Raw genomic sequence first — 72,089 nt, forward strand, 5'->3', positions numbered from 1 at the left:
AGACCTGGGGCCTTCTTTACCCAATAAAATATGTTCAAAATAAATTTTTTTCTCTTAATTTTTTAGAATTGATGCTCTGTAATTGGCTCTCGTAGTTAAACACAGTGATAAGTATTGGTCAATCTCACATATAATGATAAATAACACATATCATCAGTTAGTCATGATAATTACTTATTTCAATTCTAACATATTTCATTTTTATGCCCATCCTAAAACTTTCAGTTAGTAAATACAAAGTTAGGTTTTTGTTAATTCATCATTCATGACAAAGATGAGGATGAAACACTGCATATAATTATAAACATCTTAGATTAGATTTCATATCATATTAATTCACAGGGAAATAAATTAAAAGCTAATATTTGTATCACATAATTCTTAGTACTTTAAGAAGGGTAAACTACTTTGCAATTAATTCTCTCTAAAATTATAAAATAATCCCTCAATTATTAGCTCATCTACTCTTAACCCCTGAGAATTGTGGAAACAGAAAGTCTGCTAATTGTTGCAGATCTGAATTTCAACGCCATATCATTTAAATTCCTATCCAGTGATTTTTCCTAGTATACCTTTATTTTCTTTTCTATGCCATTAATTTCTAGATCATAAGATATGGTGAAATATGTAGAGTACCACATACTGTGTTCTCTAGCTGATAGAAGTAATAAAAGAAATAAACTATTAATAATATTTAAAAGTGTCTACAATATGCCAGAAAACATGAAGAGGGCATTCATATGCAAATTCATTTATTTCTCACATCTATACAGTAGGTTTTTCTCCCCACTATTGCAGTTTATGTCATATATAAAAATATGGATGAGCAAACTTAACTATATTACTGTATTTTCCAAATCATTACTCCAGTGTTTAAGCAGCAGCTGCTCTTAAAGAAGCTTTTCCTTCATAGAAGGATTATGGTAGTAGGAAAAACCACAGTCACTTTCAATAGCTTTCAGAATCACAAAAATTAGGGTGAAGTCAGTAAGCAGAAGAGACAGAAGGGTAGGTTGTCTTTTGGCCATTTCTTTTCCAGATCAAGGACATTGCACATAAAATATGTAGAACAATCAATTTGGTTCTAGTTTAGCGCTTCTTTGCCGTGTCGGCCTGAAGTTGGAAGAGAGAATGATAGCATGTCTCACAAGGATATTTATGGTGGACTGTGAACTCCATGGAGGCAAGATTTGCAATCATGGAATTTGCTTAGATACATTTGAATTTACCTTGTTCAAAGCAGCATTCCAAAATAGTGGCTACAGTTTAGCATATAGTAGATATTTTACAAATTTTGTTGAAGAAACCAATCAATAAATGTAATAATCAGATCTACATATGGATAACAAAAATGAATATGTAAGAATGAAAATTAAAGGAAAAGATATGAATGAAGTCACAAAGCACATGAAGTTATTATAATTGTATAATGTACCTCAATAGTAGCCTATATTTTTGTCTGTTAAAAATTACTTCATTGTTCCCTTGAAGATATGACAGTTTAAGTACTTAGTGTACATTTACTAAGAAAAAGTTGTACAGGCCTGCTTCAGGTACTATTGTATGGTACCATTCTCATTGTGTAAAATGTACATTGTCATAACAGTGATGCCAGTTTCCATGCTAGCCGCAGGCCAGTGGTCTTGTTGTGACTATAGCCAAGAATTAGCATATAAGAATTCAGAAAACTAGGCTTCTGGAATATAATTTGTCTAACCCTACTTTCTTTATTTATATATTTGCATGTATACGTTTGTATGTGTAATTAAATGAGATGTTAAAATCTCTTTAAACTTCAAAATGGATATTTGATTTATTATTTTTTATCCTCTCTTGTTCATGAGTTTGAAAATTGGTCAGGAAGAATCATGCTTGTTTTTGAAAATTAATTATTCTGTTTCAGCTTTCACTGATGTTTCCCCTCCCCTGCCCCCCCATTGACTTCAGTTACAAACAAGTCTTTTAAAATACTCTGCCACATTATAGCAGCATAGCCTGGTGAGTGAGGATCTAGGAGCAGAACCAGAAGCCATTAAACCTTACACAAATGAAGCCAGTAAGGTTTGCCACAGCAGCAGTGCTGCATTCAATTATAAATAATAACACAACTACAAGTGCATGCCCTGGGCTTTCAGCTGATTAAATATCATAACTACACAGGCTGTAGTATGGAGGCATGAAAGAAAGATTCCTAGTTTTTACCTAGAAACTGAAACTCTATCACTTAAGTGTTAATTGGTGTTACACTGTGCAACAATGCTGTGAACTGAAAAGGCAAGACAAGGACTCCCTGCTGTAATGTTAAAATAGCATGCATCTATTATCAGCCTGCTAAATTACCAGTAGTTTGTACACTACCTCATCTAGTTGAAATAATTCAGGGGAACAGTAGGAGGTGAATGGGGCAAATCTGCAAATTGATAAATAGATTCAGTTCATGAACATCTGAATTATAACTTACTATCACATATCCTACATTTTCTGGCTATAAATGATTAATAAGGGAAGTTGCTTAAATGAGATTTGGTCACCAGTGTTAGAGGTAACCTCATGGAGATGTGAACTTTTGTAATTAAAATGCGTATGTAATGTTTTGTACTGTGCACATAATAAACAAATAAAAGCAAACCTTCAACGTTGTCAATATTAAGTTGTAATGTCAGAATCATGGGAATTGTTCTGAGCAAAACAAAAGTCATAATCATTGAAATATGTATAGCTCCATTCACTCTCAGCAACTGCACAAGGTAGATCATTGTCTTCAAATTACACAAAAGGAAAATGATGCTCCAGTTGATGCTCAAGACAGGTATACATAACAATAAGCCAAGATGTCTATTTCTGATTTTCAATTTTGATATCTTTATACTGGGCCACAACATTATTTACAAATATGTCAAAATTTAATTTGGCAGTAAAATAAGTGTTTTATTTATTTCAAGTTACGATACTTTGTTAAATTCGTACGCATTTCATTATATGAAAGAATAAGCTCCATCATCCTCCAGGGCCTTATTTCAGGGAATAGATAACTAAAATACTAGATTGTCTGAAATTTTGTACCAACCTACCTTTATTGATTAACCAGAATTACTCAGTTTGTTGGTAGTTATGAATGTTTTAAATATGAACATGAAAAATTATTGGCTATGCTTGATAAAGTCTCAGTTGTATATAAAACTATATGACCTTTCTCCTGATGGGTCTGTTAAAAGCTTTATATCATTTTCTTTGTATGCATCCCAGTGTACAGTGAAGTAATTTGTGTTGAATTAGTTTTTATTTAATGAAAATAGTAAGATTATGCTTAGATTTGATAAATTCTAGAACTGTGCTGTCTAATATGGTAGCTATCAGCTCTATATGACTATATAAATTTTATCAAAATTAAGTAAAATTTAGAATTCAGTTCCTGAGTCACACTAGCCCTATTTCAAATGCTGTCTTGGTACAAGTGGATAGTATCTATCAAACTAAGCATTCTAATTGTTGCAGAAATCCTACTAGACAGTGCTATTTTAGAACATAAAGAAATTGTAATACATTGGAGGATTTGTACAATTTTTCATGTCAATTGTACTAGAAATACTGAATATATTATATTCATTTTAAATATATAATATTTATGACCTAGATGTTTCAATTATAACACAGGAACATTAAAATAACTACAGTTAATATGCTAAAGAATCAAGTGCTATAAACAAAAGCATGATACAAAACATATATAAGGAATTCCTTTAATAGGTTACCAGCAGAATATAGCTGAGGAATGAATCAGTAAATTTGAAGATAATTCTATAGGTATTATCCAAACTGAAACCCAAGGAGAAAGAAAACAGTGAAAATCATCATCAATTATCATCATAATCATCGTAATAACCCAGAAGACATGGACAATATCAGTCTAATATATGTAATTGGAATCCTAGAAAAAGAATACAACAAACAGAATGGGTCAGAAGAAATATTTGAAGAAGTAATGGCTAAAGATTTTCAGAAAATAAAAAAAAAAAAAAAGACAAAAAATCCACAGCTTCAAGAAGTTCAGAGAAATCTGAGAGACAAACAATTGTCAGGGGCAAGGGTCAACTTCCCCTTCACTCTCTGAAACTTCACTGAAAATCACTGACAAAAGGTAGACTAATAGGAGGAAAGGCACACAAATTTATTTAATCATAGTTGTACATGACACAAGAGTCTTGAGAATGAAGACCCAAAGACACAGGGGAAACTGTCCATTTCCATGCTTAAGTTCAACCAAGTGTAGACAGCATGTAGAAATATTATTGGACAAAAAGGGTATGATCTAATGGTAATTGACCGGGTGGGGAATCCCAGCAAGGCCTGCATATCTAGATTCTTCTTGGCCTCTCTGAACATGCATACCTTCCTTCTGGGTATGGGGCAGGATCTTCTCTGTAATGGAGATCTTAGACCTACAGTTAAACGAAGTAGCTCAGACAATTTCTTCATGGCCAGTTTTTACACACAAAGGTGGGGAGAAAGTTAGAGTAATATTTTTAGGTTCTATGGCTTGCTTTTTGGAAAGGTGGTTCTGGTTTCTATGTTCTACCTTTGGGAAGAGGGATTATAGTTTTTATGACTAGCTTTTGGGGAGAATGGGGCTAAGAGACAGGAAGAAAGGAGAAGGTCAAAGAAAATCTTTTGCTTCTGAGGCTGTTTCTGAGACTTTCACTTTGAGGTATTGTTTTCTGAGTCCCAAAACAAACAAAGGAATGCACAAATAAAGCAGGACATAGCACCAGATGGGAGACAGCTTTGCAGAGAAACATTCCAAGAGATTTATAAAGAACCCTCTCAAGTGTTCAAATAATACTAACTAGTGAGTTCATTGATGAAAGAACCCAAAGCCAGGGAAATAACCATCCAGAAAATTAGAGACAACAGAGCCCAAAACCCACAAAGGGCTGGAAGTAGTGTCTGTTCCCACTAAGCAGACTGGAATATTTCAAAATTCATGAAGCAATCCGGAGAATACACAGAAAAGTCTTGCCTCAGTATTAGGGAATATTTAATCCTAGACTAAACACTAGTCTAATCTTGATGAACCTTAAAAATAAGATATGAAAGGAGTAAAGTATCTCCATGTAAGTTAACTGAATCAAGGAACAATACTAATGCATATTGATAGGAATACAGAAATGTTAGTACCCAACATGTAAAATTTGTAATTTATATCATTCAATTGAAAATTACCAGACATACAAAGATGCTGACAAATATGATCCATGAATAGAAAAAAATAATCAGTCAATTAAAATTGATCTGGGATGGACACAGATGACATAAATGGCATTAAAACTTTATTCCATATGTTCAACGACTTCTGTGGGAACATAAAATATAACAATATCCAAATATAATTCCTAGTAGTTAAACTACAATATCTTGGATGAATTATACACCACATTAAATTAATAGCAGTTTAAAAGTTGCAAAAAGAAAAGACTAGTGAATCTAGAGACATAATAGAAACTACTCAAAATAAAACACAGAATACCAAATAATGCAAAGAGAAACAGTGAGCTATGGAACAACTTCTAAGTGATAAAATACATGTAATTGAAGTCCCCAAAGGCAGGTCACAAAAATATGTGAAGAAATAATGACTTAAAGTTTTCCAAATATGAATATAGTATAAATCCACAAATCCAAGATATTCAATAAACCCTAAGCACAAGAATCTTGAATAAAGTGACACTGAAGCATATCATAATTAAATCATTCAAAACCAATGATAAAGGAAAAATCTTAAAAGCAGGCAGAGAAAAAAGACACATATACAAAGGGAAGAAAAAGATGAGATAGACAGTAGATTGCTCATTAAAAATAATCAAGCAAAAATGAAAACAAAAACAGGACCTTTCAGGGTACTAAAAGAAAAAAGGCTACACTGAATTCTATATCAAATATAAGTACATTTCAAAAAGAAGGGAAGAAAAGCAATTCTATGGTTATACAGAAACTGAAAGAATTCTTTCCCAACAGACTTATAGTAAAGGAATTTTTAAATAAAGTTCTTCAGAAAGAAAGAAAACAATAGAAGATGGAAATTTGGATCTAAGACAAGAACAAAGTGTACTAGAAATGGTAATAACATGTAAAACATGAACCATGTCTCATACTTAACATAATATAAAAAATAAACTTGACATGGATCAGACAAGAGATTTAAATTAGTAATAAAATGATAGGACCTCTAGAAGAAATCATGGAAGAAATTATTCACAACTGGAGATTTAACAAAGCGTTCTTGGATATGACACAAAACAAAGACAAAAATTTGTACTTTATCAAAAATTTTAAAGTGATCTGCATGACATTGTTAACAGAATCATATAAAAACACCAATAAAAGTATTTTCAAGTAACATATCTAGAAAAGGTCTTTTGTGTACAAAGAGAAACCTCTCAAAACTTAAAGGAGACAAATAAACCTGGTGGTGGAAGGAGATAAGGGCATTAGAGTAGGATTTCTACTTTCAGTTCCAATATGTAAGGAGCTTGGGAGTCATTACTCCCATTCTTACAAGAAAAAGCTAAACAAAGTGAAAATGAATTATTTTTCCTGGACTCTTCCAAGAACTAAGTTTGTAAGGCAAACAACCAACCTGAAATCCGGAGAGACACATACATCCTTAGAGTTGTAGATTTTTGAGAAGTAGAAGCCACTAGAGCCATAAATAATAGGAGTATTAAAATGGTGATTTTGACGAATAGCTAGAGGTTGAATGTGGAATAATGTGAAAATAAAAAACTCTTGGAGTTCACACTCTTGAGGGGTGTGCAGGACAGTTCTCAGGGGCTTTGTTCTCCCCCGTAAGGTCTTATAGATCTCAAGAATATCTATAGACTGTGCTGGGAATGTCACATCCTGAGATAAGGAAGGAGCTGACTGGAATATTCAAGCTCTGAACAGTCCAATGCATCCTCTTCCAGAACAGAACGTCTTTCAACATTTTAGCCCACTATGTCATGTGACCCTAAGGTAGTTAACCCAGGGTGAGCTGCCTTTGGGGTCCCTCATGTGTGTGGTGCAAATAGGGAACATGCAGCTGAGACTCTGTCAACTCTGGGCAGCTTTCCAGCCTTGGGGAAATGGCTCACAACGAATTCCACGTTTCTGTTGTCCATTGCTGCCTATCTATAATATATCTATTTCATGTAACTGGTTGCATATGAGTGTTCTGTCTCCTCAGACTTAGACAAGTTGGTAACTAGCACACTGTGAACCTGCTTCACAGGGGAGTGTTCACTTTTGTGGGCTTTTCCTCCAGTGGCCCCACCTTGTTCTCAATGTAAAGATTTGAGAAAGATGCCCACCTGCCTCTTGCATGGGAAGAAAATCAGTAATCATTACTTTTCAAATATCTCTTCATAATTAAAGGACTACTCTCCAAGGAAAAAAGAATTTGCCTGAGACTGATCCCAGCTGGGAGATAATTTCTCCTACTTTAATTTCCTGTAGCATTTATATTTTACTGAAGGAGAGGAGAGTAAACATAATCAACAGGGGCTAAGTCTTCAGGAAAATGGTTTGAAAATGCTGTAGCCAAGAGAAGAGATGAAAGGATAAGGGAGAAAAAAAACCATACTACTGAGAAACACTTGTAAAGGTCACAACCTAGAAGCACATACCCACTATAGGACTAAATTTTAATCTTAAGATTACAGAACATTCTCCCTGTCCACACATTACCATCATGCCAACAGGGCTCCACTATAACAATGGAATACAGAAGTAGGAGCTATAGACATAGACTCTCTCTGAGAAGTCCTTAGTTAAGATCAAAGTTAAAAGAAATGACAAAAACAAAAACATTATAGTAATCTGAAGCATCGGGCACATATAGTTATAACAAACATTAAACATAGTAAATTCTTAGTCATATTAACATAAATGCCCACTAAATACCTATTTACTTTAGTTTATATTACAGGGACACAATTTTTCTGGCTTTTAAAAAAAACTAATTACAAAGAATAATCAGAAGGCAAAATAAATAAAAAATCTTCAGTATGAAGAGACAAAGCAATCATATTCAGACTCAGAAATGACAATAATGTTGAAATTATTAGTAAATTTGAAATAAATATGATTAATATTCTTAGGTATCTAATGAAAAAATATACAACATGCAAGAATAGATAACCATCTATTCTATTCAATGTAAGAAGAGAGATGCAGACTCCAAGAAGGAATCAAAAGGAAACAATAAAAATTTAAACACTGTAAGAGGACTAAAGAATGACTTTGATGAGCTTATCAGTTGACTGGACATAGTTGAGGAAAAAACAGTAAGTTTGAGAATAGATTCTTAGAAACTTCAGAAAATAAAACGCAAAGATAATAATAATGAAAAAACTACTGAAGTCTAACAAATGTAAGATGACTTAAAAATGTATAACATATATGTAATTGTAATACCACAAAAGAAATAATGAAGCAGAAGAAATATTTGAAGTAGTAATAGACAAAATTTTTCCAAAATTTATGCTACCAAACACAGATTCAAGAAGCTGAGATGAATAAAACAGACACATACACCAGGGAGGCATATCATATTAAAACTGTAGAAAACCAAAAGCAACAAAAAATCTTAAAGAAATCAGAGGGAAGGAAAAAACATAGTAGCTTGCCTGTGGAGGAATAAGAATAAGAAATATAGTAGAGTTTTCATTAGAAACAAGGTGTGTGTAAATAGTGTAAAGTGAAATGTGTATTAATAAAAAGTTGAAAGAAAAAACCTGCTAACCTATAATTACATATGCAGCAAAATTATCTTCCATAATGAAGAACAAATAAAGACTGTCTCAGAGGGATAAAAATTGGAGGAAACTATCAACAGTATATTTGTCCTGCAAGAAAAGTTAAACAAAGTTTCAGCATAAAAAATGATATAGGTTATAACCTTGGATCTACATAAAGAAAGGAAAAGAATTGGACAAAATATATGTAAAGGCAAATGTAATCATTTATTTTTATTATTTTTAATTGATCTTAATAACTACTTGGTTAAAGAAATATTAGTGAGAAAGTATTGGGTCATTGTAGCCAAAGGATGAGTAAAATGAATAACAGCAATGAAACAAATGACTTTAAGGTAGAATTTGGAATAAACTGTATAGATCTTTGCACTATAAATGTTATTACATGGTGTTAATTGATGGTAGATGGGGATATGTTAAAAATATATATTGGGGCCTTTAGGGCAACCACTAAAAACGTTTTTTGAAAGTATAATTGAGAGGCCAAAAGGGAATAATATTAAATGATAAACAAAAACAAGGTAAGGTAGAAAAATCAGAATAAAAAAGAAACAATAAATGCAACTAGTAGAAATCAATTCTAAACAAGAGAGATATTAATAAAACCTTTAGTTATCCTTTAGTGAAATCACTTTAAGTATGAGTAGTCTATATACACCAATTAAAAGACAGATTGTCAGAATGGATTAAAAAAATACCTAACTATATGTATCTGTTTTAAAAAAACTCTTTGCTATAAAGATTGAAGTAGGTTAAAAGCAAAAGGATTGAAAAAGATATATCATGCTAACATTAATAATAAGAGCTGCAGTAGCTATATTAATTTAAGACAAACCTCTGAACAAGAAAAACTATTTGAGCTAAGAATAGGCATTACATAATGATAAAAATATCAATTCTCCAAAATGATAGAATAATCGATAATGTAGATGCACCCACAACACAGTATGAAATATATGAGGCAAAAGCTGGTAAAACGGAAAGATGAAGTAGAAAAATCTACCATTATAGTTGGAAATTTCAACATCTCTTCATAAATAATTAATAGATCAAGCACAGCAAAAATCAGTAAGGATATAAATAAGATGAACAGCACTAACAACTTGATCTAATTGACATTTATAGAATATTCTATCCCATATAGATAGGACACATTCTTTAGCTCATGCGGAGCATACAACAAGATAACCCACATTCTGTTTCATAATACACAACTTAAGAAATTAAAAAGAATATGAAACATACAAAGTATATTCTCAGACCACAATGGAATTAAACTTATTAATAATAGAAATACAGCTGGAAATATCCCCCAAATTTAGAAATTAAACAATGTACTTCTAAATAATACATGAGTAAAATGATCAATGTTAAGGTCAACAGTGATAACACATTTTGATGGTACCTTTGATATGATGTACCTTTGATATGGTATAATGAAAATGACACTTTACCTTTGCAGTATTTCTCCCAAAAGTCCACAACTCCCGCCTGAGAAAATGTCACAGCCAAGAAACTCTTCACTATGAAAGCATGACAACTTAAATGTGATTTGGTATCTTGCATAGGATACTGAAACAGAAAAGGATTATTAGGTAAAAATTAAGGAAATATGAGTAAAATATAGAATTCATTAATGATAATATATCAATATTGGTTCACTAATTATAACAAACATATTTTACTAATGTAAAATGTTAATAATAGGGAAATGGTGTGGATTATAAAGGAATTCTCTGAGCTATCTTCATAATATATTTATAAATCTAATACTATTCTAAAATAAGTTAAAAATGGGGCAAAAGATTCAAATAAAAATCTTATCACATATACTATGTGGGTATCAAATAACATGTAAAAACATACCCAGCATTATTAGTCCTCAGGTAAATATTAATATAAATTAAATCCACAATGAGACAACATTACATACCACCTAAAATAGTTAAAATTGAAAAAAAAAATCTTACAGTTTCAAATGGTGGAGAGGATTCAGAGCAAATGGAATTCACATACATTGCTACTGGGAATGCAAAATGATTAGCCACTTTGGAAAAATCATTTCACAGTTTCTTGTTAATTATACATTTAATATATGGCCCAAGCCAGCAATCCTTCTCTTAGGCAGTCAATAGAAATAGTAGTATATGATCACACAAAAAACCTGTACATACATGTTTATAGCAGATTTAGTCATAATTACAAACAACTGGAAATACACCAACTGTGAGTCTGGTGAATAGATAAGCAACATTTGGTACATCTATCCATATAATGGAATACTATCTAATGACAAAAGGGAAGAAACAGGTGATACATGCCACAACACAGATCAAATACAGATGCATTGTTACATGAAATAAACCAGACTAAAAAGTAGACATACTGAATGGGTCTATTTATCTTATTTTTTGTAAAATTTTAATTATCACAGAAAACAGATCATTGTTTGCCAGGGACTGGGGTTGGGAGTCTGGATTGATTGCAAAGGCATATGAGGGAACATTTGGGGTGAAGAAAATGTTCTGCAACTTGATTGAAATGACATTTATATGACAATATATCTTTTTCTAATTCAAAGAATTATACACATAAAAATAACAAAACTTATCATGTGAATGTCATAACTTAATAAGTCTAACTTTTAAAAAATAATATTGCTCCTATTGTCTTTTCAAAATTTCCCTAAGGAACAAGTGGAATAATTTATATTAAGGTAACTTTCATTCTTTAAAATATGATGTAATATAAGCATTAGTATAGTGATTAATACCTTAGACTTTGGAAAAGATTCAGTGTACATATTTGATTTGCTACTAGAGCATGATGCTCAACCTCTTTGAGCTTTAGTTTCCACTTCCCTGTCATTACAGAGGTTTGTAGAAGAATCAGATGAAATAATGCCTGTAAACAGCCAGGAGTATCTGGAACTCAGTGACTTCAATGCATGACATATATAATTATTGCTGTTTCTGCTGCTTCTAATATTGTTACTGCTGCTGCTATGTCATTCATTATTAAAACTTACAAAAATATATTAGGCTTCATGGTAGACATAAAGTATAAAGACTTGTCAATATACAGTGGAAATTTGATTGATATGTGAAATAGAAGCTAGTTTGAAGAATTTTGGCAGCTGCATGTCAGGACTAGGTTATAGGTGTGGCCAAGACAAAAAGCTTGGGATAAAATCAAACAGTGAGTCTGAGTCCTTTCTGTGTGCTTCCGTAGTATTTTATGCTTACCTCCATTAAACCATTAATACTCAGTTTGGGGGTTAAGTGTCTGTTTTTATCTTTAGACTGTTAATGACTTGTGGAGAGAAAAGGTTTGTCTGCTGTTTTTTATTCTTTACAATCACAGAGCAAACCCAGTGCCTACTATTTGGCAGAAACTCAAGAAAGACAAGTTTGGCAACTAAGAATCATGTCTAAGATTTTATTTTTAATCTATATGCTTGTTTTAATAAACTTTGACAGTATCTCTAAGACACAAAGATCTCATGTACAGGCATTTAAAAGGATATTTGATCTTTACATTAATAAAGAAATAATACCCAAAACCACAACAGAACCCTAGTGTGTTAATCTGTGGTCAAATTAACCATCTTTTTTTAAAATTTTTGCTCTTTTATTAAATTATTCCTCTCTATTTTATTGACTATTAGAGTCTCGTCAGTTTAAAAAAATTATTTTGCCTTATACAAAATATTAATTTATTCTAATATCTATGATATTTTTAAATGTAGTAAATTTCTAATTTACTATCTTTCAAATTAGCTTTTTTTCAGAAAATTAATTTTTCTGGCAATTGATCATAACAGCCAGCCCTTGTATGTACAATGGTAGTCCTAATCAATAAATCATGCTCTAAAATAATACTTTCACATTGGCAAAATATATTTTGGTTGACAACCCTTAAATACATTCCATATTATCAAGATATAAATTAATATAAAATAAATAAAAATAATATTTTATTCAATCCAGACAGAATCGTATTAGCTTTAAAAATGTATCCTATGTGTCCATGTTTAAAAGCCCTATATTTTTATTAATCCACTTTAAAAATTTTCAAACAAAATATATTTGGTGAACAAAGTTGTAAATAAAAATAAACAAATATATGGGGAAAAGATTAGTTGTAATTCTATGCTCCTCCCTCAATTACTGATAACACATTGTCATGTAGCTTTTTGGCTATCTCATGTATATGTTTATATAAACACACATGTATATACACACACATCTCATATATATACATATATATATATATATATATATATGAGGGATAAAAAGAGTGAAGAGAGAGTGAGACAGAGAAAGAATGATAGAGAGAAAGAGATATTTGTAAAAAAGTATAGGCTCTCCTAAAAGAGGCCATAAGCAAAATGCTGTCATTAAATGAAGAAAATCAAACATTTGTGCCAACTCACATTGAGAACTTCCCAAACACCTGGAAACTTTACCTCCAGTTCACTACATATCAGCTTGTTGCCATATTTTAGCTGCTACTTTACATTATAATGACATGGTAAGGAAGAGACAAAACTGTTGTTTCCCTGCTGACGATGTAATCAATACACACCTGTTTTCTGCTGGGAAAACTGCAGCAGTAGATGTGGTGGCTTTTTAACCTGAAAAACGATGACAAAGTAGCATGCTGAAAACACATGAATTTGACAAACTTTCACATACTGTTTGCAAATTGAACACAAGCAGTGGGACGCTGGCATATGTGACTATTTCCATGATGACAGATTATGATGTCTCAGGTAAAAGTTAGAATCATTCATGAAAAAGAAGAGGAAACCCAGTTCTAAGATAAAGCTGTAGGATATATACTTCATGTTTTCTAATATTCTCCAAATGTCTTTCACCTTAATAGAAAAGTTTCTTCTTAAAGCAACTGGGTTCAGTCAACAGCATAGATAGCAGTAGGGGCATGGAGGATATAGGAGACTTTTTCCTGAATTATTTGCATTAATATATTTCAGACAAAATGAAAAGCTCTGAATATGATGTTTCAGATAACTGTTTCAATTTTCTTTGAAATTAGTTATTTATGCAATGTATATATGAAGATATGTCTGAAAGTAGGTACATCATCAGTTATTGTTCCTCCAAATTGGGATGTATTATCCACCTCGTTGGTCAATTTCATGCAAAATTGAACAAATTGGCCACATGATCAAATGGCTCTCTTTCTTAGAATGACCAAAATTAGCACAGCCAAAGACAATATTGAATTTCTGATCAATTAGATTTTATTATTTTTTGAGTATTCTTTTAAAGAATGTTAGTATTTTACATTTATGGTGAAGAGAAATTCAATAGCATTTCAGAAATTATTTAAAAAATTACTATTTGTATTGGCAATTGTAAACATACCTCTTCATTAACAATAACAAATAAAATTCAAGTCTTTATATGCCAATATATTTATTGATTTATTAGCTGGTTATTTTTCTTCATATGTGATCATACAGAAACAGTCTGTTTGTCTTCTAGTTCTAATTAAGAAATATTGATATAAAGAAAACCTAACCAAAACCACATGTTGAAAGAAAATTATATTTTAACTAGAAATCATGTAGAAATTATGATTTTCAACCATATTTTTTACTGGAAAATTAACATAGATTTTCTAGTTTCTACTTTTTACCATCATGTTTATTTTATAGATAATTTAATATAAAAGTATTATTTGTATACAGCTGTATTCACCCATTATTAAAGAATAAAGTGGTTCTTAATGTGATGCTAAAGATTCAAATTATACATGGTTCTGTTTATGACAGGAAATCACAAATGATACTATAACAATAAGGGAAAAATCTCATAAGATAACAAAAAGTATTAGGTTTATTAAAAATAAAAGCTTGTTTAGCATATAATAAATAAATCAATCACCCAGTGGTGATTATAGAAAATACAGCTCCAAATATTTCTTCTGTCCCAAACAGCCAATAGACTCCCTCCATCATTTGTAATTAATAATCTGCTCTTTACTGAAAGACCAATTAATTATGTTGTTGAATTAACTCTCATTGTTCATCTAAACTCCAAGTTTATCTCCTTATACACCTTCTCCCCCTTAGTTTGTTTAAGTATTTTAGTCTTATTTGAAATTGCCCTTGTTTATTGATTTGCCTTTGGTTTTGTTGAATTTATTTCTTGAATTTTTAAAATAGAATAGAAGGATATTTAAAGGAAACACCCTTAGTTATCAGATTCATTGCTATCCTCAATGTGTCAAGAACAGTGCATGATGCATATTACGTGCTCAGTTAACATTATAGTTTACTGAAATGAAAGAATAAACAAATGAACAAGTGAATTATCTAAATTGACAATTAAAAAGTATTTCAGTACTTGGCTCATTGTCTACACTACGTAATATCTATTTTTACTAATCTGTGGACATTTTATATGATGCTCTGCCAATGATAAGGATACTGTTAAAATGTAGTCTAAATCTCTAGAGCCACTAAGAAGTCCCAGTCAATCTTGCTGACAAGATAGATTTACTTATTTTCCCTACTGAGATTTATTTAGAGACACAAAACAAAGGCATAAACTCAGGCTTAGATATTCACTTTTGTGTTTATGCTTGCTCTCCTTGAATACAACAGAGAGTCCTCTATAGTGTTATCTTGTTGTTGCTGTAATAATAATAATAGTATAACCTAACATGAGAATTATAGATTCTTAATGCAGTATGAAAGAAAATCTCATATAAACAATATTACTCTTGCAAATACTTTACGAACCCATGATGCCACACTTTTGTATACCTCCTCGTAATAAATATAACTCAGTCAGCTTTCCTTCTAGTTTTAAACAGATCATTACTTCTCTGTCAAGTAATAGATGGTGTAGTTGGATTGTATATAAAGGACATGTTGGTTAAAATATGAATCTTGAACATAAGAATTACACTTGGCATTTTGTCTTATTTACATAAAGGTATACACTACAGTCACAAATCTTATGCTCACTTCTGTGAATCTAATTGAGTGAAAAAGTGGAAATAAATGACTGCACAACTAAACTTACTGTCTCTCTCTCAGGAGTAGAATTCAACTCCAGTGTAACACATCAATCTCCTTTTAAGTCCTGCTCCAAAGGGTGTAGACGATAAGTTGTTCTTGTCTTAAATTTGGAGAATTATTATGAAATTAAACAAAGCAGCTCACATAGAACTACTCTAGTGCCCCTCTTGTCTGTGTTAATTTTGATATATTTAGCTGGCCAGCCTGTGCTTGACTTGTACTTGGTCCATCTCTACCTTCTTGAATCCAACTGTGTTGGGATCTGACTCTGCCAAAGCCCGGTCTACACCATCTGCTCTGACTGACTGCCAGGATTCCCGGCTGCCCTGACAAGCTTGGAGAGACATTCTGGTTTTAGTATTTCCCATGAATATTTAAGGTTTCCAAATAAATGACCAGCAGATAAGTAAAATATTACAATGTCTGAATAACAGACAATAAGATTTCTATCTCATTGATATTTAAGATGACTTCTAGTTGTAAAAACGTTTAACACCTAAGGTATGAGACTTGGTTTTAAGTGACAAAATTGACAATAAACACTGATAAAATGAAGCATATACCAAGTAGACCAGCACAATAATACTAATTCTTGTAACTATATCAGATAAGCAATACCTAAAGAAATTAACCTGTGTATCCTGGAAGACAGAACATTAACAAATAGCATGCTAGTATTCACTTCATTTTAAATTGAGAAAACACAGTTTAAGGAATGAGGAGAGTCTTAAAGCTTCTATATGGTCTCACTGCATGTTCCTCAAGTAAATAACTCTCAAGTCACTTTCAGTTGAGCAAATGTTTATAACACTGCAAGCACTTGACTATTCTCTGAACTTGGAGCTGCAGCAATCAAGACCCTCAATGTCTGGTGTTCAAGAATTGTTTGAATATATAACATGGTGTGTCTCTGAATTGATGGAACCATAATATCATTCTACAAGGTATTGACATGAGTCTTTGTTCAGAGTAGATATTTGTGTGCGAGCTATTTCAAATCACATTTTTCACTTTCTTTACTTGTGAAATAGATATACTTATGATCATATCAATCTGTGTCCTAATCATTTTTATAAAATGTTCAGCTTTCAAACTATTTTAAAAACCATGAAAATCCTGATAATATTGAAATTTTAAATTATAACAGACTGATATGTTTTCTAATATTCAAAATTAGAGGAGCTTAACCCCCTTTCTAATTTTTATATTTACCATTGTTATAGAGGTTAGATTAATTCATTGAAGAAGAATTCTTTGTCTTTGTTTTCAATTCTGATGATTAAATTTGAACCACTTCTATATAATTAGACATATTTTAAAAGAATGAAATTGGATTAATTCTTGCTTTGAGAACTTATATTTATAAGATATGCTCACCCTGATTGTTGTGGAGTTTATTTTTTATAATTAGCCATGACAAAACTTTTTGTTGATTATGTTTAAAACACTCAACAACTTGAAAATATGTTTTTCTTAAAAAGAATACGAAGTTCATCATATTTTAGCTGCATTTGGAGAAGCTCTGGAATCAAATTACTCATAGCAATATAAAAGTCAATATAATTGATAAATATTATAGTTTAATCTAGAATAAATATTACTTCAATGAGATTTGGCATTTTGTTTATTGTTTACATATAGTAAGATGTTAAGTAGTTTTAGCAAACATTTTCAAGGTGTGAGTTTTAGAGAACATACACCATATACTTCAGGAAATATATTAATAAAATTATGCCAAGATTGAATGAGATCCAGAAAATTAACAAAACTAGAAACTTTATTCACTATACATCATCTAACTTTCTACTTGTAGGTAACTGTAGGATATTTAGTAGACAATGTTTACCAACTTAGAAAATGACATATGATGATCTTCATTTCCTTTCCTTTCCTGCTAAAACAGGATGGGGGAGGGGAGAAGTGAGAGATCCAAAGGAAAAGTATACAAAGAAGTTTAAAGATATTAAGAAAAACACAGGAAAATTACCACAAGATAATATTTATTAGATCATATACAAAAGGCTAGAGTTCATACTGTACAGTAATTTTATTAATATGATAAAGAATTATGGTAGTTAGAATCATAGTATACTAATCACTAGTAACTAACGGATTATAGAGTATTTCTACACCAAAGAAAGAACTGCTTAATGCTTTGAGTCTAAAAATATTTAAAACATATTATAACTATATATATCAAATGACTAATAATATTACTAATAACAATGATAAAGAACATGTGTCTATGTTAAATATGACACAGTTGATTTTTTATTTCTTTTCTTCTCAGTTTCTTGTCTCCTAACTTATTTCATGAAAGTTTTTAGAAAATTGATGTAGACCATCAGAGAGATAATCTTCAGCCTGAAAGTATAAATATAATTTACTCAGTTTCTAAAGGTCCTGCAAATGATCACTTCGTAATAAATATTTAATTATCACAAGTCTGTTATTTTTAAAACCTTAATACTTAGCCCATATGCAGTTAAAACTTAAATTTGTCTTCTTTTGTCCCATCAAATATAAACAAAAACCAATATATCTTCCTACTTAGATACTCACTTCATTTATGCATTCTTCAAATGTATATTAATTGAGCATGAATTTTGTGACAGATTTTTATTTAAGTAACAATTATGTGTCAGGTGTACTTGCTAAATGGAAACCAAGTGGGTGTAATTTCTCTCCACTTCTGTAAAAACAAGATTGGTTATTTCTATGAACTAGAAAATGCTATGCACTTTTTATTCTCCACTTTACTAACTCAGGGAGTTTTTCTGAGGTTAGTCTCATCTCCCATTATGCAATGAGTATGTTAAGAGAAGAGAAGATAAATTGAATTTTAGTTTATAGGTTACAAATAAGAGGTCAAAGCTACCCAGCACCAAATCTGTGGTCTATAAATAACTATAGATTTCATAGAATAAGTGGATAGGACCTTGTGGTTGTCCCCTTTGGGAGGGACAAATGTGACTGAGATACTGATTTTAGCAGTTAGTAAATGATATTTTACAACTTCACATGCAGCTAGGGTAATCCAAGAAATGAAAGAAAGATTTGCTGAGTTGAGCTTCTAAAATAGATGTTTAAAAGGAATTGACAAAGATGGAAAATGTGTGCTTTTTTCCTTCACAATAATTGTTCCTTTCACTTGAAATAGTTATTTGATACAGAGGATGGAAACCACTAAGAAAGGCAGAGAAGGTAGGGGACTGGAGGTGAGGATATTATGAATCGCTGATATCCATGGAACTTCCATAACATCCTTGGACTTCTCTACCTTTTATGGACTTATGGACTTCTCAACCTCAAGAATCCTTTTAGGTGAGAGAAAGTAAATCACTATCTTGAAATTTTCAGTTATGTTGAATTATTGAAAGTCACATATCCTAAATGATAAAGTATCAAAAGGGCAACAGGACTAAAGAAAATAGTTTATGCTAACATTTTCAAGGGATAAGTTCATTAAAAACCACATGCTTACTGTTACACATGCATATTGGCATTTTACCTTCACATGTAGTGATTCAAAGGCAGGTATAAAGAGTATAGGTAAAAAAAAGAAAAAGAAAAAAAAATGTTAACTCACATTACCAAATCAATCCCTGGTGGTAATTCAAATATATGTGTCTGTGTGTGTGTGTGTGTGTGTGTGTATGTGTATATATACACACACACATATGTGAATGTGAATCCATACATACATACACACACCACATACACACATACATGTATACACACATACATATGTTTATGCATGTATACACAGTGTTTTCATTTCAACTTCTGTGAGCTTTAATGATGATGATGAATTTTCCTAAAGGTGTTTTTTTGCATTAAAATACATTGATCTTATTGATTTCTACTTAATATTAAAAAAACTACATTATACAAGGAATAAAAAAGGTTACAAACTATATGTTTTAATTAAAAACTCTGCACACATACGCATCTTGGATCAAATTGCATATACAATGTCCCATTTTATGTAGTTGGATCATATTCTACAAACAGTTCTCTGATATGGGTATTTAAAGCACACACAGATTATGAATTGGAAGACTATCTGAAAAGCTAATAGCAGTTATCCAGTAGCTGGTAGACTCTTTAAAAATTCATCACATAAATTTCATTGATTAATAATTACATGTAATTAAACCTAATTTTATTTACACCTGAGGATTTTAAAAATTATCAATAATTTTTATCAACTACATTGCATATAGATACAAAGTGTAAGTAAACAGCTATAAGTGAAAATATAGTTAAACTCACACAATACTGTAGTATTTTGGAAAATGATATGCTTAAAATTGCTGGTTAATTTTATGACCCAGTCATATTTATAGTTGTGCAAACTAATAGAAGAGTATTCATATCTCATGCTTCAGCACTCAAAGAATTATTGATGCAAAATAAAATAATTACTTATAATTTTTATGTTGCTTTTACAAAATTACTTTCCATAGACATAGAAAAAACATACTTAGTTTTAATTACTGGTACAAGTAAAACAATTACTTGTTCAGTTTCACAAAATTACTTTAAAATATTTGTTTTCAAGACATTGTTTCACAAAAGTAAATAAATATTTATGAGTAAGGAAAAATTACTTGGTACTGCACTGTTTTTTACTGTGACATTCTTATAAATAGGCCCCATGGCATTATTTAATAACATTAATTTACTTTATTTATTAGTTTAATTTAATTTAATTTAGTCAAATAATTATTTAAGCCTATCTTCAAACTTTTAAAGAGGTTTACTTTTCTCTCTACTTGTCCCCAAATTACTGTATAAACTTCTAGGATTAAATAGCAACCTAGAACCCTGCAGAAAACTGGCAGAGCCTCTTTACCTTCCTCTTTTATATTCACTTACAATTAATACCACTAAACTGCTACCACCTGTCAGAATTCCTAAGCCATTCTTTCACTTTAGTTGGCATATCATTTCATTAACAATTTAAAAAAAATGCTTAAAACACTTAAATTTTTTAATTCTACTTTTACTCTCCTAGGGTTTTAGTGATAATGAAATTAAAAAAAATCTCACCTGCTTTTCTACCATGAATCTGTTTTTTTTCTTATTTAGTAAATTCTACACGAAGAACAACTCATTTGCATATTCCTGTATGTTGAACTTGACTAAACTTTTCATTCTCATTCAGTGCTGTAGGATAATGTTAATACTTGCTGATTTGAGTCTTTTATCCAATCAAACCTTAGTTCAATAATGCATAAGATTTAAAAATTACTTCAGTATTTTATTTCAGTATTGTTGAATACTCTGACCACATTACTTATGTAAGACATCTACTGGATACCAAATGCAATGCTTCCCAATTACTGCACATCATAGTTTTTCCATATCTACATATTACTAGAAATCATACTTCAACATATGAAAGAATCACAATTGTGTGCATAGAAATTCAGAGACATGACTATAATTAAACTTCCCCTGCTGCATCTACTAGCCAGATTTCTGAATATTCATGGAGGAATATTATGTTGTGGCAGTTTTGAAGCTATCATCAGAACAATTTTTAGCCTATGCAGATATATTTTGTTAATATTATCCTTAGGGATACAAATGTTATAGCCTTATAATTTTATCAACAGTTTGAAGAAAATAATCATATTTACTTCTTTATTTTATTACTTGTTGCTTTACTAGGATGCAGGATACTGCTTGAGTGTAGTAGATATGCAAGATATATTGAAGGAGTGAAACTCCAAGATAGCAGACCAGATGCCACCAGCAAGAGTATCTCAGTAAGAAGGAGAAGTTGTAGATGAAAGAGAAAAAATGAACAAACAGACAAATATAGAATGGAATGAGGGTCTGAAGGAAAAGTGTCAGAACCTTCAGGAGAGTCCATTGGAAGAAGTTGTGGAGCAGAACCGGAAAGAGAAAGGGATCAGCAGAGATCAAGCCCAGAGAGACTTGAAGACCAGCAAGAAGGGTAAGTGGAGAGGTTTGTTTCTCTCTCCCTCACATCTCTGACAACTGATGGGTTCCTGAGCTGCTGGAAAGACCTACCTACACAGGCCCAGAGACTGCTGCCACCAGTGAGCTGGGAGCTTCTTGTGGACAGAGCACCAGGCTCCCAGCCCCCCTGGGGTGCTTCGCACCCCACAGATGTGAGCTGGAACAGCAGGCACCACATTGCTTCTCTACCCACTATGTGCCTTTGTACTCCCCAGGGGGCTTCAACTTCTCAGGTTTTATCTTGCTTGTTCCCACATAGACATTTCCCAACTCTGACCCAGACTATAGGAGCCATAGGGGTCCAGTGGGCTCCAGGTGATCTATGTGACTCCAAAGCCTGTTCATTATGGGTGGACTGTCTTTCAGAGAGAGGGCCAGACATGACCAGAGTATGGATTTTCCTCCATCCACACTCTTTTTGTCCCCTTCCTCAGCTCCACCCATAACTGCTCGAGAGACAATTGAGCCACCATACCGAGGATTCCAGGGAGAGCGGGGCTCAGACATTTCCTTTTGGAGTCTTGTAGTGAACTGAAGGGTGCTTGGACTGTGAGCTTCCTACCCTGGTGCTGGGACACACCCTGACATGGAGGAACATAAAACCTGCTTGGACAGCCCATGGGAAATTCTGAACCAGTGTGTTTCTCCAGCATAATCAGAGATTGATCTCTAGGGCTCCAGGGATGGGACCACAAGCCAGATCCCATACCCCCAGGACTTGATTGTGTTTTGTAATGGCACAGAGGGAATATTTGTGAATTAGTCTCAGGAGGCATGGGTTTTCAAAGGGTAAGATTGGGGGAAGAGTGCAGTGTGGATCCTACCTGCAGTGTGCTTGTCTGGCACCCCTTCTCCCACACAAAGGCTTATTCCCAGCTCAAACCAGGATCCTGGCAGAGAACCTCCTGGCCTGCATCACAGTCATGGGGGAACTTGGCTGGCTTGAGGTCCTGCCTGCTAGCAGATGTGAGGGAAAACCACTGAATAAGAGAGGGTGGAAAGGAGTGAGGCCTGCTCCAGACTGCCATATTTTGGGTCTCAGACAACCTGGCCTCTATAGGCAGACTTTCTAATTGAGTGGGGCCACTTCAGCACCTCCCTGGTGGCCCTTCCCAGAAGCATGGAACAGACCTTTGACCCCTGCCAAAGCAGATCCTTTGCCAGATTTTTGTGGAGGTTGAGCACAGGCTCACCAGCCCAGCCCCACCCAAACTCACTCTCCCACCCACCTCTGCTGTGGTGGAGAATAAGGACTCACCTGGAAGTTCCAGGGCCCTACTCAACACCCAGGGCATTAGAGTGCTTCTCCTGAGGAACTAGAGTGGGCCACAGGACCCCGAAACAATATTACTGCATGTTCCTTAAGGCAAGCACCACCTACTGACAAGGTGGTCAATTTGCATGCCCTTTGCAGCATTTACAGACTCAATCATACAATGTATGGTTGATTATCACCCACAAGCTCCACCTACTGTTTCAGAGATCAAACTAGGTGTGACATTATGTAAACAAAAGAAAATAAAAAAATAAATAAAAAGCAAAGCTTCTACAGATAAGAAGGAAGCAGTGAAAGAAATCCAGAAGTATGAAAAATCAGAGCAAAAAGAAACCTCCTAACTCTTTACCAACAGATTTCAAGTAAAATGAAAAGACTGAAATGAGAGATGAAGAATTCTGAATATGGACTACTCAGACAAACCCAACACAAAGAAACTACAAAAACAATATAGGAAACGAAAGACAAATTCACTAAAGAAATCAAATTATTAAAAAAAAGACAGAATTTCTGGAAATGAAAAATTCATTCAAGGAAATACAAAACACAGTGGAGAGCCTTAAGAATAGGCTAGATCAGGCAGAAGAAAGAATCTCAGAGCTTGAAGACCACACCTTTTGAGTTAAACAAGTCAGTCAAAGAGGAAGATCTGAGAAACAAGAGGAATAAATAAGATCTAAAAGAAATATGGGATTATGTGAAGAGGCCTCATATAAGAATCATGGACATCCCTGAGGGTGAAGGAGAAAATACAAAAGGGTTGGAAAACCTATTTGAGGGAATAATTAAGGAAAATTTTCCTGGCCTTGCTAGAAATCTAGATAGCCAGGTACAAGAAGCTCAAAGGACCCCGTTGGAGATTCATCACAAAAAGGCAATCACTATGACTCATAGTCATCAGACTGGCCAAAGTAAACACAAACGGGCACTCCTATGAGCCATAAGGTGAAAGCAGCAGGTTACTTACAAAGGAAGACTGCTCAGACTAACTTCAGACTTCTCAACTGAGACCTTACAAGCCAGAAGGGATTGGGGCCCCCTACTCAGTCTTCTCAAACAGAATAATGGCCAATCTACAACTTTCAATCATACAAAACTAAGTTTCTCATATGAGGGAGAAATAAAGACTTCCTTGGACAAGCAAACACTGAGGGAATTTGTAAAGACCAGACCTGCCCTATATAAAGTACTCAGAACTGCATTATAGACAAATCAGCACAATAGAACCGTATTAATGTAAAATCACCCAAAAGCTAAAGGTCGGAGCCCAGATACCACAATGGCTCAAGAGGTAATACAAAGTAATAAAGTTCTACTCAACAGGATGAACAGAAATCTACCCCACTTATTAATTCTTTCAATAAATGTGAATGGCTTGAACTCCCCACTCAAGAGACATAGGCTATCTTAATAGATAAAAAAAATACAAGCCAAGTATCTGCTATCTCTAGGAAACACATCTAATCCACAAAGATTCAAGGGGAAAGGAGGGAAAACAATATTCCATGCAAATGGAAACCAGAAGAAAGCTGGTGTAGCCATTATCATATCAGATAATATAGAAGTCAAATCAACAAAAGTAAAGAAAGACAAAAATAGTCATTATATAGTGGTGAAGGGAACAATTCAACAAGATGATATAACAATCTTAAATATTTATGCACCTAACCACAGGTTCACCCAGATTTATAAGGCAAACCCTACTTGATTTAAACAAAATGATAAGCAGTAGCATTGTAATAGCCCTGGACTTCGACACCCCACAGACAGAATGGGACAGATCCTCCAAGAAGAAAATAAGCAAAGAAACAATGGACTTAAATTGAACTCTAGGGCAAATAGGCCTAACAGACAGTTACAGAACATTCTACCTAAAACCCACGGAACACACGTTCTCATCAGCTCATGAAACATTCTCTAATATTGATCACATCCTAGGCCACAAAACATATCTCAACAAATTCAAAATAATACAAATTTTATCATGTATCTTCTCAAACGCCAGTGGAATAAAATTAGAAATAAATTCCAACAGAAACACTCAACTCTACACAAAGTCATGGAAACTACACAACCTACTGATAATTATTGGATCAAAATGGAAATCAAAAGATTCTTCAAACTAAATGAAAAAAGGGACACAAGTTATAAAAAATCTGTGCGATTCAGCAAAAACAGTCATAAGAGGAAATTTCATAGCTGTAAATGTCTACATTCAGAAGACAGAAAGATCACAATCAACAATCTAATGAATTATCTCAAGGAACTAAAAAAGGAAGAGCAATCCAATCTCAAACCCAGCTGAAGAAAAGAAATAACTGAAGTCAGAGCAGAACTAAATGAAATTGATAATAAAAGAATTATACAGAAGATTAATGAAATAAAAACTTGAATCTTTGAAAAGGTAAACAAAATCAATAGAACTCTCACTAGGTTAACCAGAAAGAGAAAAGAAAAGACCCTAATAAGCCCAATCAGAAATGAAAAAGCAGGTATTACAACTCATACCATTGCCATATAAAATATCATCTCTGAATACTAGAAAAATCTCTATGCACATAAACTTGAAAACACTGAGGAAATGAACAAAATCTTGAAACACACATCTTCCCTAGACTCAATCAAGAAGAAATAGAATTCCTGAACAGACCAATATCAAGTAATGAATTGAAGCAGCAATAAAAAGTCTCCCAACAAAAAGAAGTCCCAGACGAGATGGTTTCACAGCCAAATTTTACCAGACCTACAAAGAACTAGTACCTGTACTATAGAAATTATTTCACAACATAGAGAAGAAAGGAATCCTCTTCAACTTGTTCTACAAAACCAAAATCACTCTGATACCAAAGCCAAAAAAGGACACAACAAAAAAAAGTATAGACCAATATCCTTTATGAATATAGATGCAAAAATTATCAATGAAATCCTAACAAACCAAACTTAGCTGCACATCAAAAAATGATCCAACACAATCAAGTGGGCTTCATCCCAGAGGTGGAAGGATAATTCAATATATGCAAATTTATAAATATGATTCATCACATAAATAGAAGCAAAAACAAAGACCACATGATCCTCTCAATAGATGTAGAAAAACCATTTGACAAAATCCAGAACACTTTTATGATAAGAACTCTTAATAAAATAGGCATAGATGGAACATACACCAATATTATAAAAGCCATATACAGCCAACCCACAGACAGCATCATAGTGTACAGGGACAAATTGAAAGCATTCCCCCTTAGAACTGGAATCAGACAAGGTTGCCCACTGTCACCACTTCCATTCAGCATAGTACTGGAAGTTATAGCCAGAGAAATCAGGAAGGCACAGGAAATCAAGAGTATCCAAATGGGGATAGAAGAGGTCAAACTACAGTTCTTTGATGATATGATCTTATATGTAGAAAACCCCAAGAATTCTACCAAGAGACCACTGGAATGGATAAATGAATTCAGCAAAGTCTCAAGTTACAAAATCAATGTACCCAAATCAGTAGCATTCTTATTCACCAACAAACTGAGAAGCAAATCAAAGACTCAATACCTTTTACAATAGCAACAAAGAAAATAAAATACCTAGGAATATATTTAACCAAGGAGGTGAAAGACCTCTATATGGAGAACTACGAATCACCAAGGAAGGAAATTGCAGAGGATGTAAACAAATGGAAAAATATATAATCCCATAATCAGCCAAATCAACATTGTTAAAATGTCTATATTACCCAAAGTGATTTACAGATTCAATGCAATCCCCATTAAAATACCAACATCATTTTTTGTAGATCTAGAGAAAAGAATTCTATGCTTTGTATGAAACCAGAAAAGACTCCAAATAGCCAAAGCAACCTTAAGCAAAAAAAAAACAAACAGACATAAAAAAAAAAAAAATCGGGAACTAATACCTTTTGTAGCAACCTGGATATAACTGGAGATCATCCTCCTAAGTGAAGTATTGCAAGAATGGAAAAATAAACACCACATGTACTCACAATTAAACTGGAACTTATTCATCAACACTTAATTGCATATATGGAAGTAAAACTCAATGGAAATCAAGCAAGTGGGTGGGGAGAAGGGGGGATGGGTAAATTCACATCTGATGGGTACAACACACAGTCTCTGAGTAATGGGCACACATTGACTCAAACTGTATAAAAGCAATACATGTAACCAAAACCTTTGTATCTCTGTAATATTCTGAAATAAAAAAATAAAAATAAATAAAATTTATTTTAAAAAGATGTATTTGTTGAAGTGAGATGTTTTGAAATTAAGAAACATAATTTTAAGAAACATAATTTAAAATCATTCTGTAATACTATAGGATTCTATTACGTATATATTTCATTATGGACATATACAGTTATAATTCTAGAGTTACTATGTAAATTCTAATTCCATATTTTTTTCTTATTCACTTTCTCATTTTACATCTGCCTTGGAAGTATTTTTAAATTTTTTTTCATTCCTCAAACATCTGCCCAGGGAGCTCATCAAATTTCTGGGTTATATTCCCAGAGATTCTGATATAGTGGGTCTGGAGAGGTGCTTAAGGGAGTAGTGAATTTTTAGCAACGATCTATGGTATTCCTAATGAAATCAATAATATCTTATATATGCTAAATAAGGAACAATGGACTTTCACATTATCATAATTTTTATTCTGCAGAGAAATGTGGCTTTCTCTGTTAGATACAATTCAAGGTCTGTCTGAATGTGAGACTTGGATTTACTGAATTCCATTCTCCAAGATGCCCTGTGACTCAAACCTTCCAAACCTACCACTACTTTATTTGATGTTGTGGTACTGAAATTACAATAGCTAGTTATTTTTCTATAATCCTACATTCATATCTTCTTCTTTATTTACTTAACTATAAGAAACTAATAGAGAGATATTTGGTCATCAAGATGGCTTCTACATTCCCCTCAGCTTGACTAAACTTTAGACAGGTTTCTTTCTGACTTTAGGGTAGGCCCCTGACTTCCCTTTTCTTACAGCATTTACTTTTAGAAAACTTAGAGTTATAAATTCTTTCTCTGCCTTTTTGAGATGTAAATCTCCCAGTCTCTTGACAGTTTCCAAACCAGGAATGCCTATTTCAAGGCCCTGAGAGACATCTCTTTGAAATGTAAGTATCAAGGAAGAGAGTGCCCCTATCTCCTAGTCTCTGTAGGAGGGAAGGAACCTAACTTCCACATGAACCAACTAGCAAACACAAATGTCCTAATCACATCTACCACCCTTCTCATAATATCCTCCAGTACTTTTCCACAAGCTCACCCATCTCACTTTTCATTTCAGCAGTGTTGAGTTCAATATTTCCTCCATATTGCAATAGTCTTGAATAAAGTCTTCTTTGACTGTTTAACTCTGTCCAGTGCAGTTTTTCCTTGGCAATGTTCTTATATCTTTTCCTTCATATTTTAAGAGAAACTCTCACATTACCAAGAAAAGCCTTAATGATTCAGAAACTTTCTGTCCATAATATCAGAAAGCATTTCAGCTCCAGAATATCTGACTAATCAATTGCCACTTAATTAGGTTTATAATTGCTAGTGATTCTCTCATTATAAACAGCAGTTGATATTGATGTGTCATTTAAACTTATCTCCATAGTCTCAGGGTACCATAAAATCCCTATCATGGCTTCTTTCTGTAAGCTCTAAATTTATATTAACGGTATTAACAGTGCTTCCTAATTCAAATAAAGACACTTAAAATATTAAATTTATGGAGGATTCTTTTAGAAATTGGACAGTCATTATTAGTTTCTAAGTCTCAGTTTATAGATGTACTGTCTAAGTTTGATGGCTTGAAGCAATTTACTCAGAAAGTTCCTTATATATTATTTTAAAAATATGAGTATCTAATTAAAGAACAATGGCTAGTCAAAAAGAAAAATGTGAAAGTTGAGTCATTCTACCAAAGGGATATGTATTCAACATGTCCTAATTTTTTTTTATTTCAGAATATTACGGGGATACAAACATTTTTGTCACATGTATTGCTTTTGTACAATTTGAGTCAACGTTGTAAGTGTGACCATCACCCAGATTGTGTGCATTGTACCTGTTAGGTGTGAATTTACCCCTTCTTCCCTATCCCTCCCACCTGTTTGATTTCCATGGAATTTTACTACCATATGTACACATGAGTGTTGATAATTTAGTTCCAATTTAACAGTGAGTATATGTGGTGTTTGTTTTTCCAATCTTGCAATATTTCATTTAGGAGGATGGTCTCCAGTTCTATCCAGGTTGTTACAAAAGGCCTTAGTTCACCTCCATACTACTTTCCATAAAGGTTGAACTAGTTTGTAGTCCCACCAACAATGTGGAAGTGTTCCTTTCTCTCTGCATCCAGCAGAGAGAAAAAGCCAGGAAAGCTGATCATGGGGGAGGTGGCTAAACTCTTGCATGCTAAGGCCAGGGCTGGGGTCTTTCTGCCCTTAACCAGTAGCAGTTTTTCTCTGAGGAGTGGTAGACGCTCCCTCAAATGGCTACTCCTTAAACCCCCACACACTCTGTAAAATTGAGTCAGTAAATGCTATAAAGGGCATGCAAATTGACCTCCCTGTCAGTAGGAGGTGCTTGCTTTTTTGGAAGGAACAAGCTGCAAGGTTTTTGGGTCCTGTGACAGGCTCTAGCCCCTCTGGAAAACCACTGGAATACCCTGAGTGGTGTGTGGGGCCCTGGCACGTCCAAGTGAGTCCTTATTCTCTGCAGTGGCAGAGGTGGGGTGGGGGAGTGCAGCTGGGCAGGACTTAGTTGGGTGAACTTGCTCTCAGTCTCAACAAAATCTGGCAGGGGGGGAGCTGTTTCTGCGAGTGGTCAAAGGTTTGCTCCCAGTTTCTAGGTAGAGCTGCCAGGGAGGGGCTGAAGTGGCCCCACCCAACTGGGAAGGTCTGCTTATGGAGGCAGGACTATCTGAGATTCACAAACTGGAAGTCTACAGTGGTCCTTGTTCCTCTCCCTTGTCCTCTGTTCCTCAGTCTTTTCCCCAGTGTCTGCCCACAGCCAGGATCCCATGCCAGCAGACCACCTCCTCCATGACTGTGCTGTGGACCAGGAGGAACCCCGCCCCGGATCCCAGCCTGAGCTGACAGTGTGGCTCTCCCGTGGGGTAAGGGGTGCCCTGGAAGCACGCCACAGCAAGGACCCACGCTGTACTCTCATCCCAGATCTGCCCATGCAGCCTCCCTCGCCTTCTGAGATCAAGAAAATCAATCCCTGACCATTCCAGGGAGAGGCTGGTCCAGAGTCACCCACGGGTACCTGAGCAGGATCTATGTCCCTCTGCCTTGGGTGTGCCCTGCTCTGATGGAGCCGTCGGCAGCACCAGGAAGGACCTGCTACCAGGGCCCTCCCAGTCTGAGCAAGCACCCCTCAGTCCATTGTGGGACCCCAAGAGGAAAGGCCTGAGTCCCACTCTCTCTACAAGCCTTGGTGAGATGAGGTGGCTGAATTGTCTCTCTTGACAGCCATGGGTGTGGGAGGAGAAGGGGAGGAAAATAGTTTGTGTGGAGGAAAGCTAGCACTCTGTCTCCCCAACCTCTCCCTGAGAGGCAGTCTGCCCACAATGTCCAGGCTCTGGAGTCATGCAGATCACCCAGGACAACATGCCCTAATTTTCAGAAATCATCAATTGAATCATTTTGAATTTTCTGTAGACTGAATCATAATATTCTTAAAAGAAGGAAAATTACTGGAATGAAAATTGCTTGTACAAATATAATTTCTTTCCTAAGTATAAATTATAACAGTATTGTTGATACATTTGAATAATATTCAGATTTTTATAAGACAAAAGCAACCATAAGTTGTCATATAAATCATAATGTGAGGGCATTATGGATTTTATGGGGGAAGCAATTAAATTTCAATATATAAGCAAGTGCTTTGGGAAATTTAAATTTGTTTTTTAACCTCATTATATTAAAATTTAGTTATATAGTTAAAGCACATATTCTCGGCTTAGGGTGTCTTTAAACTACACTAGAAATTGTTTAATCTTTGAAAATGAGTTATATAGCTATAATTTTATAAATTTTTCCCATAAGACTGATGTTTTTTCCTAACTTGAAAAAAATTTATCTCAAACATATAATAAAGTATGTAGTTATTGCATACAAACCGCTCAACAAACAACAAAACAACTTCTACCCTCCTTCTATATTGCTACCACTTTTGTCACCTTGTCCTAACTTTCTTTCACATGTCTCACAATTAGGACTCAGATGTGCGTCTAGTTTTTTCTTCACATTCCACATTTTTTGGCTTCACATTCCTATTCCACTGAAAAATATTACTTAAAGTCACAGCTATTAGACATTGTGTTTTGAATTTTCTTAGTTTGGAATTCTTAAAATATCTGCCCAATAGAGGATTTGTTCAAGCTCCCATTTAAGCAAAATCCTTAGTCACTAAATTTTGAGCTATTAAAATAAAATCAGCTTTCAGCTAAAACAGGTATAATGGATTGTTCCTAGAACTTATAATTCTCTAATACTGGGAGACTTCCCTGGAAAAAAGCTGGGAATTAAATAAAAATAGACTGATCCTTGTTCTGTCAATTTCTCTAGTAGGAAAAACAAGAATCAATGTGGCTGTTCACTGAATTTTTCTGAACATTAACATTTGTTTAGTAAAATCATCTCCCCCAAGCCCCAAACTATAACCAGCTTTCATTTTCAAATATTTTGGGAGGAATATTAATAAAAATAATATTAACTTTTTTTAAAGTTTTTAAATAGAAATAAAATAAGAAATATATATTCTTATTGTTTGTATCTAGAAAGATGATTTTACTGTTAGCTTTATATATTTACTTAGAGTCCCCTCATTTTTTACTCGCAAATTTACTTTTTATAAAATTATCTGAATGATTGAAATGCATGTTTTTTTCCAAATATTCATATTCAATTTGCTAAAGCATTAATGTTTATAATTAAAGCAGCATAAAATATTGAATATTAGAAGATCAGAAATTCTGCTTGCTAAATTCATTCCCACATCTCTTCAAAATAAGTGAGCAAAATTCAAATTTTAATATAATATATTTGATTATATAGCAGTGCTTCTAATAATTTATTGGCTGCATGTTATGTGCATAGATGAGATTGTAAATTAATAAAAGGAATCCAAGTTATTAATAGGGAAAAGGGAATGTGGAATGAATATTGAGTATGGCCATATGAGGTATGGCCATATCTACAGGTTCACTGCTTTCCTCCTTGAAAATAAAACTGCAAGTAATTCAAGAATGCTAAAAATTCAGCAGTCTCCTTGGTTCAGTGCTAATTCTATACCTAAATTGAGAGATGGAATAGCCATATTACCAATATTGATGATTATCATCTAATTATATTGGCCTTACATTTTCCTCTATTTAATATGGAAAATTGCTTTGACTATAAAATGTTCATTTTTTTCCTATTTTTAAAATGTAGTCTCTGTATTTTAATCTATAATCTCCTAAAGTATTGAATTACGTGGTTTGACTTTACACTACGTGAAGATTAAGTATTTCCTTTTGTTCCTTTTAAATTAACCTTCCATTAGTTTTGAGTGATCTCTCCTTCTTGTATTATGGAATAGCACATAAAAAAGGACCTTATCAATTTTTACTATACCCTTCACAATCTTAAATAACTCAATTATATTCACTCTATCTCTTCACATTTCCACACTAAATAATCTTAGCTTCCTTACTTTCCTTTTGTATATGCATAAGTTTCATTCTACTTTAACCATCTTATGTGTCCTTTTGTGAACTCTTTCATTCTTATCTTTCCCTGGGGGATATATCCTAACTTAAGATAGGGCTTCACATTGGAAGAGTCTATATACAATTATCACATACATTATTGCTATTAATTTGCATTTATATACCATTTCATTTATGTAAAGTGCTTTTCAGTTTATCTTCACAATATTGCTGGGAACTTATTAGCATATGTTTTTGGAAAGAGAAAGTACAAAGAAGTTGAAACTAACCCCAAATCACTAGAGGTACATCTAAATCATCTTTTTAAAACAAGAAAAAAATGATCTTTTTCATTTAAATAATCTATTTAAAATGCTAATTTGATTGATGGGAACTTACTAAAAGACTTCGTTAATTGTCTAGCAATAGAAGGAACAAGTGAAAAAAATGGTAATTTTGATATAGTTATTCTTTTTAAACTAGTAAGACTATTTTTTAACTTGTGTGAGTGAATTAGAAAAGTATAACTTTGTCACTTATTTTGAGTTTAAAATAATTTTCTTCAAAGAATAATGAATTTCCAATATTTTAAAAACTAAAAGTAACTGCACTTGAAATTAATTGGGGTGACTTGAATCTAGCAAATACCCATTAGGCATGTAAATTTCAGCTTTTATATTCTAGGAAATGTCTCCTCTTCATGCTTATGTAGATTAGTGGTGACTGTTGAGTTACCCAACCCTGTTTTGGACTCTTGGTGTGGTGGAAATTAATCATATTAATTCCTGGGCTTTTTGTCACATGAGGTGTAATGTCTAAAATTAAGTTCTAATATTATGTGCTGCCTTGACTGGTGAAATCAGGAGGGCCTCAAATGGCTTAATCACATGTTTTAATTTATTCTCTCTGCTTCTACAAATAAGATTCCCAAGCCAAACAAACCTCCTTTTCAAATAGACCAGGTGAAGTTCCTGCTTATCCCTGAATAGCAGGTTGCAGTTTCTTACCTACCCACAACATGATTCAAACAAGCACACCTCATTCTCCCTTGGGGACAAGCAGACACCCTACCCTCTTGTGGGTTTGCTTTCCACAGCCTATGCTATTCTCTCTGTTTTGGATTGCAACCCCTGTGTGATCCTGCATGGTGTGAGGTGTCCCTCTCCCATGGGCAGTGGGTGTATATGACTAATAAACTGCTGTCAATCTTATCTGTGCAGTGTCAGGTGTCATGTGTCGAGCCATCTCTATAATCCCTGACTGGGAATCCTTCCCTCACCTACACGGTGAGTAGGAAGCAATCAAAACATCACATAATGTCAGTTCTTGCATCACTGGATACTGTGTTCATCAATGAGTGACAGCCTTAAGGAGTATTTCATTTGTTAGCATGTTTGTATCCCACATTAATGTATCTAGCAGTTGTAAAAACGTGGGCATGAAGATTTTCCAAGAGTTTTTCACTATGCAGGCCCTTGGAGCAGTAGTCTTTGGAAAGCAACATCTTATAATAAAAGTAATCTCTTAGGACATCTACTGTTTTTTCTAGGGCACCCAAATTTATGCATTTTTAAGAACCTGAGTGAAAAGCGACTAATTTCAGTCTGGTATGCAGAAAAATAAGAAGGAAAAAGGAAAGACTACTCCACAAGTAGAAACATGGAAGTTCTATTAATAAATATTAAATTTATAAATAAGACGTTATTTGACAAATCAAATATGAGGTCATTATCTCATTTAATTTCCACAGTAATTCTAACAGGAAAATGTTATATCCTTATTCAAAACAAAAGAAATTTGAATCTGAGCGATATTACAAAACTTTTTCAAAATGTATATAGCTAGTGAACAGCAGAACCCATTTCTGTTGATTAAAACAAACACATTTTTCATTGTATCACAAAGCAAGAACAACACAAGAAGGAAAAGAGAAAGGAAGGTAGGAAGGGTCGGAGGGAGGAAGGAAGGAGAAAGATGGATTAAGGGAAAACAGTTTTCTTTTTTTAAAGTGTGAACAATTAAAACTATGGCAGGCCGGGTGCAGTGGCTCATGCCTGTAATCCTAGCACTCTGGGAGGCTGAGGCAGGCGGATTGTTTGAGCTCAGGAGTTCGAGACCAGCCTGAGCAAGAGCGAGACCCAGTCTCTACTAAAAAAAAAAAGAGAAAGAAATTATATGGACAGCTAAAAATATATATAGAAAAAATTAGCTGGGCATGGTGGCACATGCCTGTAGGCCCAGCTACTCGGGAGGCTGAGGCAGGAGGATTGCTTGAGCCCAGGAGTTTGAGGTTGCTGTGAGCTAGGCTGACGCCACGGCACTCACTCTAGCCCGAGCAACAGAGTGAGACTCTGTCTCAAAAAAAAAAAACAAAAAAGACTATGGCAATAGGGTGATTCTGGTACACACTTAAAAAATGAATTTTCGGTGTCCCTTTTAATAAATTACTGTGGAGACTAGTGTTCCTCCTTAGCTCTTTTTCATCACTTATTGTTGAAAAGGACATGAAAAGTGCTATGTAAAGAAAAAGCAAATTTGAGTCTAGAAATGAATTTAGGCATTATAAAGGACTAGAACTATCAACTTCTAAAGTCATTGAAAATGCCCAGAAATCTCTTTAAAAAAATACTCATCTTACTTCTCATTCTCTTCTAATTAAAATTTCTTTTCCTTAAGTACTAGCATTCATTCATGATAAAGGTAAAAACTTTGTTTATACTCAGATATTTGGTTTTTATTTAGATGCGTTATTTAACAATTTTTTCTACATTGAATATTTTATTGACGATATATAGAATCTTTAATCTTGTATGGGGTAAACTAGAAGAGCTTAGAAACAAAATCTGTATGACATTTTTATATGGAAAATATATTCTTAATTCTATACAATGGACTTATAATTTTATTATATTAAAGTGAGACAGTGGTGATCTATTTTTAAAAAGAAAAAAATCACAAGGTTTGAAATGCAATGCAGTTGGAATAGATATTTAGTACTGTTTCCTTTTAAAACAGCAAAGTACAGTGCCCTTTCAAAAATCTTCACCACTCTTGAATACATCTCAGTTAAAACATTCAATGGAGGTGATATTACCCACATCATTGGCCTTTACTCATATTTACCATATCATTATAACTATTAGCAAATGAATACAATGGGTCTTAAGCAAGATTGATCAAAGATTTTCTTTACTCTCCAACCTGCAAAATGCTTTGCCCAGTTTGCTTGGCTTTAGAAAGAAAGGAATCAAAACTTTGCTTCAAAACAAGGAAGAGAAGAATAAATATGAATACTTTCTGCTGTTATTTACTTTAAAATTCTCAAGTTCAGAAAAGCTTCCATGTTTCTTTAATTACTGTTTGACTATTGAGGAAAGTAAAGTGCCTTTTTGAAATATTTATCTACATAGTAGGTATACTTTATATAGTAATAATGGGTTTTTCTGTCAATGCTCCTATAGTCCAGTATTTCAAGTTTCCCCAGTCATAACAATGTACCTGGGGAACTCGTTATAAGTAGAAAAGTGTCCTCAACCTTCATCCTAAGTAGATTCAGAGCAGGGCCCAGGGAACTTGTACTTCCAGGGATTTACTTTGCAGTAGGTGTGAATAATTAGTAATTCCTATTTGTGTATTAAAATTTAAAATTCTAAAAATCCATAAAGTTATCAATTATAATAGTAAATTTCTATTTTAGTTGTTTTATTTATTTTTAATTTTGAAAAATTTTACCATTTGTCAAATATGTCAACAGTTACTGACAGTCTACTCATTCCCAAAAGATCACCATTTTAAAAAGTCAAAATCTTATAGTTTGGAAGGAAGACTTCATTTGTACCTCAATATTATATGGCTTTATGTAGTTGAGTTAATGTTAAGCAATTTGAACTTAATGCTTTATTCTAATATTTTTTAAACTGGTGACACTTTCCTAAGATTTTTGTGATTTTTGCCTTACCTGAGCACCAGTTGTTCTTTTTCTAATTAAATATTATGTTTATATATGTATTATATTATTTTTATTTATATTATTTTATTATTATTTTAATGTTTATTTTATATGATTTGCATTTAGACCCTTTTTTCCATGAATGTCTATTAAACCATAGGCATAACAATTTAGTTATATTTGTCTAATATATGAAACCATAAATATACAACCAGAAAAAATATTAAGATAATCATCTTAATAGACCTAAACTCTCTCAACATTTTATGAGTTGCACGCATGCCACACTTTGAGAAAGATTGCTTTGGGAAAACAGTGGAAGACCATCAATCACTATACAAATATTTCTGGTAAACTAACTGGTGGAAATACTCATTGATAGGGCTTAATGATTGAGCTGGGACAATATATTTTAAAAGATGAAGTCTTCAAATAAAGCAGTGTTATGGCAGTTTTAAAGAGAAAATGCCAGATATATAATGGAAGTAAATTCTGAACGTCTTGATGTCTACATAAATCTGTGTATTTATTTCCTAATGCAGATGTAAGGCATTACAACAGACCTAGTGACTTAGACAACACAAAATTCTTATCTTACAGTTCTGGATGTCAAAAAACCAAAATGCATTTTATGGGCTACAGCCAAGGCATTGGCAGAGCTGTTCCTTCTGGAAACTCCAGGGAAGAGTCCACTTCCTTGTCTTTTCCAGCTTCTAGAGATTTTCTGACTTCTTTGGCTCATAGCCCCTTCTTCCATCTTCAAAGCACATTAATTGCAACCTTTGATTCTATCATATCTTTTCTTTGACGCTGACAGTCCAGCACTTGTGATTTCCAGGTCACCTGGAAAATCCAGGATAATCTTCCCATCTCAAGATCCTTAACTTAATCATGCCCATAAAGTCCCTTTCATCACGTTAACATAACACATTTGCAAGTTCTAGAGATTAGAACATGGACATCTTTGGGGGCCATTATTCTGTTTACCAGAGCATGGGAAGATGAAAATGACATCAGATGATAACAGAGAGCTAGGTCAGCTGGTGATTAAGGATAAAGGGGAAAGAAGGGCCTGAGTGTGCACAATGTGTGTATGCATTTCTGAGGGATTGATAATTAATTCAGTTATTTACATTTTGGATACTGTACACCAATGCTCAGGATACAGTTTAGAGATAGGACTCCAAAGATAAAAGTATAAATTTTGGGAGACATTAGCATAGAGGTAATAATTTAATAAGCTAGACTGGCTAAGGTTGATAAAATATATAGAGGAGAGAAGATTTTGCAGCTGAGTCTGAAAAGGAAGAAAGAACAGGTAGTAAAGGTATAAAAACAAAACACTACAGATTCATTAAAACCAACGAGGAAACTGTTTTAACAAGAGGATTGTGAAGGCAGAGAATTAGGCAGGACAGGATCTAAGCAATAATTACTGAATCCCATGGGAAGAAACAAAATTAAATAGATTGAATATATACCTGTCTAAGACTCAATTTGTGCCAGCCACCATGTTAGGTATATTGCATAAATTAGGTCCTCTCATTCTTACATTAAAACTGTTATACAAAGTACTTAATATCAATGACTATTCACAGATGAGGAAAGTGAGGCTGACTTTCCATGATCATTTATCTAATAACTGCAGGTATGGAAGCAACTGTGTCTAGTTCTCAAACCTGTGATCTCTTCAATACATTATGCTGCCTTTGGGGGAGTCAAAATCAGATTAGAAATGGTTCAAGAATGAAGGTATGTAAACAAAAACAAAGAAAGTGAAGACAAGGTAAACTATTCTTTTGGAGAATGAGGGAAGGAAGAGAGTTGAAATAGGTAGCTTAGAAAACAATTCTGTAAAAATATTGAGCTGAGGAAACACCATTTTTAGGCTAAAGAAATAGAAAACATTTTTCCTAAATTATGTATTTGAGTGCTCAGTATTGAAGAGAGAGAAGATATCATTGATGAACATGAGTTCTTAGAGAGATAGGAAAGAAGAAAACCATAACTTTAGATGAAAGAATCAGCCTTAAAAAGGCACCGTCTAGGGGATGGACACACTTGAAGCTCTGATTTGGGGCAGAAGGGGGGCAAGGGCAATATACGTAACCTAAACTGTTGTACCCCTATAATATGCTGAAATAAAAAAAAATTATAAAAAAAAAAAGAGTGGGGCAAACAGAAAAAAATTAAATAAATAAATAAATAAATAAATAAATAAATATTTTTTTTAAAAAAGGAAGCCAGCAGTATGGGGCCAAACCTTCTCACCTAGTCATATCACTACATCCCACTGTGTCAAATTCTTAACTGCTTAGTTAAAATATTGCATAGACTTAATATTTGTGCCCCCCTCCCCACAAACTGGTGTTCGAATACTAACCCTCACAGTGATAGTATTAGGAGGAGGGGGCTATTCGGAGGTGATTAGGTCACTGGAGTGAATTAGTGCCCTTATAAAAAGACACAAGGGAGCTTTCTACAGGTTTCTCTTCTCTTTCTACCAAGTCAGAATGGAATGAGAAGCAGAAAGTCTGCAATCCAGAAGAAAGCCCTCACTAGAACCAAACCATTCTGGCACCCTGATCTTGAACTCTCAGCCTCTGAAAATGTTAGAAATAAGTTTCTGTAGTTTATATGCTGCTAAGTCCATGGGAGTTTGTTACAGCATCCCAGACTCACTAAGACATATTATCTGTGTTATAATTCCAGGTATTTGCCTATATAGTTCCTTCAGCTTGAAATTCTTTTCCTCATGTTCTCTATTACAATTCTACTCATGGACCAAAAGTTTGCAAGCATATGATCCTCACTCATGAAGTTGTATCAATTGTTTTTACAGGAGTATTCTTTTCTGCTTACTTTCTCAGTTTGTACTTCTCTTTATAAATGGCTTCATAGTTCACAATGATATGATTAATAATAACAACAGCAATATTATTATAACATCCTTAAGTACCAGATACTACAATGTGTGCTTCGTGTACAACTCATTTAATTTTTATACAACCCCATCGCCCTGTTTTATTAAACAAAACAAAACAAAAACTGAAGTTAACAATAAATTTAAAGTTTACTTAACATCACACAGCTAATTATGAGAAAAAGAAGAATCAATACTTTTTGTCTTAGGTCACCTGTGGGTAGAAGCAACAAAAATTCCACAAAGTAACTTAAATGAAAGAAAATGGGAGCATTATTTTACTAGTATATGTCTTACAGAATCCGTGGAAAACTTGACATCTGGGTCTTAGGGTGATTAAGAACTGGGACGACTCTGGATGTCTTAGCAACAGGTGGCTGTAGGCCTGTACACCTCATGCTCCACTCCTAATGTGATTTCATAGGCAACAGACAGTTTCTTCATCTCTTTGGAATTCTTGGCAAGAATGATACCTATACTCCTAAACCACCTTATTTTATAAGACAAAAAAATTCGAGCAAAAATATATGAAAAAAATGGTCAATTAATTGTTCAACAATTATTTAATTAGGAAAGTTAATATTTATGTGCAGTTTATTTTCTTGCATGAAACCACCTAAACTTTATTAAGTAAAAAGGGAAATGAATTGGAAAGTAAGAAAGACATCTCAACAGGACCCAGGTTCAGTAAGAAAATCGAAAAGTCTCAAGGAGCTAGTGGTGAGACCTGAGAAATCAGGAGCCCTGGTCACTTCACCGAGGGCATGTTGGCTATCTCTGCTCATCTCTGCTGCTTGACTTGGGTTGATTTCATTCATATCTTCTTCAGCTGATGGGTTTTATTGTGTCTAAAACATAGTTTCATATAGTTTTCAGTTAGAATTTTTAATCATAGATTATATCACTTGAATATCAACTTTGTGATTTAAAGAAATTATTGAATTCAGTTTGGATTCATTGTTCAGTCATTGTTCAATTAGCTAGAATGAGAAGTTTGATGTCCCACGTTCTACAACCAATTCATCAGGAGCTGAGAGAGAATGTAAGATAAAGACATGACCACTGAATGATGACCCTTTGTAAACTCTTTAGTGCCAGAAGGTCTCTCCAAGAGTTCTATCCCTATTCTTCTCCTAAGGGTAATAGCAACAACACTCATGTCCACTCTCATTTCCAGACATACTTACAATCAACATATTCACTTCATCTGTATTTAGTACTCTAGATGATAAGACTCTGTAACAAGGGAGTTTAATAAGGATTTTTACAAAAAAAATCATTTATATATTTTGAGACTCTTATCCTTGTCAAACTCTATATTAAAATATGGCAAACCAATGATTTGCATCAGTTTTTTTTTTTAATTGAAGTGAAATGATTCAAACATCTATAATGATATCCTTATGTGCCGATGTAAGCCTGAAAAATAATTCCAACATCATGATTGATGAATTTTCAGCTGTCTCAGGTTTTAAAATTGATTGGAGAGAAGTGAAAATTACAATACAACTTGCTTTGTCTGCACAGCATGCTTTCTAAGTAAATCACTAAATGAACACCAGAGGGAATTAAATATTTTGGAATGCTATAAAAATAAATTTGAAGGAAATAAAACCAAAACTTTGAAAAGAAATATATAAGGGTTTTCTTAAGTTTACTATGCTATAACTATTAAACAAATACAAGGATATACTGGTCTGTAAAGATAATAGTGCTTTAGAAAATAAGATTAATTAGTTCAGGTTTTTGCTTATTTTGTTTTATGCTTTAGAAAAATGTTTATTATTTTTTACAACATAAGAGCCTAAAATTCATCAAATCATATCTATTTTCCTACTGTTTCTAGAAACAGAAAGTCATTCTACATAATCTCTCACTTTGAATTGATCCTCTTACAAAGTCAGGACTCTAAGCTCCATCCATATAGGGAACCAGAGCCCCACTTTCTGGGCAAGACAACTCAAGTTAATGTCAAACTGATGACTTGCTTAATTGAATCTGAAGCTAGCCTGCTCACGTTTCCTGTCACAATGATTTCTCTTTTGAATGGGTAATCTGGTTTGTTTTAGATTACTTATGTCAATAGTTTATCCGGACTATGCTCTAGATGCCATAAATTTACATTTTGGATGGTAGGTTTGGTCATTTCCCCATACCTGGACTTTCTTATGATATTTTTTCACACCCCAGTGAGTAACATGTTAGTAATTTAACTTTGAGTACTTGCTTTTTTTGAAAAGAATTTGTACTGAAAAGTATCTGCCTGTGAAAGACTATTTTAAGAATCAGGACTATATTTTTGAAAGCTTAGTAGAATTTTTGGTTCCTATTTAGCAATTTTAATGAAATATTTCATGATACTTTAACACAATTTCCTGATAGTCAATGAATCTGCCACAATTTCTGATATTAAATGAAGAAGATATTTCTGTCAATGCTGCACTATATGGTCAAAACCCATGATTAAACATGGCATTAATCCCCAGTCTAATCACAAGGAACACATAAGACAAATCCCAATTGAGAAATGTTTTACAAAATACAAAAGCAAGGAAAGTCTAAGAAACTGTCACAACCAAGAGGATCCTTAAGGAACCAGGACAACTAAAAGTAATATAGTATCCTGAATGGGACCCTGCAGCAGAAAAATGATGTTAAGTAAAAAATAAGGAAATCTGAATAATGTATGTACTTCAGTTAATAATGATGTAGTCATTCAGGGATAATTTAAATGTAGCAGTCAAGGCAATTTCCCATATAAAGCCGTATTGCAAAATTCCCCTAAATTTCACTTCTATATGTGTACCTTGTGGTATATTTACAATAAACATCATTTAAGTTTGACTAACTGCCAAGGCTAATGTTTATCTTTGGCATCTAATCAATCTTAGAGACTCTTTACTGCCCTGTGTGCTACACATTTTAACTGCTGCAATGCTGCTCAAGGTAGAAGTCATCCCAATTATGCATTGAACCTCAAATGCCAATTCTTCACTGCCAAATCCAGTAAGCCCTAAAGACACATATTCTGTTTTGCCAAGCACATCGGCAATGAAATAAGCTGATATCTAGCCATAAGCAAGTTTAGTACCATATAACATATTCACAAAAATCATTTTTAATTTCACTGCAAAAAAAAGTTGCTTAAGTTTCAGCAAGCAAATATTTTCCTACCAAAAGATTACTTTTGAGAAAGATATATTAATGTTTCAGGATACTCCCTTTCCAGCAGTTCTATAGGCATGGAATTTGAGAGTTAATCTGACAGGAACACAGGCCAATACTCATGCAGATTCTTAACAATCTGTTTAAACATGAGCAACCTGGAAATGATTGTTCCCTTTATCATCAACATGAAGATATCCATGTCCCATAGTAATTAGAGAATTTTATGAAGATAGAGTGAGGGTAACCCTTTTCATTTATAGATACTTCCAATTTGCCATTTTTCCCACCAACTCTTGGGAATCTCATTAGGCATTTTACTTTTTATAAATTTTTAGCATCTTTTGACTTATTGAATTGTTCATTCACTGAACTAAAGAGTACTAAGTGCCACGTATGTGCCAGACACCTCATCAAGTACAGAACAGATAATGATGATCACAATACAAATGCATGCCCACGTAGAGCTCTATTAGCCCTAACAATTTCCAGATGGATTGGAGCACTCTCAATATCTTGCTGTCAAGGATATTGATGTGATCAGTATCCATATACAATAAATTAGACAAATTCTTTTCTTACACAAATCATGCATATCAAATATGGACAGAGAGAAGATTCTTAGCACTTTTATTCTCTATATTCAAATATATCCTAGTATGCAAAAATAACAAACGAAATATAAATACCTGTAAAATAGTTCTAAGGAAATAAATTAAAATTGTAGTTTTATTTGGACCACGCACTGACCTAGGCTCTGGTTATGGTGTTAACTATTCTAAGGAGAAAAAAGAAAATAAACACACACTTCAAAAATCATCTTGTTACTACTGTGTTAGCTAAATGAAATAAAAGAAATCAAGGGACAATATCAACTATGCTTTACAGGGGTGTGTGCAGCCTCTTCCTCATGGATGGGAACGAGTTGCCTGGCTGATATATCAATTGTGGGGTTTTTTCTATCTATTAAAGGAGAAACACAGAAGGATAAAGAATTGTGAAAATCTTATTCATGGAAACAAAAAAACACATAGGTGAAAGAGTTTAAATTGCAATTTAACACCCAAGCTCCCAGAGACACAGATCCTGTATAACTACTACAGTTTTGTGTACTTGTATCCCTTGCTGACACAGGAATAGTAACTTCATTTTTTTCTTTAATATTATAAGCAGATCCTAATCTGTGCTCTGATATTTTGGCTGTAAGGCCATAGACAAATTACTTATCATCTCTGTGCCTCAGTTAACTCAATATAAAATAAAGATAACATAACTATGTACCTGAGAAAGAAAAGAAAGTTTTCGTCTGGGGAATGAGACCCCCTTTAAACTATCAGTCCTGGAGAGGCAGTGGAATGAGATAGCAGTCACGTCCCACTTTCCACCTTGCACTAAGTAATCTTGAAGCTGCTTGCTATGTGGACTCTAGAGTGAGTGACACCACAAGTAGCTATAAATTAGCCTAACCATGCTGCACTCTGGACACTGTAACTCATATTCTATAGTTCAACAATGTATAGCCAATCACTAATCAATGTCATTTCTGTAACCCAATGAGAACTCTTGACAAAAAACTTTGTATCAGTCCACCCCTTCCCACCCACTCCCCCACTTTTGCCTTTAAAAATCTGCTTGTAACAAAGGCTCAGTGGAGCACTTCTCAAAGTACTTTGGAAAAGTTTCCTGGCAGTTGTCCTCACCTTGGCTTAAGTAAAATTCTTTGCCTCAGCTTCTTTGTTTAGGTTGACATACTTCAGAAGTTATGAGAATTAAATGAATTAATATATGGAAATTTATGTATGAATCATAAGATCAATAATTGTCATTTATAAATAAATTACCAAAGAAAATTATAATGTAGCTATTAAAATACACCTGGCACAATGTAAGCAACATTTACTTATTTATGAGTTTCAAATAGCTTACTGTAATGAAATATGACCAATTATATCAGTTTCTCTGGGCTGGTATAACAAAGTACCACAAATAGGGCGGCTTAAAGCAACAACAGAAATTTATTCTGTCACAGTTTTGGAGACTAGAATTCCAAAATCAAGGTGTTGACAGGGTCATGCTCTCTGTGAAAGCTCCAGGGGAAGATCCTGTCTTGCCTCGTCCTAGCTTCGGTAGTTGCCAGCACTCCTGTTGCTCATAGACACATCACTGATCTCTGTCACCATGTTCATGTGATATTCCTTCTGTTTCTCCTGTGTCTCTGTGCCCTCTCTTCTTACAAGGACACCAGTCACAGTATATTTAGGCTCCACCCTAATCCAGTAAGACCTTATCTTAACTTGATTACATTTGCACAAACCTTATTTCCAAATAATGTCACGTTGATAGGTACCAGGGTAAGAATATACGTTTTTTTACAGTGGGGAAAACAATTTAATCCAATAGCCATGAAAAAGAAGGAAATTTTGTCATTTGCAGAAACATGGATAGATCTGGAGGACATTGTTTTAAGTGAAATAAACCAGGCACAGAAAGACAAAAAAAAAAAAAAATTAACCATTCAGATATGTTGAATTTTATCACATAATTTTATATATCTGTTGAAGTGACTATTGATTTTCTCCTTGAATCTCCTACTGTGGTTAATCATACAGAAAAAGTTTACATTAAATTTACCTTGCATATTTGAAAAATTCTCTTGATATGTTGATTGAATCTTTTTACATAATGTATAACTCATGTTTACAATTATTTTGTATCAATTATGTTTCACAAGGTTCATGGCATACATAGTCTTATCATCAGACTTTTCATAAAATCTATATTACATTTTGTCCTCAAGGTTGTGCTAACCTGATTATGTGGTTAATAAAATGCTCTTTTACTTAAAAAAAAGAAAACTCATTTGTTCATTCCACAACTGCTTACAGAGAACTTTTTAATAGTTTCGTCATTCTATCAAATGCTCTTTTGAAAATAATTTTAAAACCTTCAGGTTACAAACTGAGAGACACTAAATGTAATACCAATGGAGACTCAATTGTATCAGTCAACAAACATTGACAAATACTAGGTGGTGTGCTTAATGTTCATTGTCATTTTATTGATAATACAATTCAGATATTTGAAAAGCTAAGTATCTGTTAAGGGACATGCTGTATGCAAACTGGAACAGGGATTTAACATAGCTCAGTCTGCTGCCAAGTGCTTTGTGGTTATTATTATATCGTACTTTTTAAAAATAAAACTTGTAAATAATATTAAGAAAAAGATAGACTGAGTTATAATTAGGCTTGTTTAGTAAGACACAACTCGTCACTTCGTTGTGCACTTGACTGGTGTGTTTGCGTATGAAAACCATGTGTTTATCATTACATAGACCCATGCACTTTGCTAAACACATGTGTATGGGGTTTATTTTAACTTTATTGATGTTTTCAGTAGTTTTAAAAAATAGGCAAAAATAATATACTATAAAACCAATTACAGAACTATTTATCAATACTTACATAGAATACATAGTATTCTATTCTATGTAAATATTATTCATGGCTTCATATAACTAGAAAACCTTTAAATGACAGATGCTAACACAAATATTATAGTATCTTAATTATATTGATTATGTATGAAATATTTAATGGAAGAAACAGAAATAGAATACAAATATAATCCTTATTTTCATTATTGTGCAATTAATGGAAATGTTTTAGAAAACATGTCAAGATGAAGATAGTGACTATATTTTTAAATAAATAATTTTGATAGATTGAAATCCTCAAGAAACAAAAAACCCCTGACATATACAATTTGAATTTTGAATATTCAACTCTGAGCATACTCTTATCCTTTAAACATATGACCATTAAATAAGGGAATATCTCAATTGCTAATTGCAGATCTCTCACGGTGTTTCGTTTACTTGGAAGAGGGCAAAAAGCTAGAATATTCTTATTTCTGGACAAAGCAGTAATCTAAATGTGCCAAGGATTTAACCCAAACTCTTCATAGACAAGGAAAATGGCTCATTTAAAAAATAAAGTTCTGACTTACTTGTTGGCTTGAATATATTGGAAAGTCTAGATTTCATTTCCCCATAGTGTAGCTTGTGTGTTCTGACAAACCAACTACCCCAACCTATGAGAACAACTAGAATATGTTTCCTTTTGTAACTTATGAGCATCATTTCTGTGCCTCAGCTTTTGAAACATAGGAGAGTATTATTATGGTTTCTATGTTGAAAAAAAATCAGGCCCAAATTTGTTAATGGCTAGCCAGAGTTTTTGTTGCCAGTAATGAATTGTTTAGCTGTGGTCCCTAACACCTGGTCTGGGGCCTGTTAGGGACCAGGCCTCAGAGCTCCACCGACCTCCTCCTACCCCTGGAAAAATTGTCTTTCGTGAAATTTAGGAGGAAGGGGGGAGAGCACACCAGGAGGTGAGCGGTGGGTGAGCAGTGAGGGAGGGAAGCTTTGTCTGTATTTACAGCCGCCGCTCCCCTCCCCATCACTGGCATCGCCACCTGAACTCCCCGCCTGGCTCTCTGTGGAAACATTATCTTCCATTTGTCTTCCATAAAACCGATCCCTGGTGCCAAAAAGGTTGGGAACCAATGTTTAGAGTAATAGTCAAACACCAGTTATGAAGTCTAAGTAATATAATTGATCTTTTTCAAATACGAACAGCATTAAATATCTTTCCCTGAAATTTCCATGGTAGAGTGAGAAAGGAAATAGTTCAATACGACAATTGGGTAAGGCAAGCTTCCATTGATTTGCAGATACTCACTAATTTTATATTTGATACATGCCTGAAAACTCTATAATCACACATCTTTTATAAATCTCAAAAAATAAAATAAATATATATGGACTGCTTATATTGTAAGAGAGAAAAAAATAACTGTTTACTTTCATGAATGTTCCAATCTTCTAATTATAATGTACCTGTCCTTTTATATGCCAATGAAAAGAACACTTCCTACAAGAAAAAGTCTAAATATGTCTAAAAAATGATCCCTATGATGGGCTTTTATAATATAATTTTTAAAAAATACATGAATATATGCCCTTACATGAGCACAAGCCCATTATGCCAAATTGTATATCATTTAAAAGGATAAAAAAACCTTTTTACTGGTGCTTGCATGGAGGGGTATAATTTGAATACCTAGGAAATCAATATCTGCCTTACTATGTGATTACGGCCAAATAATTGAAGTATCAGACAAGCAGTGAACCACAGGGCTTTTTTGGCAAACAGCAAGGCGTTCTGACTATAAAGCTCCTCTCAGTGCTAGTGGACCTCAGGTTGTAATTACATAAAACTTTTAAATGTACTATTTTTTCAAAAAAGCCTGTTGAGGTAATCATTCAAGGAAAGAAAAAATTCTAAAAATACCAGAAATGACACTTCATACTGAGGCAAGAAAGAAAGAACTGTTTAAAAGTAAATTGATAAGAAAGATTCTGGAGGGCTCTCATTCATAGCACCTAACAATACCATCCTCCTGGTCATTTGGGGCATTTCATGCACAGCTGGGAGTCCCTCAGAAGCACGCAGCTTCATTCTTCACTAGATCACCAGGGATAGTGCTCTTTCTTTACTCACATCCAAAAACTTAAATCTCTTTTTCTGGCTTACTTTCATATATTCACCTGAAAACATTTTCTATCTGATAGGAGTAAATTCTTCGAAACCAGAGCCAGTATGTTATTACAGCCTCTGACAGACAGGGTCCTCACTCCCCACCTCATCCAGCAGGGCGTGGATATAAAACATATGTGCCTACAGGGACAAGCAGGTTGAGTTGAAGTTGTGCAGTGAGGGACAAACAGTTAATAAATAGCAATTGATACTCAGCCTCAAGGTTGGGTTGGAGTAGCATATATGACCAGGAATGTGACCAACAAAATGTGCTCCATTTAAGAGGGGGCACTCTTATCCAACTTCAGTGCTTTAATTGACTTTTCCTGTATGTGAGAAATTGGGCCTAGTTTTTATGACCTTTACACTCTTCAAAAATAAGCTAGAATTTCATGCATTTCTGTAAAATGTTTCAACTTGCAAATTTTGACAAATAAGCTGCCAGGCAGAAAGCCTCTTGTGGTAAATTCTTCAAAAATTTATACATAAAATATTTTGTGTAGTGGTCATTTAAAATAATTATAAAGCATAGGAATTACTTTTATTACATTTTTTGCTGTATATCATTGGGAACTTATTATGTTACAATGATTACCAAATGTTTTATATATACATGGAGCAGTACTACAAAATTAAAATATTTGAATATGCTTTCTAATTTCCATTGAAACAAAACAGTCCATTTGTCTTAAGAGAAACTGAGTTATAGACTCTTAATTTTGACAATGGACACTGTAAAAGCTGCCATGTAAAAGAATCTATCTAATCACTTCCCTATTTCAGACATTTCCAATTTTGATGATGTCATTAATTTCAGCTCTATACTTATTACAATGAGGTTATGGTTTTCTTGTATTGCTCAATTAAGAATAAAAAAGAAACAAGCTAAAACATTCTGTGCCACATTGTTAATTTAATAAATAATAATAATAGTTATTGCATTTTAAGCAATAATCATCAAAAGACATTTTAATAAATGTTTCATTGTATTCAGCCATTTAAGAAGTTGCTATAATATTTTTATATATTAAATCCATTTCTCTGTAGCATGGTGGGCATTTTTGTCAAACAATTCAAAATAAACTTTTTAAATTTTGGGATTGTAACTAACATGTTATCTAGCACATGCTTTAGATAGGAAAGGAGGGAGTAGAAAGTATTGTAACTTATTTTACCATTGTCTAGGCTCTAGAGACTGGGTGTACTTTTTCTTGTTCTTTAAGGTAATATAGGAATTGAATAGCAATATAAGGAGTATTATAAAATTGTACTAACATTTAGTAACATGGTATAGTAATATATAAGGTTATATATTACTTTATTACTAAATAATTTTCTATTAGTCGCATTGCTTTTGTTACAGGGTTAAAAATTAAACCAAAGGGCTACTGTAATTTCACAACACCAGATCTGGAAGCTTCCAGATCTGTTTGTGGTGGTTTGTTTGTTCTCTTCTAACCACAGGGGATGGCTCAGTGGTCACAACACAAATGACAGAGAAACTGTAAGATAAAATCAGGCAGGAAACAACCAAGCCACCAGAGGCCCATGGGAACGGCACGTGTCTTAGGTCATGAAGACTCTGAGTCAACTAAAGGACTGTGGACCTATAAAAGAGCCTAAAATCTTGTTTAGGCTCTTTTATAGGTCCATTCAGGATAATGGTTCTTTAAGATGAGAGTCTGCCAGCCTCCTCATTTACTGGCGAATTAATACACCTTCCTTTTCTTCCTCCTCAACCCACTTTATCTTGTTCTTTGTTTGGCTTTGGGAACAAGTACAGAACTTTTGGTAACACTTTTATCAGCAGGCTTTTTATACCTGTCCAGCAATCAGTGTTAGACTTTTTCTCTTTTCCTAACACTTTGGCCATTTCCATTCTCACCTGTGGGGCTGAGTTTGTACTTTGAAACAAGATCCAAATAATCAGGAATAAACAAATCTTTATAATTGTTTTTTGACATTCAAGACCAGCCTAAATTTGGTTCCAATGAGTTATTATTACCTTATTTCTTTCAATATATTCAATATGTAGTCAATATATACTCAATATGCTAAATATGAAATGGTAAATATTTGCTTTATCGGATATCTCAAAAATGCTTTTCATTCATGTCCCAAAATTTGTTAGTTTTCTGTCCTCTTTCTCTTCTTAGAATACCCTTTTCCCTAATAACCATTCTTAAAAATTGTACCTACTGTAGTAGACATTGTATTATTTCTTTCTTTCTTTGTTGGTTCAACATCAGAAACCTCTTCTTATATTTGATGAATCTTGATGGATAACAGAGGATGTCTCACACTACGAAACTCAAAATATCTGATATTCATAGCTCAAGTCTCTCAAACAACGAAAACACAGGAATTACCTGGGCTTAGGACATTAGATATACCTGCTCTGGATTTTGAATTGGAAGCTAAGGTTGCCAGAAAGCAAAAGAGTGAAGAAGTTATGCTTGTGTTGATGGAAGTGGTGACAACCATATCTAATCTCTACACAGAGGTAGCCATGTGACAGGGGTAGTGTCCAGTGGTCTTTCTATGGCAAGATCACATACAAAGTGGTGTTTTTATAGCAAGTTAACACATCTACTATTTACTGGTTGAGGTAACAGTATTCTAAGCAGACCTACCTCATTGAAGAATTTTGTCTGTGGCTCAGGATACATAGCCTCTGTGTTCCTGTGTGTTTCTACAGCCTGGTTCTTCTGTTGTACCAGTATTTTTGTGACCTTTCTACATCCTTCAATAAAGTTATTTTCTATTTAACTAATTAAGAATCAGATTTGATTGCTTGCAACTGAGTAAACTCAGAATAACACATTGTTAACTGGGCTGGGGTAGGAAAGGCAATTGGTATCCCGCTGTTGCTCCATAGAGTCCCTTATTTTCTCTGTCAATACATTAAATAAAAATATTATAGCAATGTGTAGTTTGTTTTCACCTATGATGGGACCTTAATTTATCTTCCCCATTTTCCCTTTCAGTAAAGATTTTAATCACTTCCTCATTTCATAAACTCTCACTTTGTTCTATAAATTAAAAATATTATAATGATAAAGCAAGAACACAGAAATTATTATAATAGATAACCTATATTCCTGTGAGGTAAGAGATATATCGTATTATGAGCAGAGGTGTGACACCTCAGTAAATCATCTGAGGAAAGGGGAGTTGTGTATGTTGAGATTTCTCCCTCAAAGTGGACAATCTTCTTCACCCTGTGCCCTGCCCATAATACAGGACATTCCGCTTAGTGGACTCATTTATATTCCAAAGGCATCCTATGACATGTTTAGGCATACTGACACATTGACAAGGTGATCCAACAGGTTAATGGCTTTGACTAGGACCCAGTGCAACAGAAGCCTTTTCCGCTGGTCCAAGTTTCAGTACAAAAAGCTTTGTTGAAAAGATTGTATGATCTAGAGCAGCGGTCCACAATCTTTTTGGCACCAGGGACTGGTTTCATGCAAGATGATTTTTCCATGGACTGGGGGGGATGGTTTTGGGACAATTCAAGCACATTACATTTGTTATGCACTTTATTTCTATTATTATTACATTGTAATATACAATGAAATAGCTATACAACTCACCATAATGCAGAATCTAATGCTGCCACTGATCTGACAGGATGCGGAGCTCATGCAGTGATGCCAGTGACAGGGAGTGGCTGTAAACACAGAGAGAGTTTTGCTCGCTCACCCACCACTCTACTCCTGCTGTGCAGCCAGGTTTCTAATAGGCCACAAACCAGTACCAGTCTGCAGCCAGGGGTTTGGGGACCACAGATTTAGACTATGGCTTGCCAATCTTTTTCTTATAAAGACAGATAATACATATTTTAGGCTTGTGGGCCATACAGCCTCTGTAACAACTGCTCTGTCATTACGGCATGAAAGCAGCCATAGACAATTCTTAAACAAGTATTGTAACATAGCTACACGGCCGTATTCTAATAAAATTGCATTTATAAAAGCAAGCAGCATATGTGGCTATAGTTTGGCAATCTCTGATCTGTGGGACTTCAGTATCAGGGAATAGATTTGAGGGGAAATTAGCTCTTAATTCAATGTAATGTTGACATTTTATTACTATGGTATTAATAAATAAGAAGTCAATTACACAAATTTTGTCTCAAGCCTTCCTAAGTAATAATGAAGATAGCATTATCTTAATTATATGTAATATTAAAAGAAAAACTACAAGATTTCTGCTGAAATACTTAGGGATATATTAGCATGAAGCCTACAGCTGATTTTCAATGGTATAGCAAAGACAGAGACAAAGCTAAACCAAATATGGCAAAATATTAACTTTTTTTTAAAGAGCCAGCTTAATTATATAAAAATATGCACTGAAAATTTAAACTTTTCTCTAGGTTTAAAAATGTTTATAATAGATAAGAAAAACAAAATAAAACAAAAAGAAAATCATGATGTCTTTTAGATTACTTTGAAAAACATTAATTCAAATTATTATAAATTTAAAATCCCAAGCTGTTATATCCACTGGACTGAACTCATTATTTATGAGGTAAATATTTTAATATGCAATATATTATTTGCATTAATCACTAAAATTTGTATTCTAGAACTGTTTTGCTTCATAAAATAATTTTTAATAGTTCTAATACCTTCATATTTACAATTTATAATCATTTCAATATATATTAAATGTTGAATTGTTCCAGGAAAAGTTAGGAGTAAGGTGTTGGAACATCTCTAGCACTTCATACTTTGCAGAGGAACAGAAACACAAATGATTGCCATTATACTTATAGAGCATTTGACCCTTCAAAGTACCCATGATACTGGAAAGAAAATTGAGTTAACTCACTAGTTTCTTCATGTGAGTTGATCACAACTTCAATTTCTGCAGCCACACTGAGGAACAGATAAATTAAGCAGGAGTTAGTCAGGCTTGATTGTGATTAACTAAAAATCTTTCATTTCATTCTAACACAGTCATTCTCTATGAATTATGTCTAAATGGTTTGAAACAAGTACAATAAGTAGATCACTTCCACTTTACTTTGTCCATATCCGTGCAAAATAAAAGAAGTGTGCTGTTGAATTCTGAAGAGAAGCTATTTAAATTTAATGAAAAAGTAAAAGAAATAATTTTAAAAACCAAAGTGTGTTAAGAGGTAGTGGCTACGATATTGAAATCTAAAAATACCATAGAATGATTTAGTGTTATTCCTGAATTAACAACATATTTTTATAATTTCTATTGAGGCTAACTTCACAAATTAAAAAAAAAAGTTTTTGTTTTTCAAAGTTCCAATAGATCTAACATATAAAGTATAGATTTTTCTATACTGGAGAACTGCACAATATGCTGGTGTTTTAAGCTTCATATTAGTCTGGCTACATTTATTTCTTAGTAATAACAAGAGTAGAGAGAAAGTAAATCTGGGAATAATAAAGAAAAAAAATTTCAAGTACACTGATTTTTGTTGGGCAAATGTAGTTGGTGGAAAGAGTAGATAAGAGAATTTCAAGTAAAAGTATTGGAATGAGTACATAAGCAGTTTTGATGAGTAGCTTAATCTTTGCAATATACATTTTTCATAAGTTGCTTCTCCTAATGCTTGGAGAATTAATATTTACATTCTTTATGTTGAAGAATATCCCTGGGATATGATTTCATTTTTGTCACAGAGTTTGCCTTTTCTGTCAACCCTGATGATTTCCAAGTTTCTTCTGGTCCTCCTGTATCATTCAGCCAGAAACTTTTCTCCCACATTTTCTCTTTGATGCCACACTATAATTTCAGATGAATTTACTTTACTTTGCAAGGAGTTTGACTGATTCTGTTGTGGATTGGTCAGAATGAGGGAAAGTCAAATGGAGCTCCAGTAAGAACTGGCTGTTTGCAATAAATATATGGCTATGAATGGAGATACCAAAAAAAAAAAAAAGCATCATCATTTCAATGCACCTGCCTACTTGGTAAGAACTTTAAATTTAGAGTTTCAAGACTCATCATCTCATCTATTATCAACAGACTTATCTATGAATCTGTCATTTAGCACTATTAAATTGTGGCAATAAAATATATGGTTGAGAATATATTTTCCTTTTTGCTTCTAGAAGATATCCATGGAGAAAACGCAATTAGGAATGCTGAATTTTCAAACCTGATAACCAATGGATAAAGCTTTGGTCAAGCCATTGCAAATTTGGTTATTAAAGTATCATAAAATTATTGTCATTTCATTATTCACAGAGACTAGACAAGAGAGACATCAAATTGGATCCAGACAATTCTATTAAAGAAATGAATGAGTATGGTATTCCCATTAACGTGGGTAGACAATGTGAGTCAGAGCAACGAAGTAGAGCAGAGTCAGACATAAACTTCTGGCTAGAAAAATGGCAGATTAGTGGTGACCTCCTGGGTCTCTGCTCCCAGAGCAGGAGGTGAAGAACACGGACAGCTACACATGAGTGGATCACTCTCCCACAAGAACAGCATTGTGAATCTGCACAGAAGCAGCGTGGGACAAGCAGTGCTGGAAAAATAAAAGGTGAATTGGAGAATGGACTGCAAAGTCTGGAGAGTGTCAGATATACAATAGGGAATAGAATGTGGGACTGCCGAGCCCCTCGGCGGCCGGGGCAGTGTGACCTGCCCCACAGGAGGCCGACTCTCCTCCACGGACCTCCACGTCCTCTCAGGCAGGGAAGCGCCTGAAGTCAGCGCGAAGCTGTGGCACGGGCTGACAGGCTGTGTGGAGAAGAGACAACAGCGGGAAACATTTTGAATTCTCCAGTGCTCTGTGCTAGGCCCGCACTGGGAGGGGGAGGGACTGGTCAGAGTGGACACTTCCTGGGTCCGCAGGAGGGAGTTTGGGGACAGGCACCTCGCCCCTGGCAGTCGCGGGGCCCAGAACAAAGTGGGTGAATGCCGAAGGGAGGTCTGCCCCTGGAAACCGCGGCAAATTCGGCTGGCGCAGGGTGGGACAGAGAGTGCAGGACCCGCTACTGGACTGACAGGAGACAGTGGGTCAGGGAGGCAGTGGGGACAGCTGGCAGCTCATTGAGATACCCCGCCAAACCCAGCACCTGCCGCCCCCCGAGCAGTCGCCCCCAGCGCTGGCTCTGTGTGGGCGGCCGGCCGGCATGTGGGGGGCCCATACCCCAGAAACGCGGTGGCGCCTCGTGGTCCTGGGCACCGCCCCTGCCCGGCCCAGCAGGGCGAGCCCGGGGACCGGTCCTAGATAACGCCCCTGCCCCGGCCCGGCAGGACAGGCCCTGCCCTTGCAGGAGGGGAGTAAGGAGAGAAGCCATTTCCTGAACATTCCTCCCCCAACCCGGCCCCTTGCCTTTTCGCCGGCGGGACAAACTCCACCCTTGGAGGTGCAGAGTAACGAGAGAAGTCACTTTCTGGGCTGAGACCCACGGTGTCCTCAGCTGGCGCTCCTCCCCGAGCCCGGCCTGGCCACTTGTATTTCACGCTGACTAGACAAATCCCACCTTCGGAGGGCGGAGTAACAAGAGAAGTCTGTTCCCGAGCTGAGAAGCCAGCAGCCTCTGGCTGCGCCCCTCCCCCAGCCCAGCAGGGCAGGCTCCGCCCTTGGAGGCGGGAGAAGGGAGGAAAGTCGCTTTCTCAGTGTGACTGGCGTGAATCTGTGGGACCCCGGAAGTAAGCAAAAGGGGGCAGACTGTTGATTTGGTACAGCCAGTTGGTTTTGATCATCTGATAAAAACATAGCACTAGGCTCGCCCTTGGCGCCGAGGCCTCTGTCAGCTTTGGGGCTTGTGGACTGGGAGGGAAAATCCTGGCCAGAATCATCACCAGTTGAGCCAGTTGACACTCCCTACCTAGAGCTACCTCACAAGTGTGGTGAAAGAGCACTGAATAATACTAGCAATTCTCCCCTAGCAGCAGATCAAGCAACCGCAGAAGTATATGCTCTCTGGCTTGCAGGTATCAGTTTCCCTTACCCCACCTAAAGAGGCAACAGGGCTCAAGTAACCCTTGGGAATGACAAGACATTACCCCAAAGATCAGGGCACTTGTATACCCCATTTGGGGGATTAGAGCCCAACACAAAGGCATTGGAATACCTTGAAAATTGGCTCCTCCATGCAAACTATAAACAACAACAGAGAGGGTAACCCCATAGCTCAACACGGTGCCTTCCATCTCAAGCTGTTGTATCTTCCCAGATCATAATGCTATAAAATTAGAGTTCAATTCCAACAGAAATAGTCACCACTTCACAAAGTCATGGAAATTAAACAATCTATTGTTGCATAACTATTGGGTCAGGGAGGAAATACAGAGGGAAATCAAAAGATTCTTCAAACTAAATGGTAACAGGGACAAAAGCTATCAAAATCTGTGGGATACAAACAAAAGCGTTCCTGAGAGGAAAACTAATAGCATTAAATGCTCACATCCCAAAAACAGAAAGCTCAAAAATCAACAAACTAATAAACAGTCTCAAGGAACTGGAAAAGGAAGAGCAAATCAAGTCCAAACCTAGCAGAAGGAAAGAAATAACTGAGAACAGATCAGAACTAAATGTAATTGAGAATAAAAGAACTATACAGGAAATCGACAAACCAAAAGCTGTTTTTTTTAAAAAATAAACAAAATTGACATCCCTCTTGCTAATGGAAAAGAAGTAGAAGGGAAAGGACTGTAATGAACTCAATTAGAAATGAAAAAGGAGAGGTCACAACAGATGCCATGGAAATACAAACAGTATCTTTGAGTACTATAAAAACCTATATGCCTAAAAACTACATAATGTGAAGGAAATGGACAAATTCCTGGAAACGTACAACCTCCCTAAGTTCAACCAGCAGGAAATAGAATTCCTGAAAAGACCAATATCAAGCACAGAAATTGGAGCAGCAACTAATAACCTTCCAACAAGGAAAAGTCTCGGACTAGATGGGTTCACTTCTGAGTTTTACCAACCATACAAAGAAGAACTCATACCTATACTACAGAAATTATTCCACAACGTGGGAAAGATGGTATCCTCCCCAACTCATTCTATGAAGCCAATATCACCTTGATACCAAGGCCAGGAAAGGACACAACAAAAACCAAACACAACAAAAAAGAAAACTACAGACCAATATCCCTTATGAATATAGATGCAAAAATCCTCAACAAAATTTTAGCAAATCAAATCCAACAGCATATCAAAAAAATAATTCACCATGACCAAGTGGGCTTTATCCCAGAGATGCAAGGCTGGTTCAACATATGCAAATCTATAAATGCAATACACCACATAAATAAAACCAAGAACAAAAACCATATGAGTCTCTCAATAGATGCAGAAAAAGCATTTGACAAAGTCCGGCACAACTTTATGATAAAAACTCTTAACAAAATAGGCATAGATGGCACATTCCTTAAAATTATTAAGGCCATATATGACAAACCCACAGCCAACATCATATTGAATGGGGGAAAAATGAAAGCATTCCTGCTTAGAACTGGAACCAGACAAGGTTGCCCACTATCCCCACTTCTATTCAACATAGCGCTGGAAGTCCTTGCTAGAGCAATTAGACAAGATAGGGGAATTAAGGGTGTCCAAATGGGGCAGAAGAGATCAAACTCTCACTCTTTGCCGATGATATATTATATCTACAAAATTCCAAGGATTCAACCAAGAGACTCCTGGAATTGATAAATGAATTCAGTAAAGTCTGAGGATACAAAGTCAATACACACAAATCAGGGGTATTCATATATGCCAATAACAGTTAAGCCAAAAATCAGATAAAAAATGCAGTACCTTTTACAATAGCATCAAAGAAAATTTAATATCTAGGAACATATTTAATGAAAGAGGTGAGAGACATATACAGGGAGAACTATGAAACACTAAGAAAAGAAACTGTAGAAGAGGTAAACAGATGGAAAAATCTACCTTGCTCATGGATTGGCAGAATCAACATTATAAAATGTTCATACTACCCAAAGTGATCTACAGCATTAATGCAATCCCTATCATCATCATTCTTTACAGATCTAGAAAAAATAATTCTATGCTTTATATGGAACCAAAGAAGATCTCGTATAGCCAAAGCAATCTTAAGCAAAAAGGACAAACTGGGAGGTATCAGTCTACCAGACTTCAAGCTGTAAAACAAAGCTATAATAACTAAAACAGCATGATACTGGCACAAGAACAGAAATATAGACCTCTGGAATAGGATTGAGAATCCAGAGATGAAGCCATCCGCATATTGTCATCTAATCTTTGACAAAGCAGACAAAAATATATACTGAGGAAAAGAATCCATTTTCAATAAATCGTGCTGGGAAGAATCTCTTTTCAATAAATCATGCTGGGAAAACTGGATAACTACATGCAGAAGAATGAAACTGGATCCCCACCTCTCACCTCTTACAAAAATCAATTTGCAGTGGATAACAGACTTAAACCTAAGGCGTGAAACCTTAAGAATCCTAGAAGAAAATGTAGGGCAGACTCTTTCAGACATTGGCCTAGGTAAAGAATTTATGAAGAAACCCCCAAAGCAATCACTGCAGCAACAAAAATAAATAAATGGGATCTGATCAAATTAAAAAGCTTCTGCACAGCCAATGAAACTATCATTAGAGTGAATAGCCAGCCTGCAGAATGGGAGAAAATATTTGCTTTCTATACATCTGACAAAGGGCTGATAACAAGAATCTATGTAGATTTATGTCTTTGATCACTGCAATGGTACCAACACTGGGGGTGCTCCAAACCCAGTAATGCTATGACTCTCACAGACTCCTGGTGGTACCACGTTGGTGAACTTGGGTAAGATATGGGAGAATTCCCTGGATTGCCAGGCAAAGTCTCTCACTGTTTCAGGAACTAAGGCTCAGACTCAGGGGCTTCCAGAGTCTGCTTGGTACTTTATTTTACTGTGTCTGAGCTGGTGCTCAAGTTGCAAAACAAAGTCCTCTAAACTTTTCCCTTTTCTTTCTCCAAGTGGAAGAAGGCTCGCTGAGCCACACTGCCTGTAATTGGGTGGGGAGGGGGTGGTGACGCAGGCACTGATTTGGTCACCACTGTTGATGTCTCATGGGGCATGTACACCCCAAGTCCACTGGCTCTCAGCTAGCACATCCATAGGAATTATCCAAGGTCTGCAGCATTTGTGGCTTGACTACCCTAGGGATTTTTCCAGGGTCCAGGATGCTTATTTTTCAGCTGATGGTGGGGCCAGTCAGAACTCTGGTTTTAGGGCAGAGAATTTCTTCCTGGCCTGTCTGTTCTAAATGTTCCCTCCTTGGGCACTGACAGAATTCTGCCCTGTGCTCTGTTCCCTTGTGCCAGGTTAGCCCTTAGTTTCAATGCAAGGTCCCACACTCACTTCACTGTCCCTCCCCTCGGCACACAGATTCTCTCTCCACTTGGTACAGTGGTGTGGCACTGCTGGGGGGCAGGGAGGCATAGTCAATGCAAAACTGTCTTTTCTGCCCTCTCCGGTGCCTCTTTCCTTGATATAATGGTAAAACCATGTAGTATGATCACTCACCCGATTTTTGGTTCCTCTGAAGGTGCTTGCTTGAGTGGATAGTTGTTGAACTTGGTGTTTATGCAGAGGGACAATCACTGGAGGTTTTTATTTGGCCATCTGGCTCCACTCCCTCCTCTCCAACTTGCTTCACCCCCTCTTCACCAATAATTTTATTTTCTACATATTACTATTTAATAATTTTGATTATTTTTGATATAATTAGTGATATATAAGGATATAACTTCATTATCTTAAAAAAAAACAAGTTTCCTAAAACATATTTTATGAATCTTTATTCACCATACTGATAGAACATGACAAATATTTCCTTCACTAAATTATCACAAATATTAGCACTTGTTTATTGACTTCATTAACATTTTATTAAGTCTTATACAAGTGACAATACCTAAACAATGTAACTTTATAATTTTTAATGCAGCAAAGCTGCCCTTCAATCAATCAATCTTTCTCTCTGTTTCTTTCCTCTTTTTCTTCTTCTTTCCTTCTTTCTTTTTTCTTTCTTTCTTTTTTTTTTCTTTCTCTTTTTTCCTTTCTGTCTCCCTGGCTTACTCTCTATTTTCCTCTCTTCCATTTTTTTCTTTATGTCTTCGTTCTTTGTTGTTTTTGTCAATTGTTAAAGCCATTTTCTCATGGGTTTTATTCCAGGTGATCTTTTAAATTCATGGTCTACTTTCTACATTCTTTGTCTAGTGAATTTAATACACAGGTTACTCCCAATTTCTTTCAATTACTTATACATAAAAATAAAATATTGTTCCGGTTTCTCAAGTTGAACAAATTTAATTATTGGATTCAGAAATGAGAAACAAATCAGGATCTAATGTGGTTTGTCTTTTTTTCCTACTTTTGAGTATAAAATCCAATTTAAGTATCAGAGTACTAGCATGACAGAAAATCACTTTGGTGCACCTAAGGGTAGAAGATTCCAGATTAGGAAAATCTTATGAACTAAAAAGATTGTTTACAATTTAATTAGCACTGTTGCAATTTGGATTCTTTAGGAATGACATACATTAGCATATAGGATGTTCATTAGGGAATGTTCTTGGGATTGACACTGTGCAAGGGAAGGAAGCAAGCAGGATTGGTAAGAGGGAGAAGTTGAGCCAACATGTAGTCCTAAACAAGGCCTCAGCTAAGCCAGCAGGAGCTGCAGACTTGGAATCCATCTTCATATTTGCACCCACAATTAGAATGTTGGGGACACACCTTTATAGCTGCACATTTACACGAAAGATGCCTGTGGAAGAATATGCAACCTTGAGCAGGGCAGTTTTCTTCAACAAAAGCAAAGCTTAAAATAGGCTGACAGCTAGGGGGTATTTTTCACAGTGATTCAAGAAACTGGGAAAATAAATCTTTCAATCATAAGTGTATATCTAGTTATAACATCACAGTATCCACCAAAAGTACAGCTGAAATTGACTATTTTTGAGTGTGAGAATCACAGAGATACTACTGCTGAATGAACTAAATAATCAGTTTGTATGAAAAATGTAAACATCAATTATATAGTCATATTTTTAATATGCATTGCCTATGAAACCTGCAGAACTATATTGTTATATTTATATCCTTTTAGAAAGAGTTTGTAACCCACAATGTATTTTGAAATTAATATGCAAGTATCACTTAGTATAGAAGAAAGCCAAAAAGCTTAAGGAAACAAAAATAAGCAATTAATATTTTTTTGGAGAAATTTGTTATATCTGTGTCATGCACAGCATAGAGTTTCCTGCCACTTAAAGTGAACACGTTGAAACTGAGAATGGGAATTATATTCCAGAAAAAGGGCAGGGGCTAATGGAGTTAGCATTTGTTGAACACTTAATACATGCCAGACAATCTATTGCATATTCTCTAATTTTCTCATTTTAAATTTTCCCCAGATCCTAGAAGGTGGGAGTTTATGGCTGCAATTAAGAGAGATCTGTCTCTCTCTTTTACTTCAAATGTTGAGATAAATATGACACTGCTATACTACATACATGCCCTTAACCCTGAGAAAAAGTTATTCATTTCTTCATTACTTATTTTTTTCTGACTGAAGAATAAAAGCTGTTCAACATTGAGAAGTAGGAGTATATTTCCTACCAAAAATATGCAAAAGTAATGTGGCTATTTAACATAATAGGGAAAAAGATCAAATATGAGGATGGAGAAATTATTGCTCATAGGTAAAGATGTTTGAGACACATATTAGCTTTTCAACATGGTCCTTTGTTTTAAGGACCTTGCAATGTGTTTGGAAAAAGGAGGAGGATAAGCATAGAAAGCAAAAGACGTTACAAATGGTACCAAACTGTTCACAGTGAAATACAAGAGGCGTTAAAATGTAGGGTGTGATTAGAATTAACAGGTCATGAAATCAGTACCCAGGACTTCAGTGGGAGAAGCTACTGTGAACTGAAGTAACTTACAGATCTTTATGTAAAAGAATGAGCTTTACCTGAGGCTTAAAGAATTATGGAAAGTGGGGTGGTTGGAGAGATAGGGTACAATAGTGATGGAAGAAAACGGAACAATGTGAGCAATAATTAGCCAATTACTACTGGAATAGGCTTTTTGTAAGAAAGGAATGTTGACTAAAGGGTGTGAAGGATCTTGAATTTGAGGCCAGTAATTCCAAAATGGAGTGAAAATTTTTTATTACTTTCTTCATTACTTATTTTTTTTTCTGACTGAGAACACGGAATGAAAAATTACACTTACTCATCTGGGAACAACTCAACAAACTGCTGCCTTACTTAGAAAAGTATCCAAGTATATTATTTAAGATAGTATATGTATCTTAAAAGATAACCATATATTCAGTATGGGTGAATGAGGGAAAATTCTAAAAAGTTAAGTGTACTAAAATTTGCTCTATGTATGTTTTTCTAAGCTTAGTAACTAATAAATGGGTCTTCTTTTCTGCTGAAAGAGAAGAGCTATTCTGGCACAAAGTAAGGGAAAAAAATTGGCTGTTCACAATTGTCAAAAGCAAGAATTATTTTTGTTACAGGAATTCTTTTCTTTATTTTTCACTTGTGGAAAAATAGAATAATACTCATTACATCAGGAAGTGTCTGGTAGAGGAGCAAAAGAGCAAACCTAGTAATAATACAATAAAAAATACTTAAAAATATTAAAAATAGCAACAATAAAAGCTTACTGATAGGAACTTACTGCTCCATAGGGGGTAAAATTTTGATCTAAATATTTCACAAATTTTTGCAGCATTCTGTTAACTGTTTTCATTGACATAAAACAATGAAAATCAGAACAACTTAAAACTTTTTATTGACAGCATTTTTCTGTGAATATTGTCGGTAGTAATACTATTTGTAATTTAGGATCAATGTCCTGGACTCTGGCAGGCCGACTTATTTCTTCTTCTTCCTCACTATTTTACGGTCACTGCCCTGGTCCAATGATTCATCTCTTTGCTTGGTGGTACTGACACAGTGGCCCACTATTTACTTTCTCTCCCTCCATTCCATCCCATCATTTTTCTGAATGTTGTAGAACAGAGGTTGGCAAACTTTTATTAATGTAAATGGCAAAATGGTAAATATTTTATGCTTTGTGAAAAATAAGGTCTTTGTTGCAACTACTCAATTCTGCTGTTAAAGGTGTGAAATCTTCAGTGGACAATATAAATAAATGGACTTGGCTGTGTTCCAATAAAACTTTATTTACAAAAACAGTTGTTGGCTGAATATGGCTCAAGGACTGTGGTTGCCAGGCTGTGTTGTAGAACATATGTTTATTAAAGTGACTTTGGATTCACTAAGATAAAGGGGGCATTGGGTGCTTTAAGAAATGGGAGAGAGTGGGAAAAACCGTCGAGTACAATGAACACTGTTACGGTGTCGGGCACAGTAAGAGCCCTGACTTAAGTATTATAAAAGTTATCCATGTAACAAAAACATTTTTACCCCTTAATATTTTGAAACTAAAAAAAAAAAAGAAAGAAATGGGAGAATGATTAGTGAATGCATCCTTACCATGTAATATGAAGACAGCAGCCATTAAAGTATAATATCTTAAGGGACCATAGATGAGATGTTATCATTGTCCTGAAACCTTATTCATGCTCTCTCTGTGTACTAGGCTTTAGCCACACCATCCCCTGAACACAAAGAGCACTATCATTACTGAAATCCTATTGTTTTATCATTACTTGTGGTTTAAATATTATTGCTACCTTTGTTCTGCCTTAAATATCATCCACAAATTATCTAAACAAGAACTTGATAATCATAAAACTCAACTTAAATATTAATATCTCACTATAATTTCCCTTGACTACCCTTTCAACATGCTAGTATATATTTTACTAGAGAAATTCAAAGCACAAAATAATAATGGGTCATTTTATTTTAAATAATTGAGCTGCATAATTGTTATACAGTATCCCAACTATAAAAAAGAAAAATAATTGACAATTTAAGATTTATGTCTTTATACACATTCACAAATGAAGACACAGTAATTCTGAGCAGTTCATTTATTTTCCCAAATTTAGTAAGAAAAAGAGATAAATATTTGCTTGAAACTAAAGCATAATTTCTTTTCTTTTACTGACCCATCTTTTATAGTCAATTTTATTGCATTTATTTTTTTCCACTTCTGTTTGTAGCCTTGAATTGAAGATTCCTGAAAGATAAAATTTTATTATGTCTAATATTTTATACTGTTCTTAAAACCAATTGTTCAAAGGAGGTTCATTGAAGAAATAATTTGAAAAACTAAATTAAAAATTTGTCAAATGTGTTCACATTCATGATATCAATCTTTTCTGCCTAATATATGTTTATTCATGTGGACCATTACACATTATTAAGAAAAGAGGCAATGAATTATTTGCTTTCTAATTCAAAAGGTTTGCTAGATATTTATAAAAGTGACCTGCAGGAAAACCACATCCCTTCAAGATATAGCCAATTAGGCTACACTGGGCTGAGGGAAAGATTCAATTTTATTTATGTCTTTGGGGTCATATCATATATTGCCAATAATAAGGCACATGTGTACATTACGAGATGAATAGACTGCAGAATGCCATCACCAACACTATTTAACCTTTAAGTTTTACCCTTTTAACATCAGACCACATAGATAAGTTTGAATTGATAGACTAGATTTTCCTCTTTCTCACCATTACTTCTGGCCACTGGTCCCGGTATCAAGGAAAGATAGTCAGAGCTCCAATAATTCAGACCTTGGTAATAGCTTTGAGATAATAGCAACATGGACTTACATAATTCCTTCTGCTTTTAAACACATTTTTATTTCTAACTATATATTTAATCTGTAAAATGTCTCAGGTGATTAATGCATCTTATGTATATATATTCTAGAAAATCCATTACTATATACTTACCTGTAAACACCAAAATGTCAAACATTATGAGCTCAGTTAATTTTTGTGTGTTTTACTAACACTCTTTACAACTATTTTTGTTGCCATTATTTCTCTCCCTTGGTATTTTTCAGGTTTCAATGAAACTTTCTTATTTTGACTCATTTTATATAAAGATTCTATAATGCTCAAAATACATTTTATGCTTATTTCAAAAATGACATCTGTAAATATTTTACTTTATTCAAAATGCTATTCAGTTTGTGCTACGGTTTCAACATATGTCTCCCTCCAAAATTCAAGTGTTGAAACCTATTCAACAAGGCTAGAGTATTAGAAGGTGGAATCTCTGGGAGGTGATTAGTCCATGAGGGCTCTGCCTTTGTGAGCAGGATTAATGCTCATATTAATACAAAAGAGGCTTCAGAGAGCTGCCTTGCCCTCCCATCCCTTCCTCCATATGAGGACAGCAACATGGCTCTACCTATGAAGCAGAGTTTACCAGTGGCAACTGCTGGCAACTTAATCTTGGACTTCTCAGCCTCCAGAACTGAGGAGATAATTTTCATTATTTATAAATTACCCAGTTTAAGGAATTTTTGTTATAGAAGCCTGAACAGACTGACAGTTTAATTGGCTAGGCACGGTGGCTGATGCCTGTGATCCTAGCATTCTGGGAGGCTAAGGAGGGAGGATCCTTTGAGGTCAGAAGTTCGAGCCCAGACTGAGCAAGAGACTTCATCTCTACCAAATACAGAAAAAAAAAAAGTTAGCAAGAAGTGATGGGCCATGCCGGTAGTCCCAGCTGCTCGGTAGGCTGAGGCTGGGGATTGCCTGAGCCCAGGAGTTTGAGGCTGGAGTGAGCTATGGTGACACCACTGCACTCCAGTCTAGGCATCAGAGTGAGACCCTGTCTCAAGAAAAAAAATGTATTATTTATAACACTTTTGTTATTGAGCTCTGATATTTTAAAGAAATATATTACATTGATATCAAATATATCAAAGATATATAAAATATATTTTTAAGAATAATTATACAGTTATAGATTTTTACTTTTTATACTTAAGGCTACAGAAACTTTAAATAAATCTGTTCTTATTAAGAACATAGTTCATATTTTAATTAAAATATCTTGTACGTCACAACACTATACTGGCAATAACTACCTGTAGTTAGGTCAAACCACTGGTTTAGGGCACAGTCTCCCACAATACTGCCCTTAAATCAGATACCAGTTGCAAGTTTGGAAGTTCCTAGGCCACACAGTGTTCTGACCAACTGGCTATAACTTTATGAGTTCCTGCTACCCCCTCAGGTTCCATAATTTACTAGAATGACTCATAAAACTCAGGAAAGCACTATACTTACAATTATAGTTTTATTAGAAAGCATACAAATCAGGACCAGCCAAAAGAAGAGATCCATAGAGCAAGGTCTGGAAGGGTGCTAAATGCAGCAATTTCCACACCCTCACCTTGCAGAGTCAGAACACATAACCCTCCTGTCATATCAATATGTATCAGCAACCAGGAAGTATGCCTAAGGATTGGGTGCCCAGAGTTTGTTAGGTTTTATCATACAGGCATAATTGTTCCAATCATTAGCCACATCATTAAATTCAATCTCTAGCCCTCATTTTTTCTCAGTAGGTTGGGCTGAGCTGGTATCACATGACTTAAAACTTCAACTATCTAATCACATATTTGTTCTTGCTGGTATAGCTAGTCCCCATCCTAAAATTATCTAGAGGCCAATCAGTCACCTCATTAGCATAAATTCAGGTGTGGTTCTAGAGGGCCACCATAAATAACAAAAACACTCCTCACCCTGGGGAATTTCAAGGGTTTAGAGGCTCCATTCCAGGAACTGGGGACAAAGACTAGACAAATTCTTTATTATCCAAGAATTATACAATGATTTTGCTTTAATTTTTAAAGAACAAACATTGAAATAAAATATTATACTCAGAACAAGTCAACAGATCTTAACTATAATCTCAATTTCAATCAGACTAAATGAAAGTTCAATGGGTGTTTTAGAATTGCCTGTTACAGCTATCACTTTAATGGGTAGATAGCACAATAATTGATAAGAATGTCAATAAGTTCTAACTTTGGAAATATTTATGTCTGTGTGGTATAATTGAGTATGGTCAAAAGAGTAAATCAATCTGATTTACTCCAGCCCATTTTTGTAATCCTCTGACAATGAGGGACCCACAAATACCAGTCTCATTTTTCACAGAATCATTTTAGGAAGAAGAGAAACTTTTCATTTTCATAATCCCCAATCCCCATCTAGTCCTAAAATTTAATCACCAACATGATATTTAGAAAAAAATTAAAGCTTACCTTCTTGCCCCCAGATTTATCAACATTATTGAATAGAGGCAAATTACTTAAATTCTAACTTGATTTTTTTTTTCTTCTAAGAGTAATCAAGTGAGAAATTGGTTCATATAATCTAAAATAAATTCTGCTGTGTCAACCATTATTAAATTTTTAAACATAAAATGTAAAAATATTTGTGGAATATAATTTATTCATGTCATAAAGAAAAAACTAGACTGTAAAGATTTGTGGCATAGGGTTTTGGACCTTTTCTCTTTCTTTCTTCCTACTTCTGCAAACCTTAGAGCTTATGACAAATGATATTCAATAAATATGTTTAATTAGTGACTATAATGGAGAAAAATAAAAAACTTGGATTATACTATTTCATATATTATTTTGTCTAAAGATGGATAAAATCATATTTCTCACATTGGTTTGAAATCATTTTTTATTTTGTATAAGAATATTTCAAATCCTAATAAACATCAACTTAAATAACACAAAGTGGTGTATTAGTTTTAAATAGTTAATGCATTACTATCACCTGTACATAAACACTAGAATGAGCAGAATTATAAATTGAAGGTCACTTTTAGGCATAAGTAGTTATTTTTCCTAACATACACATAAAAAAGGCTGACTAGCAATAGGTGGCAGATATAAAAGTTATAATTTATTTTCACTTTTGATGCTGATGTCTGTCTTTTAGAATGTCAATCTTGGGGTCTGAAGATGTGTATGAGAAAATATGTATTTCTTTTTGTTTTTCCATATGTCTTATCTGTTCGTTTTATATATTGACAATAGTAATATTGTTTGAGTTGCTACATTTCTTCTCAGGTAACAGATAAATCTAACTTCAAAAAATAGCAATGACATATAGAGGACAATTTAGTGAAAATGATTTTACAATTTTCTCTATTCCGTTCAGAATTTGTGTGTTGCTCTGGCCCACATAGCATCCTTCCATTTGGGAACCACGCAGCAGGTCCACGCTGCTCTGAGAGCACTGACAATCACAGTGTGCTCCCAGCCAACCCGGAGGGATGGGCAAGTTAGTTCAAGGTGATCAATAAGAGCACATTGTCTCTTGACAGTAGGGATTTGTATAAAGAAGGGAAGGAGGAAACATGATCCAGATGTCACCTGCCCCCTTCTCCTCGCCTCCAGCCCTGCAATTGAGAAACGGGTAATATCTATTCTATTTTTTGGAGGTAGACAATGTAAGGTGAGACTAGGAACAGTTATGCGTCTGTCTCACCACCTTGGAAGAATCAATTTGCAGATGAACATTAAACCAGTACGCAAATTGAAAAGACAAACTGAAATAAGATATGGAAAAAGAAAATCAAGAACTCTGATGGTATTTTTGAGCATTTGCATACAGTTTATCTGAAGATAATTCAACAAATAAATTTCACAGTTACATGAACTAATAACTTTTCTTTATTCATAAGTGATGTCTTAGATTTCTGTTCATAATAAGCACTAGAGTTATAAATCACATACCACTGTGGAAATACTATAACCACGTAGAGCAGAAACTCAGAGACACCTTAGGTTATAAACTAGATAAACAGCTACAAGATACAAAGTTTAACTTTGTTGAATTTTTTATGTACAGAAAAATACTAAAGTAAATATAGTAGTGTATTTCAGATTGCTTTATATAGGTCAGGCAATACTCAAAGCACAGTACATTTTTAACATCATTATTTTTCCTGACAATCATATGAAGGTGGCACTATTATGTAGGACTTTTAGGGATAAATAAATTGAAGATGAGAGGCTTAGTTATCAGCCCAGTTAACACAGTCATCGAGAAACAGAGTAAGATGTGAATGTCAGTCTTTTCATTCCAGAGTCTCAGCTCCTAATGTCTAAGTACTATTCCAGCAAGGACCACTGGGAAGTTTCCAGTGGGCCTGAGAAAAGTTTCATTGCCCTAAACTGATACAAAATGCTACCTCACTATAGTCTGAACATCAAGTGAAATGTTTGTCTGTTTAAATGATATGTGCAGGTGAAGGGAAGTGGCTGATCCTTGTAGTACAATTTGCATGAATATATTTTATATTCTGTACAGAAAAATTTATAAGGGATTAAATAGTATAAGCAGTCTTTATTACATAGGAATTAGGTATTTCTCAAAAGTTTGTTAGAACTCAAATATAATATCCTTGAGAGTAATTGTTAAATCAGGTTTTGTATTTATACATCATTATTTATTCTAGTTTTCTGCATATTTATGGTCACTTTGGTGTATCATATTTGTCATAAAATTACCCCCTTCAGTAACATTTAAATAATTAACTGTTATCTATTGAAGAGCTGCAATAAGAAGCTTACTAATTTATTTTTTAAATAAGAAAACCATAAAAATACAATCTTATATAAAGTCAAGGTAAAAAGAAAATTATAGAATTAAATAATTTTTTAAAAGACTGTAAATAAAAACATTGATCTTCTGGTTTCCAGCCCAGTCTATAAGGAACTTGGAAGTCATCACTCATCCTCACAACAAATAAAACGCTGAGCAAACTGAAAATAAACAACTCCTCTTAGATCCGTCAGAGAAATGAGATTACGGGGTAAACCTGGGGACCCAAAATTTGAGGGTCAGAGGGCAGATGCAGAGAATTGCAGCTTACTGGAGCAGAATCACAAGAGTAGAAACTGCTGCTGGAAGCAGTATCAGGGTAGGAAAACAAATAGTAATTGATGAATCCTTGGAGCCTCACTGTAGACAAGCTTGAGAGTTTAAAATGCCAGGGGGCCTCCGCACTTTCATGAGTTTTACCATTAGGAGGCCTGACAGGTTCTCATATTAAAGATTGCAGAAAAATCCCCTCGTATTTCCAGCAATGAAGGGGAAATGTAAACATTTTTAAATACACTGGGGCATTCTGTTTTTCTTAATGAGGCTTGCTCTCAATGGAAACTACCAGAACCTAATCTATCTGGGGGACTGACATCCCTGATTTAAAATATTGTGTATTAACAGAAAATAGAAAGTATAGTAAGGCCAACAGATCGGTAGACAATTGCCACTGAAAGGAGAGTTTGTGACTCACAGTTCCCAAGAAGTGGGGCAAACCATATCCCAAAGTCCACATGGGGAAGCACAGGGGTGGGTTAAGAAGCCAAAAGAGAAAAGGAAAAGGGAGGAACTGTGGTCAAGAGCCTTTATTGTGGTTTCCTTGGGAAGGAACAGGCAAGGCATGGTAAGCAGGCTTAGAATTGCCTACTTAGACTAATTTCAGGAGGCTCCGGGGCTTAGGGTATTTTCCTGTTTATCTTATAGCTGGTTCTGGGGTGATTAGGGCAGGTGGATAATGGCCCGAAGTGTAAGCGCTCCATGATAAATAAGGTGTTTAAGGTGTGGGCTCTAGAGTGGCTGGTTTGCATCTGAAAAGTATGCTCATAGGTGAGTTGTTTATTATCTCTAGGAATTGGCAAAGCCTGTGGAAGGGCAGCTCTTCCAGGGTGAGCAAGGTGTCAGAAGCATGAAGATACAGAAAATAAAAGACATTGTTAGTACAATACTCAACTCCAGCTGCCTCTAACCTAGTAATAGCCAAAAGGTGGAAACAACCCAAACGTCCATCACCTAAAAAGCAGATTAACAAAATATGGCATATTGAATATTATTCGACCATAAAAGAATGAAGAAATAATCCATACTACAATATGGATGAACCTTGAAACATTTTGGTAGGTGAAAGAAATCAGTCACATATCCTTAAATAGTAGTGATGGTTGCACAATGTTGTGAATATACTAAAAACCATGGAAAATACTAAAAATAACTTTAAGTGGAAGAAATTATGATAAATAAAATATATTTCAATAAAACATAAAAAATATAATACACAAACACTAAATTAATATTGCACAAAGAATGAAAACATCAACTACCCTATATTCTACCTCTCCAGTTAGAAATGGGAGTAGAAGTAGTGTTGCATTTACAATAACTTTAAAAAAATATAAAATGCCAGGGGATATTAACACCATAATGAGAAAAACTGTGTGAAGAAAATTATAAAACTAATTAAGAGATATAAAAGGAGTAATTTTTAAAATGGAAAGAAAGTCCATTATCATGGATGTTAAGTAGTCAATATTATAAAGAAACCAATTTTCTTAAAATAATGTATAAATGTAATTCTATCAAAATAGAATATTGATGGTTTTGGAGGGGTTGGGGCTTTAACATTCTTCTAAATGTCACATGGAATAATATAAGTTTAAGATTAGAAAAAGCTTTTAAAAATTAAAATAGTGTGTTTTGGGACCAGAATAAATAGATTAATAAGCAGAATATAAATCTCAAAAACAAATCATCATACTAAAATTATTCAATATAAGAGAATAATAATAGAATAGCCATTATTTTTAGTGGGAA

The 72,089-nt window shown here is 34.5% G+C and overlaps 1 long non-coding RNA gene across 1 annotated transcript; it reads right to left on the bottom strand.

Annotated features, from left to right (window-relative positions):
- Positions 1-40,523: 40,523 nt before the first annotated feature.
- LOC123632198 lies at positions 40,524-53,325 on the bottom strand. The gene is made up of 3 exons (XR_006733292.1): positions 53,313-53,325; positions 52,070-52,146; positions 40,524-40,553 (listed from the first exon to the last, which is right to left on the bottom strand). It is a non-coding gene; the product is annotated as an uncharacterized LOC123632198 (long non-coding RNA).
- Between the last annotated feature and the right edge of the window lie 18,764 nt (positions 53,326-72,089).

Source organism: Lemur catta, chromosome 2, assembly GCF_020740605.2.
Source record: "Lemur catta isolate mLemCat1 chromosome 2, mLemCat1.pri, whole genome shotgun sequence".
In the NCBI taxonomy this organism is placed as follows: Eukaryota; Metazoa; Chordata; class Mammalia; order Primates; family Lemuridae; genus Lemur; species Lemur catta.